This window comes from Musca vetustissima, unplaced genomic scaffold (genome assembly GCF_032173495.1).
Source record: "Musca vetustissima isolate MV318-11 ecotype Yass unplaced genomic scaffold, APGP_CSIRO_Mvet_v1 utg124213, whole genome shotgun sequence".
NCBI classification, from domain to species: Eukaryota; Metazoa; Arthropoda; class Insecta; order Diptera; family Muscidae; genus Musca; species Musca vetustissima.
Genome location: NW_026888318.1, coordinates 33 through 72,121, shown reverse-complemented (window position 1 = coordinate 72,121; position 72,089 = coordinate 33). Strand labels below are relative to the sequence as shown.

The 72,089-nt window shown below is 31.6% G+C and overlaps 1 protein-coding gene across 1 annotated transcript; it reads right to left on the bottom strand.

Moving 5' to 3' along the window:
• Positions 1-36,347: 36,347 nt before the first annotated feature.
• On the bottom strand, positions 36,348-61,347 carry LOC133336170 (uncharacterized; the record flags this gene model as incomplete). The annotated part of the gene is made up of 7 exons (XM_061544462.1): positions 36,348-36,873; positions 37,180-37,318; positions 40,385-40,617; positions 42,586-42,759; positions 51,026-51,233; positions 53,597-53,736; positions 61,155-61,347. Coding segments are annotated over 7 exons (1,545 nt in total), but the record flags the coding sequence as incomplete, so codon positions are not given.
• Positions 61,348-72,089: the final 10,742 nt, after the last annotated feature.

Genomic DNA, 72,089 nt, shown 5'->3' with positions numbered 1-72,089 from the left:
TCAATTCAGTACGCAATGCCAAATTTCGTGCAAATCGGACCATTGGACCATTACTTAAAATCGGACGAAAATATATATGGGAGGTAGCAACGTACACAGGATTTCATTTCGGGGGGCCCGGTAGTACAAAATGAAAAAATTCGCTGTTGCAAACATAAATTTACTGCGAACAAAATTCATTAGGGGTTGGGGGGCGGTCCCCCCGGGCCATCCCCCTGCGTACGTCCCATTGGTAGCTATAGCTAAATCCGAAGCGATTTTCCCCAATTTTTTCCAAAACGGATGGACGACATGCATAAATCGACATTTTTCGATTTATACCCTATTGCCTGATTAGAGGACAACAGCTGTTCTTAACACTGACATATTTTCAGAATATTACTATCTTGCAGTACAACCCTTCTAATTCCTTGTCCAGATTGCCTTCACCGTGGGTTATGTTGTGATGTTCGGCTTATTATTAAGGCCTATAAATCGACTAAAAAAACACAAAAAATAAGTTTTCGGACCACTTCATCCCAAAATTTTAATCTGATCATCACCGAAAATTAAAGGCGTTGACCTTGACCATAACTGTAACCTCAAGGGAAATTTCAAAGCGATCAGCGCTATATTTCCGCCCTCTTGTGTGGTAATGCTTTACCAAATAATACAAGCCTTATATGAGCCTCAGAAAAAATTATTTAAAAAATCCACGCCTTATATGAGCCTCAGAAAAAATTATTTAAAAAATCCACGCCTTATATGAGCCTCGAAAAAAAATTATTTAAAAAATCCACGCCTTATATGAGCCTCAGAAAAAATTATTTAAAAAATCCACGCCTTATATGAGCCTCAAAAAAAAATATTTAAAAAATCCACGCCTAATATGAGCCTCGAAAAAAAATTATTTAAAAAATACACGCCTTATATGAGCCTCGAAAAAAATTCTTTAAAAAATCCACGCCTTGTGTAGGCCTTGGAAAAAATTATTTAAAAAATTCACGCCTTATATGAGCTTCGAAAAAAACATTGTTTAAAAAATCCACGCCTTATATGAGCCTCGAAAAAAAATTATTTAAAAAATCCACGCCTTATATGAGCCTCGAAAAAAAATTATTTAAAAAATCCACGCCTTATATGAGCCTCGAAAAAAAATTATTTAAAAAATTCACGCCTTATATGAGCTTCGAAAAAAACATTGTTTAAAAAATCCACGCCTTATATGAGCCTCGAAAAAAAAATTGTTTAAAAAATCCACGCCTTATATGAGCCTCGAAAAAAAAATTATTTAAAAAATCCACGCCTTATATGAGCCTCAGATAAAATTATTTAAAAAATCCACGCCTTAAATGAGCCTCGAAAAAAATTATTTAAAAAATCCACGCCTTATATGAGCCTCGAAAAAAAATTATTTAAAACATCCACGCCTTATATGAGCCTCGAAAAAAAAAAATTATTTAAAAAATCCACGCCTTATATGAGCCTCAAAAAAAATTACTTAAAAAGTCCACGCCTTATATGAGCCTCGAGAAAAAATTATTTAAAAAATCCACGCCTTATATGAGCCTCGAAAAAAAAAATTATTTAAAAAATCCACGCCTTATATGAGCCTCAAAAAAAATTACTTAAAAAGTCCACGCCTTATATGAGCCTCGAGAAAAAATTATTTAAAAAATCCACGGCTTATATGAGCCTCAGAAAAAATTATTTAAAAAATCCACGGCTTATATGAGTTTCAGAAAAAAAATATTTAAAAAATCCACGGCTTATATGAGCCTCAGAAAAAAATTATTTAAAAAATCCACGGCTTATATGAGCCTCAGAAAAAATTATTTAAAAAATCCACGGCTTATATGAGTCTCAGAAAAAAAATATTTAAAAAATCCACGCCTTATATGAGCCTCGAAAAAAATTATTTAAAAAATCCACGCCTTATATGAGCCTCGAAAAAAATTATTTAAAAAATCCACGCCTTATATGAGCCTCGAAAAAAATTATTTAAAAAATCCGTGCCTTATATGAGCCTCGAAAAGAATTATTTAAAAAAATCCAAGCCTTATATGAGCCTCAGAAAAAATTATTTAAAAAATCCACGCCTTATATGAGCTACGAAAAAAATTATTTAAAAAAATCCACGCCTTATATGAGCCTCAGAAAAAATTATTTAAAAAATCCACGCCTTATATGAGCCTCAGAAAAAATTATTTAAAAAATCCACGCCTTATATGAGCCTCAGAAAAAATTATTTAAAAAATCCACGCCTTATATGAGCCTCAGAAAAAATTATTTAAAAAATCCACGCCTTATATGAGCCTCAGAAAAAATTATTTAAAAAATCCACGCCTTATATGAGCCTCAGAAAAAATTATTTAAAAAATCCACGCCTTATATGAGCCTCAGAAAAAAATATTTAAAAAATCCACGCCTTATATGAGCCTCAGAAAAATTATTTGAAAAATCCACGCCTTATATGAGCCTCAGAAAAAAATGTTTAAAAAATCCACGCCTTATATGAGCCTCAGAAAAAAATGTTTAAAAAATCCACGCCTTATATGAGCCTCAGAAAAATTATTTAAAAAATCCACGCCTTATATGAGCCTCAGAAAAAATTATTTAAAAAATCCACGCCTTATATGAGCCTCAGAAAAAATTATTTAAAAAATCCACGCCTTATATGAGCCTCAGAAAAAATTATTTAAAAAATCCACGCCTTATATGAGCCTCAGAAAAAATTATTTAAAAAATCCATGTTATATATTAGCCTCAGAAAATGTTTTTTAAAAAATCCTCGCCTTATATCAGCCTCAGAAAAAATTATTTAAAAAATCCACGCCTTATATGAGCCTCAGAAAAAATTATTTAAAAAATCCACGCCTTATATGAGCCTCAGAAAAAATTATTTAAAAAATCCACGCCTTATATGAGCCTCAGAAAAAATTATTTAAAAAATCCACGCCTTATATGAGCCTCAGAAAAAATTATTTAAAAAATCCACGCCATATATCGAAAAAAGATCCTTAGATCCTTGAAAAAAATATATAAAACCTGTTCTTTAAAAAATCCCTTAATTTTTTTTTATTTCCAACATGTCTAACATACATTCCATACCCCATGAATATTGAAAAAAAACTTCGATCGAACACAATTGACAGCAGCAGCAACAACAACAAAAAAATGTTTGCAACAATTCATTTAATGCACTCACCCAATATGAACAAATTATTTGTCTAAATGACAGTTGTAAAGTGTCAATTAAAACAATAGCAACAACGTCGGCGGAGGCAGCAACACCAGTATTGACAATATTGTTACCAGCAACAACAACATCGATATCCAACAACAATAAGTATTCAATATAAATGGGTTACGAGTCGGCATTGGGTCTGCCACGGCCAGCAGCCATCCTCCCACACCCAATCCCCACCCCGACACCAATGGGTATGTCAACTTGGAAATGTCCTGGCGAACAAGCGCGAACGTTACAAATGACAATTCATTGACAACTTTACAATTCAGCTGCGAATGGATCAATTTTCTTTTGTGTCATTTCACCTCCCGGGTTCCATTCGATGGTTGACTGGCTGGGTGATTGACTGGCTGAATGGACTATCTGCTACGCTTGGGAATTCAAGAATTTTCTTGGACTGATGGCGTGGAGGACATCTTCAAATTGGTTATCACTCTCTCTCTCTCTATGGCCGACCGGCAGTTATCTTCTTTGGCGTGTTTACTCACTTATGGTTGATTTTTTGGGGTGCGGATGACTTGGGAAGGGAGGAGAATCAGCATATGTGTCACCTCATCTCCTTCCCCTCCGAATTTCTTAATATACGCATTTAAAAAAATGCTATTTTCATTCAATTCATCTCAAAACATGTGCAACCATGCGAGCTCTGGATGCTGTTGCATGTAGACAGTTGTAAGTATCCCCTCCCTCTGCCACTCGCTCTTTGAAGTGTTACAATGATGGATTGATGGTAGGTAGCACATGAAATTGTAAGAGGAACTTCAATTTGAAACAATTGAAGGATATGGATGAATGCATAATGGAAATGATTGGAAAAGTGAAAACACAATTACTAAGAAAAAAATACTTTTTCCATAGGAAAGCAGGAAATTTTTTCAAGGCCTATAAAGGCGTGGATTTTTTAAAGAATATTTTTTCTAGCCTCTACATAAGGCATGGATTTATAACAGAATATTTTTCAAGGGCCAACTGAGGCGTGGATTTATTAAAGAATATTTTTCAAGGGCCAACTGAGGCGTGGATTTATAAAAGAATATTTTTTAGCCTCTACATAAGGCGTGGATTTTTTAAAGAATATTTTTTAGCCTCTACATAAGGCGTGGATTTTTTAAAGAATATTTTTTCTAGCCTCTACATAAGGCGTGGATTTTTTAAAGAATATTTTTTAGCCTCGACATAAGGCGTGGATTTTTTTAAAGAATATTTTTTAGCCTCTACATAAGGCGTAGATTTTTTAAAGAATATTTTTTAGCCTCTATATAAGGCGTGGATTTTTTAAAGAATATTTTTTCAAGGCTCCCACAGAGGCGTGGATTTTTAAAGAATATTTTTTCAAGGCTCCCACAGAGGCGTGGATTTTTAAAGAATATTTTTTCAAGGCTCCCACAGAGGCGTGGATTTTTAAAGAATATTTTTTCAAGGCTCCCACAGAGGCGTGGATTTTTAAAGAATATTTTTTCAAGGCTCCCATTTTTTCAGAGGCGTGGATTTTTAAAGAATATTTTTTCAAGGCACCCACAGAGGCGTGGATTTTTAAAGAATATTTTTTCAAGGCTCCCACAGAGGCGTGGATTTTTAAAGAATATTTTTTCAAGGCTCCCACAGAGGCGTGGATTTTTAAAGAATATTTTTTCAAGGCTCCCACAGAGGCGTGGATTTTTAAAGAATATTTTTTCAAGGCTCCCACAGAGGCGTGGATTTTTAAAGAATATTTTTTCAAGGCTCCCACAGAGGCGTGGATTTTTAAAGAATATTTTTTCAAGGCTCCCACAGAGGCGTGGATTTTTAAAGAATATTTTTTCAAGGCTCCCACAGAGGCGTGGATTTTTAAAGAATATTTTTTCAAGGCTCCCACAGAGGCGTGGATTTTTAAAGAATATTTTTTCAAGGCTCCCACAGAGGCGTGGATTTTTAAAGAATATTTTTTCAAGGCTCCCACAGAGGCGTGGATTTTTAAAGAATATTTTTTCAAGGCTCCCACAGAGGCGTGGATTTTTAAAGAATATTTTTTCAAGGCTCCCACAGAGGCGTGGATTTTTAAAGAATATTTTTTCAAGGCTCCCACAGAGGCGTGGATTTTTAAAGAATATTTTTTCAAGGCTCCCACAGAGGCGTGGATTTTTAAAGAATATTTTTTCAAGGCACCCACAGAGGCGTGGATTTTTAAAGAATATTTTTTCAAGGCTCCCACAGAGGCGTGGATTTTTAAAGAATATTTTTTCAAGGCTCCCACAGAGGCGTGGATTTTTAAAGAATTTTTTTTCAAGGCTCCCACAGAGGCGTGGATTTTTAAAGAATATTTTTTCAAGGCTCCCACAGAGGCGTGGATTTTTAAAGAATATTTTTTCAAGGCTCCCACAGAGGCGTGGATTTTTAAAGAATATTTTTTCAAGGCTCCCACAGAGGCGTGGATTTTTAAAGAATATTTTTTCTTCGGCATTTTTTCTCTGTTTAATGGACCACTTTCCTTAATTAAAACAATATGACCTCCACCTCTTCTCTGCTCATTACCTCCCCTGAGAATTGTCATCTGTTGTCGTTTGTTGCAAAGTCAATGGTTCATTTAACCTTGTAACAATTATATACATACGCACATTTAAATTGTCCTCCTCAGAAAACCGTTTACCCCATAAAATATCCATTTCGATGTCAAATCAATCTTTCCGAATCGACGAAATCTAAAACCAATCAACAATTAACTTTGTGTGTTTGAACGGCTTTTTCCGTGAACTTACCCATATGTTTCAATTTCAAATGCGGATGAAACATTTTGTGGATTTGCTTAGCAGTGGAAAAACTCATAGCTGGAAAAGTGGATTCATCATTGCCAAAAACAAAGAAACACCCACACACAGACACACACACACACAGATGGTCATTGTTTTGTATGCAGAAAATGCAAACACTTGAGTTACTCACTGTAGTACTGCTGTATTGTTTGTTGTTGTTGTTGTTACGGTTTGAATATCTGGAACACTTTATAAAAGTTCACCACGTCAATATCAATTTATTACACGCACGCACATACACACACACACACTCACACTAATGTACATACACTCATACCATAAGTGGCGATCTCTTGTGGCAGGAAAACATAGTGTTTACCACTTTTTCTTTTGCCTTATCCCCGTTTGAAACAAACGAACGAGAAAAAAATTACAACAACAACAACAACACGTTCAGCGAATGCGTGCGTGAATTAAACCAGATGTCATCTGCCATGGGTCAATGATCCTTTATGGAATGGTTGGGCAATGCGTACAAGAGGAGCAATTTTCATCATTCCTGCTATGAAAAATAAAAGACACGCAGTGTAAGGTGAGTGTATGGGTGTGTGTATGTGTGTGACTGTGTGTGTTCTTTGTAATATTGTCCATTCGACAAAGTAACAATAAATACTTTTACTTCATTTGACCACTTCAGATAAATGGACAAAGGGTTTCATGACAAAGGAGGAGCGGGAAGTGACCAGCAACAAATTTCGAACAGAAAACCAGTAAGGAAAGTAGTAAAGTCGGGCTGGGCCGACCATATGATACCCTTCACCACTTTGGGTATATTCTACATATGTATCCTAGCAGATATATCTATATCTGACCCGATTTCAGGGAAACTTGCCAGAGACTAATTTATATTACTTCAGTACATTGAATCAATCGGCCTAGCTATGGATATTTTCACAAAGCTTAGCAACATCATTCTAGACTTAATTCAGTATCCTATACAAAAATTCGTGCAAATCGAAAGATATTTAGGGACTTTGGTTCACCGATTACATAAAATCGGACGAAAATATATATAGGAGATATATCTAAATCTGAACCGATTTTCACGAAACTTTGCACTTATCATTCTAGATTTATCCCAGTAAGCTATGCCAAAATTCGTGCAAATCGAAAGATACTTAGGGACTTTGGTGCACCATTTACATAAAATCGGACGAAACTATATATGGGAGCTATATCTAAATCTGAACCGATTTTCACGAAACTTGGCACACAACATTCTAGACTTAATTTAGTACGCTGTGCCAAATTTCGTGCAAATCGAAAGACATATGGGGACTTTGGTACGCCATTTACATTAAATCGGACGAAAATATATATGGGAGCTATATCTAAATCTGAACCGATTTTCACGAAACTTGGCACACAACATTTCAGACTTACTTTAGTACGCCATGCCAAATTTCGTGCAAATCGAAAGATATATATAGACCTTAGTGGACTATTTACCTAAAATCGGCGAAACTATATATGGGAGCTATATCTAAATCTGAACCGATTTTCACGAAACTTTGCACACATCATTCTAGACTCAATCCAGTGCGCTATGCCAAATTTCGTGCAAATCGAAAGATATATAGGGACTTTGGTACGCCATTTACTTAAAATCGGACGAAACTATATATGGGAGCTATATCTAAATCTGAACCGATTTTCACGAAACTTTGCACACATCATTCTAGACCGCGTCTAATATAGAACCTTGCAAAAATTATTTGAAAGATCCGCGCCTAATATAGAACCTTGAAAAAATTATTTAAAAGATCCACGCTTTAAATATGGCCCTGAAATTATATAGGCCCTGAAAAAATATTCTTTTATAAATCCACGCCTTATATATGGCCCTGAAAAAATATTCTTTTATAAATCCACGCCTTATATATGGCCCTGAAAAAATATTCTTTTATAAATCCACGCCTTATATATGGCCCTGAAAAAATATTCTTTTATAAATCCACGCCTTATATATGGCCCTGAAAAAATATTCTTTTATAAATCCACGCCTTATATATGCCCTGAAAAAATATTCTTTTATAAATCCACGCCTTGGCTAGGCCCTGAAAAAATATTCTTTTATAAATCCACGCCTTGGCTAGGCCCTGAAAAAATATTCTTTTATAAATCCACGCCTTGGCTAGGCCCTGAAAAAAAATTCTTTTATAAATCCACGCCTTGGCTAGGCCCTGAAAAAATATTCTTTTATAAATCCACGCCTTGGCTAGGCCCTGAAAAAAAATTCTTTTATAAATCCACGCCTTGGCTAGGCCCTGAAAAAATATTCTTTTATAAATCCACGCCTTGGCTAGGCCCTGAAAAAAAATTCTTTTATAAATCCACGCCTTGGCTAGGCCCTGAAAAAATATTCTTTTATAAATCCACGCCTTGGCTAGGCCCTGAAAAAATATTCTTTTATAAATCCACGCCTTGGCTAGGCCCTGAAAAAATATTCTTTTATAAATCCACGCCTTGGCTAGGCCCTGAAAAAAATATTCTTTTATAAATCCACGCCTTATATATGGCCCTGAAAAAATATTCTTTTATAAATCCACGCCTTATATATGGCCCTGAAAAAATATTCTTTTATAAATCCACGCCTTATATATGGCCCTGAAAAAATATTCTTTTATAAATCCACGCCTTATACAGACACTGAAAAATATTCTTTCATAAATCCACACCTCATGTAGACCCCGAAAAAATATTCTTTTATAAATCCACGCCTTATATAGGCCTTGAAAAAATATTCTTTTATAAATCCACGCCTATTTAAAAAATCCTATATTTCTGCCAAATGGTTTGCTGGGTTATTTTTGCCAAATTTTCTTCCTCCTGTATGTGAAAGTTTACAAGTGTTATTTGAATACTCTTTCATTTGGACTTTGGTAGTGGCCATAAAGGTAAATGTCATCCAGTGGTGTCAGCCCGCCATCAGCTGTGTTACGAATGAAAGAAATATTTTTTTTCGCCATTGAAGTTCAATGTTGCTGTTCCGGACACATCAGTTACCAAAAGGCATTCTGTGAAGAGGTTGGGAAATCGTTAATTTGTCTTGACATTTAGTGACGAATTGAAGATGCTCTTAACAAATTTTTGTCGGCAACAGAAGATACCAGGGCTATTGGAACCCAATACAATGGGATGCTAAAGAAATATGGCTGTACTTCAGCTACGTGTTTTGTCCCCCTATTCTTCATTGGAGATGGCTTGTCGATAAAATGGCAAGGCTTGAATTTCTTTTAATGCTGCGAATGTATATTTTTCCTCCTTTCATTCATTCAATTGCAATTGTTTTTTCCAATTTTGCAAGCCCAAGCATCAACATTGGACAAAGTGGAAAGCCACTCGACCAACCTCCCAATCCACCCACACCAACTACCCCGCCAGCCACATCAAATGCACGCACATCTGTTAAAAGTGTAAAGCTGGCTGGCCATCCGTTCATCCAGGCCAGTCCATCTCCGGTCAGTTGGTTGGCTACCAATTTACTCACCCGCTTTACATGTGGGTTTGTTGGCAGTTGCCAACAGGCCTTGGTTGCGGGACGGTGGGTTTAAGTGTTTATCGAATGTTATTGTATGTGCGGAGCTCAGGTGCATTTATTTAATGCCACTTATATATATTTGTAATTGAGTGTTTTGCCATTCACCCATGCACCAAGCATCCCGCACACAGGCTCTCCTCCCTTTAGGTTGTTTATTTTGATAGGACCCCAATGTGTTGGTGGTGGTGATGTGTGGCTGTGTGTGTGTGTGCGAGTATTTTGTTACATTTGCCACTGTTGCGTTTTTTCAATACGCAAAAAACCCACACATACACCCATGCACACAGCTACACTGAAGGTGGAAAAACATTGGAAAATTATCATCATTTGATGCTGCTGTAGCAACATCAGCAAAAGTACCACCACTTCGGCCAACAACAACAACATCGACTGGAAAATATCACCAGCAGTGCCCCCATCACAAATGAAGTGTTTGTTGATGTTTTTGTTCTTTGCAGCTCAACAAAAATTTTATCACAATGTTTTCCCTCTACATAGAGTCTACATATGTGCATATGTATGGGTGAATGTTCGGCAGCCTTTATTTTAGGCCATTTTTTGTGTGATTCCCCCTCTTTTTGTTTTTGTTTCTCTCATTTTGTAAATTGCATTTAAGTGCCTTGTTTTTATTTTTCCAAAGCATTTCCATGTGGCCATCAATTCATTTAGTCAGTCACACAGGCACAGACTAGCTGTCAGGATGGGATTAATGGGCACAGTGGGTAAGATGGATTTTAAAAAAAAAAAAATTCAAAGGTTTTATAAGAGGGATTTTTTAAATAATTTTTTCAAGGTAATATATATGGCTTCACATGTGGCGTGGATTTCATGAAAATCGGTTCAGATTTCGATGTAGCTCCCATATATAATTTCGTCCGATTTAAGGTAAATGGTGCACTAAAGTCTCCAAATATCTTTCGATTTGCACGAAATTTGGCACAGAGTACAGAATTAGGTCCGGAATGATATGTGCTACGTGTCGAGAAAATCGTTTCAGACTTAGATATAGCTCCCATATATATTTTCGTCCGATTTGAGGTAAATGGGGCACCAAAGTCCCTATATGTCTTTCGATTTGCACGAAATTAGGCATAAGATACAGAATTGACTCTACAGTGACGTGTGTCATGTTTCGAGAAAATCGGGTCAGATTTAGATATAGCTCCCACATATAGTTTTGTTCGATTTAAGGTAAACGGGGAACCAAAGTCCCTATATATCTTTCGATTTTAAAGAAATTTGGCATAGGGTACTGAAATGACTCCACAGTGACGTGTGTCCATTATCGAGAAAATCGGTTCAGATTCAGATATAGCTCCCATATATATTTTCATCCGATGTCCCTAAATATATTTCGATTTGCACGAAATTTGGCACAGCATAATGAATTAGGTACAGAATGATGTGTTTTAAGTTTCCTGAAAATCGGTTCAGATTTAGATATAGCTCCCATATATATTTTCATCCGATTTAATGTAAATGGTGCACCCAGGACACTATATATCTTTCGATTTGCACGAAATTTGGCACAGCGTTCTGAATTGGGTCTGGAGTCATTTCAGCTAAGTTTAGAAAAAATCGGATTAGATTTAGATGTAGCTCCCATATATAGTTTTGTCCGATTTCAGGTAAATTTGGCACCAAAGTCCCTATATATATTTCGATTTAAACGAAATTTGGCATAGGGTACTGAATTAGGTCCAGAATCATATGTGCTAAGTTTCGTGAAAATCTGTTCAGATTTAGATATAGCTCCCACATATATTTTCATCCAATCTAAGATAAATGGGCCACCAAAGTTCCTATATATATCTTTCGATTTGCACGAAACTTCGCATAGGGTACTGAATTAGGTCCAGAATAATGTGTGCTAAGTTTCCTGAAAATCGGTTCAGATTTAGATATAGCTCCCATATATATTTTCGTCCGATTCAAGGCAAACGGGGCACCAAAGTCCCTATATATCTTTCGATTTAAACGAAAGTTGGCATAGGGTACTGAATTAGGTCCAGAGTCATGTATGCAAAGTCTTGTAAAAATCGGTTTAGATTTAGATATAGCTCCCATATTTATTTTCATCCGATTTAAGGTAAATGGTGCACCAAAGTCCTTATATATCTTTCGATTTAAACGAAATTTGGCACAGCGTACTGAATTGAGCCTAGAATGATGTGTGCTTACTTTCGTGAAAATCGGTCCCTATATATGTTTCGATTTCCACGAACTTAGGCATAGGATACTGAATTGAGTCTAGAATGACGTGTGCCAAGTTTCGAAAAAATCGGTTCAGATTTATATATAGCTCTCATATATATTTTCGTCCGATTTAAGGTAGATGGTGTTCCAAAGGCCCTAAACATCTTTCGATTTCTACGAAATTAGGCATAGGATACTGAGTTGAGTCTGGAATGACGTGTGCCAAGTTTCGAAAAAATCGGGTCAGATTTAGATATAGCTCCCATATATATTTTCATCCGATTTCAGGTAAATGGGGCACCGAAGTCCCTATATATGTATCGATTTGCACGAAATTTAGTATAGGGTACTGAATTAGGTCCAGAATCATGTGTGCCAAGTTTCCTGAAAATCGGTTCAGATTTAGATATAGCTCCCATATATATTTTCGTCCGATTTCAGGTAAATGGAGCTCAAAAGTCGCTATATATCTTTCGATTTGCACGAAATTTGGCACAACGTTCTGAATTGGGTCTGAAGTCATTTCAGCCAAGTTTCGTAGAAATCGGTTCAGATTTGGATATAGCTCTCATACATATTCTCGTCCGATTTTGTGTAAAATGTGTACCAAAGCCTCTACATTTCTTTCGATTTGCACGAAAAATAAAAATGAGAATACCCATATGTAGAATATACCCAAAGTCGAGAAGGGTATCATATAGTCGGCCCATCCCGACTTTACTACTTTCCTTACTGGTTTAAAGAATATTTTTCAACGCGATATATAAGGCGTGGATTTTTTAAAGAATATTTTTTCAAGGCCATATATAAGGCGTGGGTTTTTTAAAGAATATTTTTTCAAGGCCATATATAAGGCGTGGGTTTTTTAAAGAATATTTTTTCAAGGCCTTCGATAGGCGTGGAGTTTTTTAAAGAATATTTTTTCAAGGCCTTCGATAGGCGTGGAGTTTTTTAAAGAATATTTTTTTAAAGAATATTATTTCAAGTATATTATATAAGGCGTGGATTTTTTAAAGAATATTTTTTCAAGGCCATATATAAGGCGTGGATTTTTTAAAGAATATTTTTTCAAGGCCATATATAAGGCGTGGATTTTTTAAAGAATATTTTTTCAAGGCCATATATAAGGCGTGGGTTTTTTAAAGAATATTTTTTCAAGAATATTATATAAGGCGTGGATTTTTTAAAGAATATTTTTTCAAGGCCTATCCAAGGCGTGGATTTTTTAAAGAATATTTTTTCAAGGCCATATATAAGGCCTGGATTTTTTAAAGAATATTTTTTCAAGGCCTACCATAAGGCTTAATATAAGGCGTGAATTTTTTAAAGAATATTTTTTCAAGGCTTAATATAAGGCGTGGATTTTTTAAAGAATATTTTTTCAACGGGACTCTATTAAGGCCTGGATTTTTTAAAGAATATTTTTTCAAGGCCATATATAAGGCCTGGATTTTTTAAAGAATATTTTTTCAATGAATATTTTGTGTAAACCACTGTGCGTTATATAGAACTTCATTCATACATCATTTCGCCTGTCCAGCCAAAACATCCAAGCAAGCAACAATCCATTCAATCATTTATCCAATACTTGCTGACTGACGCCCACACAGACACACGACGAACACCCGTTCGGCTAGGCAAGCAGCTATCCAACCAGCCGGTTAGTCTGCCTATCAGCCCAGGTCTGGGGAACATTGTTCGCAACACAACACCAACAACAAAAATCTATGATTGCAACGTTTACACATATGTTTAACAAACTCATTTGTTTAAATTTATTTTATTGTTTTTATTTTAAGGCACATCTACACACGCACTCTCCACAAAAACAACAACAATCGGAAAAGTCTTATTGTTGTTGTTTTGGGGGGCTTTCATTTGACCACTATTTTTTTCTTCTGATTGTTTTATGGGGGTTCTTAAGATTATTGTTGTACACAAAAAAATAAATGCAGAACAGAACAGATCAGTGGAAGAGCTATGAAGTGCGAGTGAGGAGATAGTTTTTCGCCTGATTTTTGTTTTCGTTGTTGTTGTGGTTAAATCGTTTCCATCAAGTATTTGACGAAAGACAACAATTGGGTGCAAACTGATTCGGGGTGGATCTCAACGACGTAATTGGAGAAACTGTAGATGGTTGTGTTTTGGGGGGATGTCTATCAACAGGCCGGGTGATTTAGGATATTTTAAAGTGGGACATAGGTGTAATTAGTAAAAGTATTTGTTGTAGAGGCAAGGTGATGAGAAATGATTTCCGCAAATAATAATAAATTGAATTGAAATAATAGGAGTAGAATAATTTAATTGGTCAAGTGTTTGGGGATAGATACAAAATTTTGAATACAAAAATAGAAAAAAAAAAATATTTTTAAAAATCCACGTCAGTAAGGAAAGTAGTAAAGTGGGCCTGGGCCGACTATATGATACCCTTCACCACTTTGGGTATATTGTACATATGTATGTATCCATACAATTGCCCGTCAATGTTCCCTCGATGGAGCATACTCATGCCTTTCTGCAACCTATGCTAAATTTAATTTCATTGGGGACAGATGGGACAATCTCAATCAGACACCCCTTCGATATACTTATGGAAGCTATGACTACATCTGCACCAATTTCAACAAAACGCAATACTGTCATTCAAGTCTTAATCGAAATCTGAACTGATTTTCTCAAAACTTTCCACTCATCATTCTTGACTCAATTCAGTACACTATGTTAAATTTCGTACAAATCGAAAGATATACAAGGACCTTGGTGCACCATTTACCTTAAATCGAACGAAAATATATATGGGAGCTATATTTAAATCTGAACCGATTTTCATGAAACTTAGCACACCTCATTCTGGACCTAATTCCGTACCCCATGCCAAATTTCGTGCAAATTGAAAGACATATATCGACATTGGTGTCCCATTTACCCTAAATCGGACGAAAATATATATGGGAGCTATATCTAAATATGAACCGATCTTCACGAAACTTGGTAAACATTTTTCTTGCCTTAATTCGGTACGATGTGCCGAATTTCGTGCAAATCGAAAGATATATAGGGACTTTGGTGGAATATTTAACTTAAATCGGGCGAAACTATATATGACAGCTATATATAAATCTGAACCGATTTTCACGAATTTTGGCACACATCATTCTGGAGTTAATTCAGTACGTAGTGCCAAAATTCGAGAAAATTGAATGATTTTCAGGGACTTTGGTGCACCATTTAGGTTAAATCAGACGAAAATATATATGGGAGCTATATCTAAAACAGGACCGATTTTCACGAAACTTAACACACATCATTCTAGACATAATTCATTACGCTGTGCCAAATTTCGTGCAAATCGAAAGATATATAAGGCCTTTGGTGCACCGTTTACCTTAAATCGGACGAAAATATATATGGGAGCTATATATAAATTTGAACCGATTTTCACGAAACTTAACACACATCATTCTAGCCCTAATTCAGTACGCTGTGCCAAATTTCGTGCAAATCGAAAAATATATAGGGACTTTTGTGCACCATTTACATAAAATCGGACGAAAATATATATGGGAGCTATATCTATATCTGAACCGATTTTCAGGAAACTTAACACACATTATTCTAGACCTAATTCATTACGCTATGCCAAATTTCGTGCAAATCGATAGATAGTTAGGGACTTTGGGCCACCATTTACATTAAATCGGCGAAAATATATATAGGAGCTATATCTAAATCTGGACCAATTTTCACGAAACTTGGCAAACATCATTCTTGGCTTAAATCGGTAATTTCTTGCAATTCGAAAAAAATTTAGGGACTTTGGTGTACCATTTATAATAAATCGGGCGAAAATATATATGGGAGCTATATCTAAATCACGATACTTGGCACACATCATAATAGACTTAAGTAAGTACGCTGTGCCAAATTTCGTGCAAATCGAAAGATATATAGGGACTTTGGTGCACTATTTAACTTAAATCGGACGAAAATATATATGGGAGCTATATATAAATCTGGACCAATTTTCAGGAAACTTGACACACATCATTTCGTAAAGATTGTTCCATAACTGTTGCATGTATCGTGTTTACAAAGTATAATGGACAGACGGACGGACGGACACACATGTCTAGATCAACTCAGCTAGTGGAGATATGACGATCCGTATACTTAAAGGTGGGTCTAGGACCAATATTTCGCGGCGTTACAAACTTTTGGGGCTACACAAAGATATAATACCCTGGTCAAATAGTTGTGTAGAGTATAAATATAAGCCTTATATAGAACCTTCAAAAAATCATTTAAAAAATTCACGCCTTATAGAGGGCCTTGAAAAAATGATTTAAAAAATCCACGCCTTATATAGAGCCTTGAAAAAATGATTTAAAAAACCACGCCTTATATAGAGCCTTGAAAAAATGATTTAAAAAATCCACGCCTTATATAGAGCCTTGAAAAAATGATTTAAAAAATCCACGCCTTATATAGAGCCTTGAAAAAATGATTTAAAAAATCCACGCCTTATATAGAGCCTTGAAAAAATGATTTAAAAAATCCACGCCTTATATAGAGCCTTGAAAAAATGATTTGAAAAATCCACACCTTATATAGAGCCTTGAAAAAATATTTTTAAAAAATCCACGCCTTATATAGAGCCTTGAAAAAATATTTTTAAAAAATCCACGCCTTATATAGAGCCTTGAAAAAATATTTTTAAAAAATCCACGCCTTATATAGAGCCTTGAAAAAATATTTTTAAAAAATCCACGCCTTATATAGAGCCTTGAAAAAATGATTTAAAAAATCCACGCCTTATATAGAGCCTTGAAAAAATGATTTAAAAAATCCACGCCTTATATAGTCACCGAAAAAAATCATTTAAAAAATCCACTCCTTATATAGAGCCTTGAAAAAATCATTTAAAAAATCCACGCCTGGTATATAGCCTTGAAAAAATTATTTAGAAAATCCACGTCTGTTCATTAAATTTTTTTTATAAAGAATATTCTGTCTATGTTTATTCCAAAACTTCCCCCATTTATTCTTACAAAAATTATCAGCTGTTGTTGTTTTGCTTCGATCTCTTTTAAGAATTATTGTCTTTTTGCTCCTCTTTAAAATGCGTCATTCTTTCTCTTTGACATCTCTCCTCAATGTGCAAAATACCATTGCATTGTTGGTACTTTGTTCTAACAGTGTCTATGCAAAATTTGATGTTACTTTCCTTTATGTTGATTACAAATACAAACTCTACGGTGTATTCTCCGCATTACAAACTCCCCATTATATTCTCCCACTCTCTCTCTTCCTATGCAAATTCTCCCGCTCCCCTTCTTTTTAGTCAGAATAACAGCACCAGCACCTCATTGATCATGCAAAAACACATTTCAATGACAATACCCCCTAACTCCCCAATAAAGTAAATCACTCACTCTCTCTCTCCAATAATCTCATACTCAGAGTGCAAAATAACAGTACCTGTTGTTGTTATTTTTGTTCTAACCATGTCTTGGCATAATTTGAAGTTAGTTTTCGTGGAACATTAAAATCGTGCGTAAGTTTTTTAAAGGGCTCCATTAATTTTTACTAAATAAATTGCAAAAAAAATATTAAATATTTGTAATAATAAATATAATGTGTTTATTTGTATATAAATATTATGTATAATAAGTGATAAGAAAAAAATATTGTAATGGAAAAGAAATGATTGCCTCAGTGTTATTATGTGTGTGTGAATTGTTGTGGTTGCTGGAGAGAGGGGGATGTGAGAAGGCAAATCTTTGGTTAGAAGCAAAATAGAACATGCTCCTTTGATATTATGTGCAATGTGTTATGCCTTCATTGAGAAATGGAAGTAAGAAATTTGATTTCGCAAGCAAATAATGAAAGTGTGTGCTGTTGTTGTTGTTTTTTGTGTATGGAGCCTCGGTAAACGCGAGTGTTTGTTTTTATTTGGCAAATTGGTAATACAGGGAAGACATAAAAGGTAAGTTTGTTTTCATATTTATTATCTATACTAATAAAAGTATAAAGTGATTGATGGACTGGCTGGGCTTTTGGAAATTCGTACTAGAACGGTACGAAAAGTACTAAAAGGTACTAAATCTGATACCATTTGTATTTGGCGAACCAGTAAAGATAGAACTCTGAAATTTGGATTATGGGTCACTGATAGAGTGCAGAATAGATGTATCAAAGGGATTTTTTGAAATTTGAACTATTAGTATCCGAAAAGTACTGAAATGTACTAAATTTGGTACAAATTCGAAGCATGTGAATTTATAGCGCTAAAAACCTGAAATGTGGAATGCGAATTATGATTGAGTCTATTTAAGGAGACGGTTTTGAAAGTGTGTGTACGAAAAGTACTACATGGTACTATATTTGGTACATATTTAATTTATACTAATAAAAAAGTAAAGTGATTGACTGACTGCTGATTTAACGATTCATCAACGACCAGACGAAATGGCTGAAGCTAGAATCTTGAAATTTTGAGTGAGGGTCACACTTGGTCCAAATGTGTCATATAAGTCTGAGTTTTTGGAAATTCGTACTAGAACGGAACGAAAGGTACTAAAAAGTTTCAAATGTGATACCATTTGCATTTGGCGATCCGGTAGAGCTCGAACTCTGAAATTTGGATTGGTGGTCGCTGATGGAGTGTAGGATAGGTGTAGCAAAGGGTTTTTGGAAATTCGAACTATAACTATCCGAAAAGTACTAAAATGTACATAATTCGATACAAATTCGTAGCATGTGAATGGATTGAGCTAAAAACTTCAAATTATGAATGGAAATTAAGGTTGAGATGTAGGGTCGATATGAGGGGAGTTTCGAAAGCGTCTACTCGTTTGTACGAAAAGTACTATATGGTACTATATTTGGTACAAATTTGATTTGGAGGTACAAATCGAGCTAGAATCTTGGAATTTGAAATTAAAATTACCGTCGGAGTGTAGGATTGGGATATGTAGGGGAGAGGGGGGCTCCTTTGAACGTGGGGCACCTTTGAACAGCGCTCATAAAATCTTGGTTTAATATTTTTCCGACCCGTAACCACATTTTTGTATATGGCAATCTTGTTCTCTATATGCGTAAACCACTTTGGCTTGCTTTTTCAGTTGTCGAAAAATTGTGCATGGGTGACCATGTTTTCTCAGTGTCATTGTAAACTTTTATTCATTAGGTTGTTAGGGCGCAGGAAGAATTCTGTGATAGTTTCTGTGAAAGCTGCCCCCCTGGGTGGGGGCAGTTTTGAACACTTTGATTTCGTCCATTAAAACAGTTATAAAATATATTTATCAACCTTATAGTATGTCATATGTATATTCATTTTAAAGGTTACATATGTACCTATTAGTTAAAATTTATAAGAAACCAAAAGTTATAAAACAAAAAAATTTATTAGGCTTGAAAGCAAAAAGTGTTCAAAGGTACCCCCCTCTCCCCTACGTAGTTGTGGAAAATTTTTACTTATGTGTACAAAAGGTACTAAATCGTACTATAATTGATACAATTTGGATTTGGGTGAACCGATAGAGCTGGAACAATGAAATTTGGAGTTAGGATCATTGTAGAGATGCAGGATTAGGGTCAGAATTCAGTTTAACAAATTAATACTTATGGGTACTAAATAGTACTAAATTTGGTACAATTTGAATTTTAGGTTAACCAATAGGTCATTGAAAATTGGAGTCAGGATCACTGTGGAGGTGTAAGATTGAAATATGTAGGAAGTTTTAGAAATTCGTACTAATGTGTACTAAATTTGGTACAATTTTAATTGTGGATGAAGCGATAGAGTTGAAATCATGAAATCATTTGATTTAGGATCACTGTGGAGGTATAGGATTGGGGTATGTAGGAAGTTTTAGAAATTCGTACTAATGTGTACTAAATTTGGTACAATTTAAATTGTGGGTGAAGCGATAGAGTTGAAATCATGAAATTTTAATTTAGGATCACGGTGGAGGTGTAGGATTGGGGTATGTAGGAAGTTTTAGAAATGTGTGCTAGTGTGCACTAAATTTGGTACAATTTGAATTGCGAGTGCACCAATAGAGTTGGAATCCTGAAACTTGGATTTAAAATGACTGTGGGAGTGTAGGTTTGGGGTAGGAAGGAGGTTTTGCAAATTGGTACAACCATGTACTAAATTTGGTACGATTTAAGGTAAATGGTGAACCAAAGTCCCTAAAGAGCTTTCGATTTGCACGAAATTTGGCATGGCATACTGAATTGAACATGGAGTGACGTCTGCCAAGTTTTGCAGAAATCGGTCCAGATTTAGATAAAGCTCCCATATATATTTCCGTCCGATTTAATGTAAATGGTGCACCAAAGCCCATATATATATATTTCGATTTGCACGAAATTTGGCATAGAGTAATGAATTGAGTCTAGGATGATGAGTGGTAAGTTTCGGAGAACTCGGTTCAGATTTAGATAAAGCTCCCATATATATTTTCGTCCGATTTTAGGTAAATAGTGCACCAAAGTACCTTTATATCCTTCGATTTGCACGAAACTTGGCACCGCGTACTGAATTAAGCCTAGAATGATGTGTGCTAAGTTTCGTGAAAATCGGTTCAGATTTAGATATAGCTACCGTATATATTTTCGTCCGATTTAAGGTAAATGGTGCACCAAAGTCCCTAAATATATTTGGATTAGCACGAAATTTCGCACAGCGTACTGAATTGAGCCTAGAATGATGTGTGCTATGTTTCGTGAAAATCGGTTCAGATTAAGATGTAGCTTCCATATATATTTACGTCCGATTTAATAGTAATGGTGCACCAAAGTTCTTATATATCTTTCGATTTGTACGAAATTTGGCACAGCGTACTGAATTAAGCCTAGAATGATGTGTGATCTTTTTCTAAAAATTGGTTCAGATTTATATATCGCTCCTATATTATTTTCCTTGAAAATCATTAGATCTGCACAAATTTTGGCACAGCGTACTGAATTAAGTCTGGAATGATGTGTGTTGAATTTCGTGAAAATCGGTACAGATTTAAATATAGCTCCCACATATATTTTCGTCCGATTTAAGGTTAATGGTGCATCAAAGTCCCCAAATATCTTTCGATTTGCACGAAATTTTGCACAGCGTACTCAATTAAGCCTAGAATGATGTGTGCTTAGTTTCGTGAAAATCGGTTCAGATTTAGTTATAGCTCCCATATATAGTTTTGTTCGATTTTAGGTAAATGGTGCACCAAAGTCCCTAAATATCTTTCGATTTTCACGAAATTTTGCACAGCGCACTCAATTAAGCCTAGAATGATGTGCTAAGTTTCGGGAAAATCGGTTCAGATTTAGATATAGCTCCCACATATATTTTCGTCCGATTTAACGTTAATGGTGCATCGAAGTCCCTAAATATCTTTTGATGTGCACGAAATTTGGCACAGCGTACTCAATTAAGCCTAGAATGATGTTTGCCAAGTTTCGTGAAAATCGGTTCAGATTTTGATATAGCTCCCACATATATTTTCGTCCGATTTAACGTTAATGGTGCATCGAAGTCCCTAAATATCTTTCGATGTGCACGAAATTTGGCACCGCGTACTCAATTAAGCCTAGAATGATGTTTGCCAAGTTTCGTGAAAATCGGTTAAGATTTAGATATAGCTCCCATATACATTTTCGTCCGATTTAAACTAAATGGTGCACCAAAGTCCCTAAAGAGCTTTCGATTTGCACGAAATTTGGCACAGCGTACTGAATTAACCCTAGAATGATGTGTGTTATGTTTCGTGAAAATCGGTTCAGATTTAGATATAGCGCCCATATTTCCCCACCAAATTTCCCAAAATAATTAATCAAAATTTATTTTTGTTTTTAATAATTTTTTTATTGATTTTTTTTCACAATTTATTTAGTGTTGTTTGTTTGTTTTTTTCTTAATTTCGTTTTATTTCTTTTTGTATGTTGGGTTTTACATGCATTTAATTTATTTTTTTACATACAATGCCATATTGTAGTTCAATTTTTTATTTTCATTTTTTTTTTAAATAATTTATTATCAGTTTATGTTTTTGTGTCTTAACATTTATATATTATTTTTTTTTTGTTTTCTTCTTCTTAGATTTGTGTTAATTATAATTCATTTATTATAATTTATAAATATATTTTGTAATAAGTATTACAATACACAGTATATATGTATATAATAATATATTTTTTTAATTTTTATTATTATTTTTTTTTTTTTTTTTGGTTTTTGTATAATAATTATTATTAATTAATTAATAATATTATTATACGTGATTAAATTTTTTTGCGCTAAAACGATTGTTTGCAATTACAATTGTAAATGTTTTGGGTTTTGTTTTTAATTTTTTTTTTTTGTTTTTTTGTGTTTATGAAACATTTACGTTATTATTTTCAACAAAGATGGGATGTGAGATGTGATTTTTTTTTTTTTTTTTGAAAAAAAAAAAAAAAATATATATAATAATAGAAAATTAAAAAGGAAATTAATAAAATAACAAATATATTTAAAAAAAATTTAAAATAAAAAATTAAAAATAAAATAAAGAATACCGAATCAAATATTGATTTTTATTGAAGAACACATGGCCTGAAAAGTATCAGGCCTGTTCACTCCTTAAAATAACTTACAAATTCCGAATAAGCATGTTCAACTCCGGGTAGGTCAAGCAGACCCTACCAAAATACTCACCAATGTAGAATTTGTTTTAAACAAAATTAAAATCCTTTCACAAGGAAGTTTTTTTTTTTTTTTTTTTTTTGATTGAACATCCCTTCATTGGCCATCAGATAGCCTTGGAGATTTTTTATATTATTAAAAAAAAAAATCCAAATATTTTTCAAATTTTCTCATGGCCATAATACCTTTGATTTTTCAGCCCATGTGTTCCCCACCCCAAATCATAGTTTGTGATTTATATGTGAAATAAAGAAAAAATTGTGTGTTTATTTATTTTTTTAATTTTGAATTTATTTTTTCTTTCTCTTAAAATTATAAAAATTAAAACATATTCGTACTTATACATAAATTTTATATATATATAATTTTTCTGTGAGGTGAGTTGAAATAATTTATTTAAAAAATTAAATTTAGCCTAAAAAACATAAACAATGAAGGAGGAAATGGGATTTTGTTTCGATTTGGATGAAAATTTATATTATTTTTTTTAATACATACATATATGTGTAATTATTTTTTAATTAAAAAAATTGTTCGTAATACATTAGAAAAAAAATTAACATTTATACACAAAAAATATATTATTAAATTTTTTTTAATATATGATTATTTTTTTATATATAAATTATATTACAACTTATTGCTTATTGAAACAATGAAAAAAAATATTTATTTATTTATTTTTTTTTACTTAATCACTTATAATTTTTTTACAGTGTACATATGTGGGGTGGTTGTTTGTTTGTTTTGCCTTAATATTATTTTTTTTATTCTATTTCTAATTATTATTAATTTTTATTTTCGAACTTTTTACAAAAAATTATATATGTATAATATTTTTTTTTTATTTTTAATATTATAATTTTTAATAATCTAAATTATATTTTTTTTATATATAATTAATATTTACTAAATCGTATGTATGTATTAATTATTTATTTTTATTTATTATTATATATATAATATAGTTCAGTTAACATACTAATATAATACAAGTCTTGTGAGTAGTGTGGTTGTTTTTTAAATGAAAAAAAAAATTAAAAATAAAAGGGATTTAATTTTTTAGAATTTCTTTTAACAATTTTTAAACATTTATAACAATTTTTTTTAATAAGAAAAATATTTTTTTTTTGAAATATTTTATTATAAAAAAACATTTTTTTAATTAAAAAAATTTTTTAAATATAAAAAATTGAATATTCTTTAACAAAGCATTTAAAAAATATTATTTTAAATAAAAAATATTAAAAAAATATTTAAAAAAATATATTTAAAAAACCTTTTTTTAATACAAAACATTTTATTCTTAAATAAAATTATATTATTTTATTTTTTTAAATAAAAAATATTAAAAAAATATTTTTTAAATAAATATAATATTTCAAAAATATTTTTTTAAATAAAATATTTCAAAAATATTTTTTTAATAAAATATTTAAAAATATATATTTTTTAAATAATATATTTAAAAAAAATATTTTTTTAATAAAATATTTAAAAAAAGATATTTTTTAAATAAAATATTTAGAAAAACATATCTTTTAAAATATTTAAAAAAATATTTTTTAAACAAAATATTTAATAAAAACGTTTTTCTTTACTTTTTATATATTTTTATTTATAAAATATTTAAAGAAAAATATTCCTTATTTTTAAATACTTTACTGTAAAAAATATTTTTTTAATTAAAAAAAATTAAAAATATTTTTTTTAAATATAAAAAAATTATAATATATTTTAATAAAGCATTTAAAAAAATATTTTTTTAAATACAAAATATAAAAAAAAAATTTAAATAAAATATTTTTTAAATAAAATATTTAAAAAAAATATATATTTTTAAAATATTAAAAAAAGATATTTTGTAAATAAAATATTTAGAAAATATATTTTTTAAAATATTTAAAAAAAGATATTTTTTAAATAAAATATTTAATAAAAACGTTTTTCTTTATATGTTTATATATATATATATATTTATAATATATTTAAAGGAAAATATTCCTTATTATTTTAAATATTTTACTATAAAAAGAATATTTTTTAAAATATTAAAAAAAAATATTTTTTTAAAATAAAATATTTTTATTTAAAAAAATATTTAAAGAAGTATTTTTTTAATAAGAAAAATATTCTTTATTTTTTTTTAATATTTTATTATAAAAATATTTTTTTAAATAAAACAAAATTAAAAATATTTTTTAAATATAAAAAAATTTTAATATTTTTTAATAAGCAGTTAAAAAGATATTTTTTTAAATAAAAAATATTAAAAAAATATTTTTTAAATGAAAATATTTAAAAAAAAATATTTTTTAATATAAAATTAAAAAAAAATATTTTTTTTTAAATAAAATATTTAAAAACCGTTTTTTATATATTTTTATTTATAAAATATTTAAAGAAGTATTTTTTAATAAGAAAAATGTTCATTATTTTTTTAAATATTTCATTATAAAAAAAATTAAACATATTTTTTAAATATAAAAAATTCTAATATTTTTTAATAAGTATTTAAAAAAATATATTTTTTAAATAAAATATTAAAAAAAATATTTTTGAAATAAAATATTTAAAAAAATATATTTTTTAAATAAAATGTTTGAAAAAAAATTTTTTTTTTTTAAATATATTTTTAAAATAAAATATTTAAAATTTTTTTTTTGTTAATTAAAAAATAAAAAAATATTTTTAAATAAAATATAAAAAAAATAATTTTTTAAATTTTTTTTAAATTTTTTAAATAAAATATTTAAAAAAACTTTTTTTATATTTTTATTTATAAAATATTTTAAGAAGAATTTTTTAATAAGAATAATATTCTTTATTTTTTTTTAATATTTTATTATAAAAAAATTTATTTTTTAATTAAAAAAATTAAAAATATTTTTTTTAAATATAAAAAATACTTATATTTTTTAATAAAGCATTTAATAAAATATTTTTGTTTAAATAAAAAATATTAAAAAAAACTTTTTTAAATAAAATATTAAAAAAAATATTTTTTAAATAAAATATAAAGTATTTTTTTATATATTTTTATTTATAAAATATTTAAAGAAGTATTTTTATAATAAGAAAAATATTCTTTATTTTTTTTTTAAATATTTTTTAATTGAAAAAAAATAAAAATATTATTTTAAATATAAAAAAATTATAATATTTTTTAATAAGTATTTAAAAAATTTTTTTAACAAAAAATGTTAAAAAAATACCTTTTAAATAAAATATTGTAACAAAAATATTTTTTAAATAAAACATTTAAAAAAATGTTTTTTTTTAATTCCAATTATTTAAAAAAAAGTATTAAAAAATTTCAAATTATTTCAGTGCCTTTTTGTTTAATCCGACATATATTTGGAAATTTCAACATCCTAAAAATACTTTAATTCCCTTTTATTTTTAATTTCCATTTCCACTTTTTCCTTTTTTTTTTTTTGTTTCTTAAAAATCTAATTATTATTTTATACAGGATCACGCAGTTTCGTTACATTTTGTTTTTTTAAGGTTTTGAACTGATATATGTATGAGTGTGTAAATATTTATATTTATTTTTCAATTTTTTTCTAGATTGACCAAAAAATATATTCGAAATGAAATAAGCATTTTGGAAAATAAAATCTAGTAAGGAAAGGAGATTTTTGTTGTTGTTTTGTTTTAGAAGCAGAGGTAGCGAGTTTAGGTTTTTTGTCTACAGGTTTGTTAATTTTGTTTTTGTTTTTTTTTTTTTAGTTGTTAAGGGAAAGCTTTTTGTTGTTGTTGGTTGGAAATGAAATAAAACAATCGTAGAAATTTGCAAACAGTAGAAGGGTGGGGGACAGTGTGTGATTTTTTTAGAAATTTATTTTTTTTATTTTTAATTTTTTTATACTATTTTTATCTCTTCTTTTTAATTTTTTATTTCAGTTTTTTGTTTTTAATTTTCTGTAAAAGCTAATAAATGCAATTTTCAAATATGTATGTTGGTATTTGTTTGTTGTGTTATTTGGGATATTTATTTCTCTCAGTGTGTGTTGGTGTGTTTTGTCTACCAAAAAAAAGTGGCATAGAATGTGTTTGGAAATATATATATGCAGAAATTATATATATGAAAAATAATAGCTTACAAAAATTTAAAAAGAAATGGAGGAAAAATAGATTTTTTTAATTTAAAAAAAAAATAAAAAAAAATTATGATTATTAAAAAATATTTTTATATTAAAATTAAATATTTTTAATAATACAAATATTTAATTATTTTAATATTAAAAATATATTTATGTTTAATATACAAAATAAATTTTCCTCCATTTCCCTTCCTCTATTTTGAAAGCCTAGCCTTTGAACCTAATGGGAAAAAATGGTTGCCCCTTTCTTTTTATATATATTTTTTATTTGCTTTAATATTCAACTACCTGCTACTATTTTTTTTAATTGCTGAGTTTTTAATTTTTGCCTTTTTATATTTTTGTGTTATTTTTCTTCTCTGTTACTATTATTTTTTTTTCAAAACTAAATTTTATTTATTTATTTTTTTTATAATATTTTTTTTTAACTTAAAAGGAACATATTTTCTTTTTTATTTTTTTGTTTGTATTTTTTATAGATTTTTTTCTTGAATATGTATAGACGTTATTATATTATTGTGTGTGTGTTTTACGATATATATTTATATAAATAAGGAAAACAGAAAATTTATTTTACAAAAAAGTTATTAATCACAAAATATCATTGATTGAAACAACGTTGGTATGCCGTTATTTGTTAGATTTTTTCTTTAAATATTTTTTTCGGATTTTTTTTCTCTAATTTCTCAATAGATTTAGGCGACTCTGTTAAATGATTTTGTTTGTAGTTTGTGTGTATGAGTGGTATTTTTTTCGTAGTTTTGTTTTTGTATTAGTTTGGTCCATTAATGTTACATGGTAAATATATATATATATATATATAAGTTAGAGGGGGATTTTTATATTTAGCCAAGGGGAACAATTGGAATATAAAGAATAAAAGGGCAGTGTTTAGTTAGAAAGAATATAAAGTGAAAAATATAAATCAAATTTGAATTTTTTAAAAAAAATAATTTTTTAAAAAAAATTTTAATTTTAATTTTTTAAATTTTAATTTTTTAAAAAAATTTAATTTTTTAAAAAAAGTGATTTTTTAAAAAAATTGATTTTTTTAAAAAAATTGAATTTTAAAAATAATAAAATTAAAAAAAATTGAATTTATAAATTTAAATTTAATTTTTTTTAAAATTAAATTAAAAAAAATATTTCTTTTTTTTATTTTGATATAAAATATTCAAATATAAAAAAAAAATTTTAATTAATAAAATATTTTAATATATAATATAAAAAATATTTTTTGAAAAATTCAAATTTAAAAAAAAATCAATTTAAAAATTGAAAAAATATTTTTTAACTCGATATGTTTAAAAAAATATTTTTTTAAATTGATATTTTCAACAAAATATTTTTTTAACTTGATATTTAAAACAAAAATAAAAAATTCAAATTAAAAAAATATATATTTTTTTTCAAATTCAAATTAAAAAAAATATTTAGTAAGTAAGTGAAATCAAAAAAAAAATAATTTGAATTTGTAAAAAAAATATTTTTTGAACTTAAAATATAATAATGTAAAAGATTTAGTATTTCAAAAAAAAAAAAAAAAAAAAACAAATTAAAAAAAATATTTTTATTTAAATTAAAAAAAAAAATTTAAGTTTGATTTCTTAAAAAAATATTTTTTTAAATTTGAATTTTTCAAAAAATATTTTTTTAACTTGTTATTTTTAACAAAATATTTTTTTAACTTGATATTAAAAAAAATAAATAAAAAATTCAAATTTATTTAAAAAGTAAGTGAATTCAACAAAAAATGAATTTGAATTTGTACATAAATATTTTTTGAACTTAAAATTTAATATTGTAAAATATTATGTATTTCCAAAAAAAAAAAAAAAAAAAATTAAAAAATTAAAAAATATTTTAATAAAAAAAAAATATTTGAATTTTTCAAAAAATTTTTTTTTTAACTTTTTTTTAAGTTTCTTTTAAATTTAAGTTTTACATTTTTCCTCTCTATTTATATTTTTTTTTTAACTTTGATTTTTAAAAAAAAAATATTTTTTTTAAATTTGAATTTTTCAAAAAATTATTTTTTAACTTGATATTTTTGAAAAAAAATATATTTTTTTAACTTGATATTTTTAAAAAAATATTTTTTAATTTGATATTTTAAAAAAAATATTTTTTTAATTGAAATTTCGAAATTTTTAAAATTTTTCCTTTCTATCTATTGGCCCTTCTATTCCTCCAAATAGTTATTTTCCTCTTGCTTTCGTTTTTTTATTTAAGTTCTTTCACAGATTTCTTTTTAAGGATTTTTACAGAATATTTTTTTTTAATATGTTGTTATTTTTTTAATTTAGTTATAACTTTTTTTACAAAAACAAACCATTTTGTTGTTGTTTTTTTATATATATTACAGGACTTTATAGACAAAAATTTACAGGAGCACAGTTTTGAAGGTTGTGAAAATTGGTTTGGTGGACATATGACAAAGATGGTAGTTTTGAGAAAAATGGGTAGTAGAGACTTTCGTTGAGGATGGTTAAGAGAGATTTTGAAAAAAATAGGATTCAAGGATAGAAAAAGTTGAATTGGAGATATTTTGAAAAACAAAAACATAGGATTTAAAGGCAGTAATAATCGATTTAGAAAAAACATGATGAGGTAAAAAAAAATAATTTTCAAGGCAAGTAATTTAGTTTTGAAGCATTGAGGATTATATGAAGGATTAAAAAAATAATATGTTAAAGATTTAAAGCAGAAATAATTCGTTTGAAGAAATCCAAGAGCATTTGTTTTAATTTTCAGATGAGAATGAAATTAAGGAATATATAGTATTTTATATTTTTTCTAATTTTTTTAAATTCCTAGACGGATTTTTTTTTTAATTTCCGAAGAACGCGAAATTTAGGTCATTTGAATTCTCAGCAATTTTTTTTAAATTGTTTCTCAGGGTCTATGGGACAATTTAATTTTTCTTAAGTATTTTTTTTTTAATTTCCAGCTGATTTTTTTTAAATATCCGAATAACGCGAAATTCACTTCATTTGAATATTCAGCAATATTTTTTTAATTGCATCTCAGGGTCTATGTGGTATTATTATCAGCTCTAAAAAAATCCATATCTGGCAGTGAATGGCTGAGGACTTGCAGGACGGTAATTGCAGTAACTATCGTACAGAGTTGTAGCTGATAGTAATACCCCTAAATCACTTTAAAAAAATTTGCCATTATCCCCAAAACCCTAAGATTTTTTAAAGGATATTGGTCGTATAAAATATGGCGCCCAACGTGGAAAATTAAAAATTTGTACCTCTTATTTTTTTTCTTTCAAGTGATAAAAAAATTGCACCAAGATTGGTTATAACATCGCACAGAAAGAAAAACATTGGACAGCACAGAAAACGGAAAAATATGCAATGGCGCCCAACGGGGGGCATTTTTTTTTTGGAAAACGCTTTAATATTTTCAAGGTACTTTCAAACATTTTGGGCATTATAATTTGAATTTTTATAATTTTTTTAAAAACTACTCTAAAAGTAAAACGGCGCCCAACGTGGAAAATTGCATATTTTACTTCTAATTTTTTCCCAAGTCATAAAAATATTTGCACCAATGTTGGCCATAACAAGTTGACAAAAAACATCGCTGGGAATGAAAAATATTGGAAATTACAGAAAACTGAAAAATATACAGTGGCGCCCAACGTAGGGCATTTCTTTTTTCGAAAATTACTTATATATTTTTCCCAGACTACTTCCAAATGCTTTGGGCATTATAATTTGAATTTTATATAAATTTATTAAAAAATTCTCGAAAAATAAAATGGCGCCCAACGTGGAAAATTGCCAATTTTATTCTTATTTTTTTTTTCACCAAGGTTGGCCACAACAAGTTGACAAAAAACATCGCCCAGAAAGAAAAAAAATAGTAAAAATATCGTATTTCTTTTTTATAAGAACTTTGAAAAAAAACCTTTCATAGCGCAGAAAAAGTGGAAAGAACAGAAAATAATTAAAAACTATATAATGGCGCCCAACGTGGGACAATTTTTGTTTGCAAAATTATTTTTATATTTTGGAACTACTTCGGAATACGTAACATATCATTGTGACGGGAAAGAAAGAAATACAGAAAATAGTAAAAATATATTGTGGCGCCCAGCGTGGGATTTTTTTTTTTTTTTTTTGAAATTGGCGCCCATCTTAGGGAATTCGTTTTGTTGCTGTCGCCCAACGTGGGACAATTTTTTTTTTGCAAAATAATTTTTATATTTTGGAACGATTTCGAAATACGTAACCTATCATTGCTACAGGAAAGAAAAAATACAGAAAATAGTAAAAATATATTGTGGCGCCCAACGTGGGATTTTTTTTTGGAAATTACTTATGTTCCTTTTAAGGCTACATTGAACTAGGTGGAAACATTTATATTTCAACATCATACAAAGTGGCGCCCAACGTTTATCATCAAATAGGAAAGAGAGACTTCCTCGCTAAGAAAGAAAAAATAGTAAAAATATAGAGTGGCGCCCAACGTGGGGCCAACGTTTTTTTTTTTTTTTGAGTTCGAAGTTGTTGGGCATTCTAATTTAATTTTTTAAAAATTTGAATTTTTTTTTAACATATTGGCGCCCAACGAGGCCCAATTTCAAAAAATTGAAGTGGCGCCCAACGTGTGACTTTTTTTTTTTGTTGGAAATTACTTTAAGTATCTTTTTTAAGACTACATCGAACTGTGTGGAAATATTTATATTTAAAAATTATTTCAAGCAAAGTGGCGCCCAACGTTTATCATCACTTGTAAACCTTTTTGGGGGGTATTTTTGTTGTTATTTTCACATATATATTTTTTTTTTGTAAATTTTCTTGTAATAATTTTTTTCTGTTGGCGCCCAACGAGGGCCAATTGCAAAAAATTGAAGTGGCGCCCAACGTGGGATTTTTTTTTTTTTGGAAATTACTTTAAGAATCTTTTTTAAGACTACATCGAACTGTGTGAAAATATTTATATTTAAAAATTAGTTCAAGCAAAGTGGCGCCCAACGTTTATCATCATCTACGAAAGGGAGACTTCCGTGAAATATAAAGGACATAAATAGGGGCAATTCGACGAATGTTGGGTAGAACAAATATTGAGGAGACTTTTAGAAAAATTTTTGAAAAATATGCCTTGGATTTCCTCTCTACCAAAAACTAAATCTGCCTTGAATTATAAAAAAATATATATTTATAACAAAATTTAAGTTGTTATTGGAACCGAAGAGTATAAGAAGGATTGTTTTTATAAATTCGTCAATATTTTTTTGAATTATTTTTTTTTATAAAATGTATTTTTTTCTCAATATTTACTAAATGCCTTAATATTTCTTCATGATATATTTTATTTATTTTTTTTTTAAATTATTTATTTAATTTTTTTATTGTTTACCTTATTAAAAAATTCAGCTAATTGAGTGTTGGTGTGTCCTCTGTGTGTTTTTGTGGGTGTAGTTGTGTGAAGTCTATTTTTTCTTGTTGTAGTTGTATTTATTTTTTAACGCTAATCTAGTTAGTTAATTAATTGTTGTCACTGTTGTTGTTGTTGTATGATGGTATGTATGATTAATTTTATATGTGAATATGATGAACTATTTATTTATTTTCTTGCTCTGCTGCAACTATTGTGAGGGGGAGTGTAATGGGGGGCGCAATTTAGTCTTACTACCATTTTTCTTGGAAATATTTTTTATTTTTTATAATTTTTTGAATTATGGTTTTTTTCATTATTTTTTTGGAAATATTTACAAAAAAAGTTTTTATTGTTGTGCTTAGCTTTTTTTATTTAGTTTAAAACTTTAATAATTTTTTTGTTTTGTTTTTTTTTTCTTCATTAGTTCGTTGGCAAAATTTTCAGTATAAGTTTTTCTTTCCTTTGTGTTAGGTATGAGTTACGTTATTCATCTTCCTTTCGTTCCTATATATATGTATGTATATATCCTAAAAAAATTATAGGTGCTATTCTCCAAAAACAAATAAAAATAATACTTCTACTCTACTTTAGAAAATCTCAAAAAACAAAATATCCTTAAAGTCCTTTTTTTTGTTATGTTTTCAATAAATATTTTTTTCTGCCTCATCTACTATTGGTACAAAAAACTATATTATTTTTCTCAGTGTATTTTAATTTCTGAATGTTTGTGTGAGTGTGTGTAAGTTTCGGCTTATGTTGTGTTGTTGTGTTAAGGGGGAAACAGTTTCAGACCCAATGTCCATAACTTGTAAACCTTTTGGGGTATTTGTTGTTGTAATTTTCATTTTTTTTTTTTGTAAATTTTTTTGTAATAATTTTCTGTTTTTCTTTTTTCTGTTAAGGTAAAGCATACGGTGTTCTAGTTCTGTTGTTGTTATTATTTTTAGTTTTATAATTTAATGTGGGTATTCGTTTTTTCTATTTTTTCGGTTTTTGAGAATTTTTTTTCTCTTCCATCCATCTCCCTCATTACCATCATAAGTTTTCGTTTTGTTTGAAAATTCCTTTTGTGTAACTTTTTTTATTTTATTTTACCAGCCATTAGCAGTTGCTTTTGTAGTTTCGTTTCTGGGGTTCTTGTTTTCTTGTGAGGAGGAGGATTGGGGCTTTTGTGGCCTTACCTTCATTTTTGTGCTGTGTGCAAAATTCATTGCCAATTTTGGAGTTTTTGTTTTTCAAGGCAACGAATTTTTACTTCCTTTGTGTGGCTAGTAGTCCTGGTAAGATATGGGAGGTTTGTTTTTGTTGTTGTTGTTGGTTTTTTTATATTTTTCATTATATTATTTGCAGAGTTTTAAGCGCTGGAAGAAAATTTGAAAAACATACAGGAAAAATTAGTATTAAATCTAAAATAATATATAATGGCGCCCAACGAGGCGTCAGGGTGGGAAAAGCGTAAATTTTTTAAAAATATTTTTTTCAAGGCTCTAAAAGAGAAGTAGATTTTTTTAAAAATATTTTTTTTCAAGGCTCTACAAGAGAAGCAGATTTTTTTTTAAAATATTTTTTCAAGGCTCTACAAGAAGAGTAGATTTTTTAAAAATATTTTTCAAGGCTCTACAAGCGTTGTATAGGCCTTGAAAAAAATTATTTAAAAAATCACGCGAAGTTTTTATTAAATTTTTTTTAGGCCTTGAAAAAAATTTTTTAAAAAATTCTACGAAGTAGATTTTTTTACGTAGGCCTTGAAAAAAAATATTTAAAAAATCCACGCCTTACGTAGGCCTTGAAAAAAATTATTTAAAAAATCCACGCCTTACGTAGGCCTTGAAAAAAATTATTTAAAAAATCCACGCCTTACGTAGGCCTTGAAAAAAATTATTTAAAAAATCCACGCCTTACGTAGGCCTTGAAAAAAATTATTTAAAAAATCCACGCCTTACGTAGGCCTTGAAAAAAATTATTTAAAAAATCCACGCCTTACGGTAGCCTCTTAAAAAAATTATGTAAAAAATCCACGCCTTACGTAGGTCTTGAAAAAAAAATTATTTAAAAAATCCACGCCTTACGTAGGCCTTGAAAAAAATTATTTAAAAAATCCACGCCTTACGTAGGCCTTGAACAAAATTATTTAAAAAATCCACGCCTTACCTAGGCCTTGAAAAAAATTATTTAAAGAATCCACGGCCTTGAAAACAATTATATAAAAAATCCACGCCTACGTAGACCTTGAAAAAAATTATTTAAAAAATCCACGCCTTACGTAGGCCTTGAAAAAAATTATTTAAAAAATCCACGCCTTACGTAGGCCTTGAAAAAAAAATTATTTAAACAAACCACGCCTACGTAGGCCTTAAAAAAATATTTAAAAAAATTCACGCCTACGTGGGCCTTAAAAAAATATTTAAAAAAATTCACGCCTACGTAGGCCTTGAAAAATTTATTAAAAAAATTCACGCCTACATAGGCCTTTAAAAAAATTATTAAAAAAATCCACGCTTAACGTAGGCCTTGAAAAAAAATATTTAAAAAATCCACGCTTTATATAGGCCTTGAAAAAATTATAAAAAAAATACACGCCTTATATATTTTTTATTAAATATTGAACTTTTAAATAATGGCGCCCAACGTGTCGGTCTGTCGATATTAAATTGTGAACAAAGTACAGGTCGCATTTATTATCCGAATAAGATGAAATTTGGCACAGCTCGTCTATTTGGCCCAAAGACGAACCCTATTGAAATTGGGAAAAATCGGTTGAGATTTCGATATAGCTCCCATATATATTTTCGTCCGAATGAAGGTAAATGGTGCACCATTGTCCCTACATATACCTCGATTTGCACGAAATTTGGCATAGCTAACTGAATTATGTCTAGAAGGATGTGTGTTAAATTTCGTGAAAATCGGTTAAGATTTCGATATAGTTCCCATATACATTTTCGTCCGATTTAAGGTAAACGGTGTACCAAATTCCCTTAATGTCTTTCGTTTTGCACGAAATTTGGCACAGCATAATGAATTGGGTCGAGAATTATGTGTGTTAAGTTTCGTGAAAATCGGTTGCGATTTAGATATAACTCCCATATATATTTCCGTCCGATGTAAGGTAAATGTGTAGCAAAGTCCTTATATATCTTTCGATTTGCACGAAATTTGGCACAGCATAATGAATAGGGTCTAGAACGATGTGTGTTAAATTTTGTGAAAATCGGTTGAGATTTATATATAGCTCCCATATATATGTTCGTCCGATTTAAGGAAAATGGTGCACCAAAGACCCTTTGTATCCTTCGATTTCCACTAAATTTGGTATAGCGTACTGCATTAAGTGTAGAACGATGTGTGTTAAATTTCGTGAAAATCGGTTAAGATTTCGATATAGTTCCCATATATATTTTTATAAATTATGGCGCCCAACGTGGGGTATTTTTTTTTCAAATAAATTCTTGATCTCAACTTACCTCAAATCCATTGGTTTCATCAATGATACCACAGCCTATTTGTTGTAGTTGTTGTTGGTTTTTGTTCATCTAGTTGTTGTTGTTGTTCGGGTGCATAATCATGATTTAATAACATATTTGTTGTATTTTTCGTTACTTCAAAATCATTAGCTCCATTAACAACAACATCATTATCACTTCCAGCAGCAGTATTCGCATCATCGTCATCATCATTCTCCTGGTTATCATCCCGCTCATCATCGTGATTTCCAAGGTGTTTTCCTACAGTTTTTTCTAAATTTTCTAAAGCTTTTTGTATACCCAATATTTCCAACGATGAGGGCATATAATAATCACTATCCTCATCTCCACGATCATCCATGGACATTAGACGATCAGCTGGAATTCCATTAGCACCATTTTCCGCCTCGTCATCATCATCATGATCGGCGGAATTCGGGTCTCTGGCCAGGGATAATTTGAGTACCTTTAAATCCTTAGCCTTCAGTGAATTGTGATAGAAAGCCTGGGGAGATTTACTGGCCGCTTTATTATTCTGCAGGGTATAACTGAAATGAGGCGATGGACCTAATGCTGAGCGGGATACTGCAGCGGGAGGAAATGGCTGTAGTTGATAGAAATTTTCCGGCTCTGTTTGCAGGGATGATGGCAGGTGTTTGGGGGTATTTAAAATACTGAGTCTTTTCATCGAATGCTGCTGCTGCTGCAGATGATGAGGATTGTTTAAATTCTTTGGATGGCCACCAAGGCCATTTTGCATTGTTGTTGTTGTTGTCGATGCTGTTCCGGAGGCTAATAATTTATTACTGTTACTGCTAAAATGATTGTTCTTATTGTTGTTATTGCTACCGCTACCGCTGCTGCTGCCACTACCAACTACTTGACTTTTCCTATTATTATTTATTAGAGTAGATGATGAAGTTGTTGTTGTTTTTGTTGTATTATTTGTTGCTGTACTACTACTATTGGCCATGCTATTATACTGCATGGCCTTCTGTTGGGTCTCAAACTAAAGATTATCTGGATAGCTGCGGAAATTATAGGTTCTGGCCCTTTGGAATTGCATTGTCTCAGCATTGTTGATATTGTTACCTCCAGAAACGCCCACTCCATTACCACCACCGCCAACCGTCGCCGTATTATATGGATTGATCATGGGTGCCGTTGACTGGGAATTCATTGTGCCCATATTGTCATCGTAGTTATGCTCATTACTCAGATTACTGCTGGCCTTACTGCTCATCGTATTGCTACCGCTGTGACCTTTAATGGGCTTAAATATGGCCGTTGTGGCATAATATTTTTCCATTGGTGGCGGTGGCACCTGTGGCGGCCTAGGGAATATACTGCTCAGTGGGGGTGGTGGGGTACGGCGGACATTAACATAACCGCCCGGTGTGGAATTGGACATTTTCGAGGGCATATAATCCTGCATGTGCGGTACAGCATAACCTCCTTCAGGAACATCTAAGTGGAAAGAGGGCGCACACACAAAACAAAAACGGAAAATTTTTGGAAGCAAGAAAACATAAAGAAAGAAAGGGGGAGAGAAAGAGACACAAAACAGGCCATTAAAACTTTGTTACATTTTTGGAGGGGAAAATAATTTTTTTGTGAACTCATCACTTAAGGTTTTATGGTCCCAAACCCTCACCATTTAATATTAAATAGTTGAGGTGGATTCCAGGCCATAATTTATGGTTGGAGTTCAAAAAAAGTCAAACTAAAGGAAATATTATTTTGTTGTTGTTGTTGCAGGAGAAACTCTCTTACCTGTATAGTCTGGCGTCATATTACATTGTAAATCATTAACAGCCGCATAGCCATTTACTCCGCTCGTGTACATATTTACATTAAAGGGTTCGTGGTAGAGGCTATTCTTGCCAATTGAGTCATTGTCATCAACGCTGGCCTATAGGAATAGAAAGGGGGTAAAGCAGGGAATTTAGTACAGAAGAAAAAAATAATTAAATAAACCATACAAATAAATTCGGTAGAGAGCCTAAATGGAGGTGAAGTTCTAAAAATAGCTCCCATATATAGTTTTGTCCGATTTTATGTAAATGGTGCATCAAAGTCCTTATATATCTTTCGATTTACACGAAATTTTGCATAGTGTACTGAATTTAGTCTAGAATGACGTGTGTCAAGTTTCGAGAAAATCTATGCAGATTTATATACAGCTCCCATATATACTTGCGTCCGATTTAAGGTAAATGGGGCATCGAAGGTCCTATATATCTTCCGATTTACACGAAATTTGGCATAGGGTACTGAAATAGGTCCAGAATGACTTGTGCCAATTTTCGAAAAAAATCGGATCAGATTTAGATATAGCTCCCATATATATTTTCGTCCGATTTTATGTAAATTGTCCCTATTTATCTTTCGATTTGCACGAAATTTGGCATAGCGTACTGAATTGCGACTAGAAATATATGTGTAAAATTTCTTGAAAATCGGTTCAGATTTAGATATAGCTCCCATATATATTTTAGTCCGATTTTGTGTAAATGGTGCACCAAAGTCACTATATATCTTTCGATTTGCACGAAATTTGGCACATCGTACTGAATTGCGTCTAGAATGGTGTGTCTTAAGTTTCCTGAAAATCGGTTCAGTTTTAGATATAGCTCCCATATATAGTTTCGTCCGATTTAAGGTAAATGGGGCACCAAAACACCTATATTTCTTTCGATTTGCTCGAAATTTGGCATAGGGTACTGACTTAGGTTCAGAATAATGTGTGCTAAGTTTCGTGAAAATCGGTTGAAATTTAGATATAGCTCCCATATATATTTTCGTCCGATTTTATGTAAATGGTGCCCCAAAGTCCCTATATATCTTTCGATTTGCACGAAATTTGGAATATGGTACTGCATTAGGCCCAGATTGATGTGTGCTTAGTTTCGTGAAAATCGGTTCAGATTTAGATATGGCTCCCATATATATTTTCGTCCGATTTTATGTAAATGGAGCACAAAAGTCCCCATATATCTTTCGATTTGCACGAAATTTGGTATAGCATAATGAATTAGGCCTAGCATGATGTGTGTTAAGTTTCCGGAAAATCGGTTCAGATTTAGATATAGCTGCCATATATATTTTCGTCCGATTTTATGTAAATGGTCCCTATTTATCTTTCGATTCGCACGAAATTCGGCATAGCGTACTGAATTGCGACTAGAATTATATGTGTAAAATTTCTTGAAAATCGGTTCAGATTTAGATATAGCTCCCATATATATTTTCGTCCGATTTTATGTAAATGGTGCACCAAATATATATATCTTTCGATTTGCACGAAATTTGGCATAGCGTACTAAATTAAGTCTAGAATTATGTGTGCTAATATTCGTGAATATCGGTTTAGATTTAGATATATCTCCCATATATATTTTCGTTCGATTTTAGGTAATTATTGCACCAAAGTTCCTGTATATCCTTTGATTCGCACGAAATTTGGCATAGTGTACTGAATTCGGTTTAGAATGGTGTGTGTTAAATTTTATGAAAATCGGTTCAAGATTTAGATATAGCTCCCATATATATTTTCGTCCGATTTAATGTAAATGGTGCACCAAAGTCCTTATATATCTTTCGATTTGCACGAAATTTGGCATAACGTACTGATGTGAGTATAGAATGATGTGTGTTAAGTTTCGTGAAAATCGGTTCAGATTTAGATATAGCTCCTATATATATTTTCATCCGATTTTATGTAAATTTTGCACCATCGTCCATATATATCCTTCGATTTACACGAAATTCGGCATAGCGTACTGAATTGCGTCTAGAATGTTGTGTGTTATGTTTCCGGAAAATCGGTTCAGATTTCTATATAGCTCCCACGTATACATATATATATGTATTCATCCGATTTTACATAAATGGTGCACCAAACTCCCAATGTGAGTTCGATTAACACGAAATTTTACACAACCTATGAAATTGAGACTTAAACGACATTATTGCGCTTTGTTGAAATCGGTGCAGATGCAGCCATAGCCTCCACATGGCTGTCGAACGGGTGTCTGATTGAGATTAAATTTTTCACAGTGCGACGCTCCGTTTTCCTAAATTTGTCTCATGGTACGCAGACGACTCTAAAACTGCCCAAATGAAATTAAATTTAGCATGGGTTGCGGAAAGGCATGAGTGTGTTGCTTCGCATATTGATATGCTATTGTAAGGATACATATGTACACGCAAAGTGTTGAAGGAAGGGTATCATATAGTTGGCCCAGTCCGACTTTACTACGCTCCTTACTGATTTAAAATATTTTTCTAAATTTTTAAAACCATTTTTTCAAATAGCCCAACTATTTTTTCAACTAGCGAACCTTTTCGTACTTTTTTTAAAAAAAAATATTTTTTCAAATAGCCGAATTAGGGGGATTTTTTCAGAATATTTTTTCAAGGCAATCATTTTCCGAACATTTAATTTTTTATTAAAAAATTAGCATATCATGTTTTTTTTAATCTCTTTTAACCTGCATCCTTTGCTGATACCATATCACTAGCCACCATTTGTTATTTTAGTTATTCCAAAATAATCCCTTGAAATATCCTTTTCCATCCTGAAACACCAAACTGTGAACAATTAAATACTTAACTCTGTTACTTTTTAACCTTCAAACTAAAACTTGGCTTCAGACCAACAACTTTAGCAAATTCATGGACAAAACAAAAAACCCACCAGACAAAATTCGCAAAAAAGGGAAACGGAAAAAAATCTTCCCAGAAAAAGGAACTGCATATTAGTCACTAAGTCCACCTCCAAAACTAGCTGACAGACTTGCGGATTTTATTTTTTTGGAAAAATCTCTGTATAATCTGTATTTTATTACTCGTTATGTCCTATTATTATTTGTTTTCTTGTTTTGGTTCATAGTTCCCGACCTCTCTGTGACCCTCTGCCGAATTTATACAATTTATTTTATTTTTGGTGTGTGTGTGTGTGCTTTTTTCTACTTACTTTAATTCCTGTGCCATTTGGTCGATGCTTATCAACATTGCCACCCAATGTATTTGGATTAAAACTATATTGGAATGCATCCAAAACATTGCTACCACGTGCCCTCTTCGTTCGGGATACAATAAATAATATGATTGCGACCAGCAGGATAATGATGGTAGTTAAGACGACAATAACAACGCCAATAAAATTCTCATCGGAGGGTTCTTGATCGATGGGTTTGGGTGCAATTACTAGAAAAAAGAGAAAGGAAAAAAATATAGAAAAAGTTAATAATTTACAGAAATTAAAATAAATATTTAAAAAAAAAATTTTTGAGGGTATTTCGAAGTGTGGAATTTGTTTTAAATATTTTTTTTAAGATTTTTTCGAATTGTGGAATATTTATACTCTTCACCAAACTGTGGTACAGGGTATTATGTCTTTGTGCATATGTCTGTAACAGGCAAAAGGAATCGAGATAGACCCATGGCTCCTTCTGAGAATATGCGTAGAATCACTTTCTGAGTCAAATTATGTATGTCCGTCCGTCCGTATGCCTGCCATGTTAAATTGTAAACAAAGTACAGGTCGCATTTATAAACCGATTTAAATGCAATTTGGCATAGGTCACTTATTTGGCCCAAGGATGACGCCTATTGAAATTGGAGAAAATCGGTTTAGATTTAGATATAGCTCCCATATATATTTTCGTCCGATTTTAGGTAAATGGTGTACCAAAGTCCCTATATATCTTTCGATTTGATCGAAACTTGTCACAGCGTAATAAATTAGGTCTAGAATGATGTGTGTTAAGTTTCGTGAAAATCGGTGCAGATTTAGATATAGCTCCCATATATAGCTTCACCCGATTTTAGGTAAATGGTGCAACAAAGTCCCTGAAAACAATTCAATTTGCTCGAATTTTGGCATAGCGTACTGAATTAGGTCTAGAATGACGTATGCCAAGTTTGGAGAAAATCGGTTCAGATTTAGATATAGCTCCCATATATAGCTTCACCCGATTTTAGGTAAATGCTGCACCAAAATCTCTAAAAATCATTCGATTTGCATGAAATTTCGCACAGCGTACTGAATTGAGTCTAGAATGATGTGTGTTAAGTTTCGTGAAAATCGGTTCAGATTTAGATATAGCTCCCATATATATTTTCGTCCGATTTAATGTAAATGGTGCGCCAAAGTCCCTGAAAATTATTCGATTTGCTCAATTTTTAGCAAAGCGTACTGAACTAAGTCTAGAATGATGTGTGCTAAGTTTCGTGAAAATCGGTTCAGATTTAGATATAGCTCACATATATATTTTCGTCCGATTTTATGTCAATGCTGCACCAAAGCCCCTGAAAATCATTCGATTTACACGAAATTCGGCACAGCGTAATGAATGAGGTCTAGAATGATGTGTGTTAAGTTTCCTGGAAATCGGTTCAGATTTAGATATAGCCCCGTCGTCCGATTTAGGGTAAATGGTGTACCAAAGTCCCTATATATCTATCTATCGATTTTCACGAAATTTGGCACAGCGTAATGAATTAGGTTTAGAATGACGTGTGCTAAGTTTCGTGAAAATCTGTTCAGATTTAGATATAGCTCCCATATATAGTTTTGCCCGATTTTAGGTTAAAGGTGCACCAAAGTCCCTGAAAATCATTCGATGTGCACGAATTTTGGCACAGCGTACTGAATTAAGTCTAGAATGATGTGTGCTAAGTTTCGTGAAAATCGATTCAGAATTTAGTATCGGTTGCAGAATGACATGTTTATGGATCCAATTTCATTTTACTGGTCCTTTAAAAATCCGATGTCTGTTGGGATCATCTGTTGAATATACCCAAATTGGTGAAGGGTATCATATAGTCCGCCCCGTCCGACTTTACTACTGGTTTAAGAATATTTTGTGTATGGAAAAAATTTCAAAGTGTGGAAATTTTTAAAAATATTTTGTGGTTAAATTTTTTTTGAAAATATTTTTTGAGGGTATTTCGAAGTGTGGAATATTTTTTTTAAATATTTTTTAAAGATTTTTCGATCGGTGGAATATTTTTAAATCATTTTCTTGGGATTTTTTTTCAATTTCTTAAATTTGTTTGGGAATTTCCCCAGCTTCATCTTTATTTCCTGGCCCTTTTAAATTTCAATTTTCTTAATGCCAAATACCACTCAAATCAAAGTTTGGAATGGAAAAAAATGCGGAGAATACTTACATTGTGGTCCATTATTATAGTTGCGTTCGCCATTAAGATTTGTTGTTGGCATTTTACCACCATTTTTATTATTATGATGATATTCATTACTTTGTAAAGGATATTCACGGGTATCCTGTGGCAATAAGGCGCCACGTTGCTCCTGTTCGTCTGTGAAATTTCCCACGGCTGGTACTGTTGTGGAGGCGATAGGATGATAGATAGATTTACACAAAAACGGAGGCATGAAAAGAAATGAAGAAAACAGAAATGAAATACAGATATTAAATATTAAGGATTTAAAAATTGTTTGGGATTTTTTTTATAAAATATTTATGAAAAGGACTCAAAAATAGATAAAATTGTTAAAAGAAATATTTTTTATTGCTTCCAAATTTAAAAAAATGAACTCTATTTCTATGCTTTAAAGTGAGAAAAAATAATATGGCACATGTCCTTTTGGTCCTGCAATCCTTTTGGTTCTTTGTTTCAATTGCTGCCTTTTGAGGCCCATACAAAATCTTAACACATCAACAAATTTCAACACATTTTTATATAATGTGTAAAATTATATAGACTCAATTTGTTCCAACATATCCTTGTGTTGTTCGCCTCAGTAAATTAAGGCCATTTTATAGGTTACTAAGTTCCCAAGAACCCTTTTAAATACACCTAGATTTTAATTCCCATAACAATAACAACCAACCACATAAAATAGAATATCTGAATAGAAATACCATTTTTGTCAAATACAAATGATTTCGAAATCATGAAATCGTAAAAGCCAAAAATTGAAAAGCCAAACAAAAGCTGCTGTCACACATCAGAACAACAAAAGGTAATACCGAAACAACAAATCACCACCAGCTGTGTTTTGTACCACACAAAAACAACAGGATGCACAACAACAACAACAACAAAAAAACTATATCTTTTTGTACCTTTTGTTTTTGATCAAAGGTGTTAGATTACAAATGCGTATATGTATATGTAAATACATATGTGGTGGTGATATATATATATATATATATATATCAGGTCACATAGGCAGACATATATATCAAGCATATATGGGTCACACAAAGTGACAGGGAAAAGAGAAAGCTTTAATAATGTTACCGTCTTTAATATTAAAACGTTGGGCGCCATTTTAATAAAAAAAAAAATTTCAAGACCTATATAAGGTGTGGATTTTTTTAAATAATTTTTTCCAACAACTATATAAGGCGTGGATTTTTTAAATAATTTTTTCCAACAACTATATAAGGCGTGGATTTTTTAAATAATAAATTTAAAACGTTGGGCGCCATTTTAATAAAAAAAAATCAAGACCTATCCAAGGCGTGGATTTTTTTAAATAATAAATTTAAAACGTTGGGCGCCACTTTAATAAAAAAAAATTCAAGACCTATACAAGGCGTGGATTTTTTTAAATAATAAATTTAAAACGTTGGGCGCCATTATAATAAAAAAATTCAAGACCTATACAAGGCGTGGATTTTTTTAAATAATAAATTTAAAACGTTGGGCGCCATTTTAATAAAAAAAATTCAAGACCTATACAAGGCGTGGATTTTTTTAAATAAAATTCAAGACCTATAAAAGGCGTGGATTTAAAAAAAAAAAAATCCAACAACTATATAAGGCGTGGATTTTTTAAAATAATTTTTTCCAACAACTATATAAAGCGTGGATTTTTTAAATAATAAATTTAAAACGTTGGGCGCCATTTTAATAAAAAAATTTCAAGACCTATACAAGGCGTGGATTTTTTTAAATAAAATTCAAGACCTATAAAAGGCGTGGATTTTTTAAATAATAAATTTAAAACGTTGGCGTATATTTTTTTAAAAAAAATTCAAGGCCTATACAAGGCGTGGATTTTTTAAATAATAAATTTAAAACGTTGGCGTGGATTTTAATAAAAAAATTCAAGACCTATACAAGGCGTGGATTTTTTTAAATACAATTCAAGACCTATAAAAGGCGTGTATTTATACCCTACACAACTATGTTGTCAGTGTATATATATTGGTCGTGGATTTTTTAAGTATAATTTTTCTCCAACTATATAAGTCGTGGATTTTTTAGACATTTGTGTCCGTCCGTCCGTCCGTCTGTCCATTATAATTTGTAAACACGATACAGGCCACAGTTTTGGACCAATCTTCACGAAATATTGCATGTAGGATGGATTTTTTAAAATGAAGACCCATATTGTTTTGGGAAAAGATCGGTTAATATTTAGGGGATGAAATGGACCAAATACTAAATTTTTGTTGGGTTTCTGGTCGCTCCAGATGCCGCAATTATGGCCCGAGCATCGTGAAATTTTGCATGGAGAAGGGGATCGGGCCAAAGAATAAGCATGCCTGTTTTGATAAAGATTTTTTTCAATAAATATATAAGGACCCTGACTTTTGTGTGAAAAATTTTTTCAAAATTATATATTCGTGGATTTTTTATATATTTACCCCAAATATATAGACCCGTGAAGTTTTTATATTATATCCAAGAGGATATTGACCTTTTTTTAAGACCAATTATATTGTCGTATGTGCTCGGATGTGGGAGTTACACCTAAATATTTACAGGTATCTCCGTATTCGTATATTATTTAGTAACCCATTATCACTCTAGAGAGCAGAACTATAACGATATATCGCTTTGAAATGTTCCATAAGCTTCCAATATATAAGGACAACGCCTTTTTATAATTTTCGGTGATGATAGATAATAATTTTGGAATGATGTGGACCGAAAACTATAATTTTTTATGTTATTTTCGAGTCGATATATAGACCACAAATGAAAGCCGAACATCACAACACAACCCACGGTGAAGGGAATCTGGACGGAATAAACATCCGCAGAAAATTTGAGATCCGCAGTAGTTGTGTAGGGTATCGTATGGTCGGCCCCATCCGACTATACTGCTCCGCTCACTGGTTTTTAAATAATTTTTTCCAACAAATATATAAGGCGTGGATTTTTTAAATAATTTTTTCCAACAAATATATAAGGCGTGGATTTTTTAAATAATTTTTTCCAACAAATATATAAGGCGTGGATTTTTTAAATAATTTTTTCCAACAAATATATAAGGCGTGGATTTTTTAAATAATTTTTTCCAACAAATATATAAGGCGTGGATTTTTTAAATAATTTTTTCCAACAAATATATAAGGCGTGGATTTTTTAAATAATTTTTTTTCAAGACCTGGATTTTTTTTCAAGACCTGGATTTTTTTTCAAGACCAGGATTTTTTTTCAAGACCTGGATTTTTTTTGAACGTGGATGCAGGCGGTTGAACATGTATTATGAGGTCAGCCCATTTTCTTGTGTCTTGTATGCATCATCCTCCCCTACCCCTCCTCCTCAGCCTCAGCCTCCACCTCGCCCTCCTCTTCTCTTTCGACTTATGATCATTATGGCCATATTCCAATATCTATTGAAATCTCTTACGGGAAAACTGTCTTGGCATTTAGTTTAGATAGCCTCTTTATTGGTGAGGAGGATGGATGGATGGGGGTATTCGATTTCAATTTCATTGAAAAATGATGCAGTACCATATAATGATAATAATAAAAACGTTTATTTTACCATTGGACAGTTTTATTGACTTCTTATTCTGCTCAGATGACAATGGTCGCGTGCTACCAAATCCGACCACTCCACCCGCCGTCATCATCATCACTTTACTTGATTCTTGGAGGAAGCACTGAGAAGAGTAGTCGTATTATCATCATCTTTATTTGTTGTCCTTTATGGCTATCAGTACGGACTCAAATTCGTGATATCAGAATATCTGAATGTGTCTATGTGTGTGTGTGTGTGTGACAAAAGGGGCCGTTTGCTGCAACCCCAACCAACCAATCGATTCAATTGTCCATTCATCTGTTCACTCGTTTCGTTCGATTCGATTCGTTTCATTTCGTCTCATCTGATTTCATTCTTTTGATATCTTCTCTTCTCGGGCTGTTGCTGTGCCTGTCTGCCAGCCAGCCTGCCTGTGAATCGATTTCATTGTAAGTAGGGCTGTGTGTGTGTTTTTTCCTTGCATTTGAATTGTGTCCTTTTGTGTTGAAGTATTCCAAATGTCACTGGCCATTGTTGATAATCGAACGAACACAACAGTCGAACTCAAGCCGGGCAGCAACAACAACAATCAAATAAACGAATGAGTGGAAAAAAATCGCATCGAAATCGAAATGCATGAAATCTCAGGCGTATAGCAGCAGTAGATCTAAAGGGAGAACTGGTCTGGCCGGACCGAGAGGGTGGGTGGGGAATTAACCCAGCATTTCTGCTACCATATATCCCTTGATGATGACGACAATGACGGCGACAACAACGAACGTTTCAAATGCATTCGATTTCATGTTACAAAAGATGAATAACGACGGACTATGTCATTGTTGAGGAATCGGATTTTTTTCGTTTGCCTGATCTCTGAGGAGGAGTGTAGCATGGGGGGGGGTCTGTGGGTATTGTATGCAAAAATGCATTTTCAAGTGTTTGACACTTGAAAGTGAAATGAAGCTGAAAATGATTTTCCAAGCACAATGTATTCCGACTTCTCTTCCTCTACCATTCCCCCGAGTACTGATTTCTTTTGTACAAATCTAAATTTTCTTTTTAAGTTTCGATTTTTCTTCAGATTTTTTTCGTCTCCTTCTTCATCATCGCTTGCTGTCAATCATTTAGATCAATGGATTTTTTTTTATACAAAAAACATTTTCTCCATGGAAATCATGGAGATGGGGAAAAAAACTTTATGCAAATGTAGTCAAGAAAAAAATAAAAAAAAAAAAATGGAAAATCTGAAAAATAACCAAAATTTAGGTTACGGAGAAGAAAGTGGCGCCCAACATAAACCTCAATAACTTTAATAAAGTGTGAAAAAATATATTTTTGGATTCCTAATTCAAGTAGTATTTACAAGCCAACTTTTAGGGCATTTAGACCAAATATGGATATTTTTTGAACATTTCATACGTTTTATACATATTGTCATAAATGTCGTAAAATCCCCTTAAATCATTACATTATGAAAAAATAATAATCCTGCTTTAGTATATAGTTCATTAACAAAAATTTTAGTTTTTCGACAATTTTTACACACATCATACATTTTATACAATTTGTCGTAAACCTAGAAAAATTCAATTTAATGATGATTTTTAGACAACAAGTAATTTTAGAGTTTTTCGACAATTTTTACACATCATACTTTTTATACAATTTGTCGTAAACCTAGAAAAATTTAATTTAATGATGATTTTAAGACAACAAGTAATTTTAGAGCATAGATTAATGTTAAAGTACCATTTGAAAATATAAATTTTGAAGTGTTTACGACATTTTTGACAATGCGTATAAAACCTTAAAATCATAAAAATGGTTATTTAGTTAAATTTATTTTTGAATTTTTGGGTGTTTTAGTATTTAGCTAAATAAAAAATATTTTATATTTTGTGTTGCCATCATTTACATTTTATACGTTTTATACATTTTGTCGGAAACCTGGAAAAGGCAAATCTTATGCTGAATTGTGAACAGCAATCCATTTGAAAGTATATATTATTAGTAATGTACCATTTAAAATCCTACAAATTTAAATTTATAATGGTTTACGACATTTTTGACAATGTGTAAAAAATATATAGAGTAATAAATGAAATATTTAATATATAGAATATTTTATAAATGCGTCATTTAACACTATTGCATTATAAAAATTGGGAAAATATACATTTTTACTTGTATACGACATTTTTGACAATGTGTAAAAAACCTGAAAATCATGAAAAGTTTTGTGTACTTAAATGTATTTGTTAATTTCTCGATTAAAGTTAAATAAAAATTACTTTTATTGTTTAATTTGTACTCAAATATGGTTTACGACGTTTTCGACAAAATTGTAAAAAAACTTAAAATCATTGAAAGTCAATCTTATGAATGAAATTTAATTGTGTATCAATTAAAAAAGTAAAATACGACGATTTCTGAAATGTGAAATGGTCGTATTTTACTATTTATAGTGGTTTACGACATTTTTGACAATGTGTATAAAACCTTAAGAACAGAAAATTGTTATATACATAAATTGATTATTGATATTTTAGTATACAACTTAATTGAAAAGTGCACTATTTTTGTAAAAATTCTTCCTAGCCATGGTTTACGACATTTTTGACAAATTGTCGGAATCCTCAAAATCATAAAAATTCAATTTTTTGAATGAAATTTTATGCTATAACACAAAAACTAGTAAAATTTGAGCATTTTTTTAATGTGAAAATATAATTTTTTGGTGGTCAACGACATTTTGTGACAATGTGTAGAAAACCTCAAAACTATGAAATAGTTTATATACTTTAATTAAATTTTGCATTTTTGAATAAAGCTGAATACAAAAATTCAATTTTTTTTATTAAATGTCTTCCTTAAAATAGTTTACGACATTTTTGACAAAATTGTCGAAAACCTCAAAATCATAAAAATTAAAAATTTTCAATGAAATTTAATGCCATATTACTGAAAATTGTAAAATTGGTACATTATTAGGGTTTTTACACTTTGTCAAAAGTGTCGTAAACCTATTTTTATGTAAAATTTGAATAAAATTATTAACTGAAATAATTTTTTCTAATTTTTTCTGTTATAAATTTATTCCAAAAAAGTAAAATTTGAGTATTTTTAAATTTTTTACAAATTGTCGAAAATGTCGTAAACCTATTTTTTGTAAAATTTTAATAATATTATGTACTAAAATAATTGTTTAGGATTTTATCTGTTATAATTTTATTTGAAAGAAGTAAAATTTCAGCATTTTTAAATTTTTTACAAATTGTCGAAAATGTCGTAAACCTATTTTTATGTATAATTTTAATAAAATTATTTACTAAAATAATTTTTTTATGGTTTTATCTGTTATGAAATTATTACAAGCTGTCGTAAATTGTTAGAAAATGACTTAAATTGTGAAAATCGACATTTTTTACAAATTGTCAAAAATGTCGTAAACGAATCTTTGTGTAAAATTTGAATAATATTATTGAGAAAAATAAGTTGTTATGATTTTAACAGTTAGAAACTTTTTAGGAAATCATAAACTGTCTGAAAAAAATATTTTTCCTGGGAGAAAGGAAGCATTTCAGGCATTCCATCCCTGGCAGCCTTGAGATTCCACTGCGTTCAATAATACATTTGCCTCTTGGCTGCATTCTATTAGTCTGCCATTGATTTCTATCACCCCGTTCCCAAATGATAATAATTTCACAGCTACATTTGTAAAGGATACTCTTCGAGAAGGAGAAGAAGAATGCCAATGAAGGAATGTTTTTCGAAAAATTTTAACGGCCATATCTTCGAAGGTTATTTACAAAGTAAATAGCTTTAATTGCTTACTTGCTTGTGGAGGAATGAAAAAAACCGAGACTAGGAATTTCTTTGAAGATAGACGTCTCTCTCCCCATTAACACAACAAAACCACAAAATATTTCTTCCTAGAGGCGGGCAGGAAGAAAGGCTTTAAAAATCGCTCATACCATTACCTCTCGACCCCTCCTCCTTCCTCTCCCCTGAACTTAAAACTTTAATTGTTTATCTATGAATGCTTTTGAAAGCACTTTTCACATTCACATTGACACACACACACACACACTCGCAATCTGGCATAACAAAACTTTCTGACACTTTGCAACCCCTTGAAAATTCTGAAGTGGTCCCCCCTCCACTTCGGGACTATTCAATACAATTCCCTTTTCCTGTTGTTTAAATGGCTTTATTGAAAATTGTCCTCGGGTTTTTTAAAGCAGCGGTTATTTAATGTGCGTAATTATGGCATTTCCTTATTAATAATAAATCATAGCCGGGATAACAAGGGAGGAGAAGTAGAAGAAGCGAAAAAAATAGCAGGCGTTAAAAATTCCTTTTTTTCTTCTTCTTCTTTGTTTGCCATTGATGTTAAGTGGTTAATGGCAGGACCCTTTAAAATACGATTCTCAATTGTTTTTACTTGAACTTTTGTTCTGTTAGGACATTGTTTTGGAATTTAAAACAAAGGAGTGGAGTTTAAAACGCAATTGCGTGATTTTGAGATTTAATAAAAAAATCTGGAGGACAATGGAAAGGATTTCCGAAAAAAAAGATTTTTTTGGGTCTGCTATTAATTCTGGGAATAATGGCTGATAAATAAAAAAATGAATGGATTTATTTTTTCTTTCATATAATAGAAAGGATATAGAAAAAATTAAGGATATCGAGAAAAATTAAAAAAGGACATTTTCTCCAAGAAAATAAAACTCAACCCAAATATCCCCATTATCCAATTAAATAAAATTTTGACTTCCCTAAAATTCAAATTCCAATTTTTTATCCTTTCCCTTTGAATCCTTTTTTATTAAAAAATATTTTCTTTTTTATTTTTAATTATTGTTGTTATTGACTTCTTACCTGACACAAAGGATATTTCCGATAGCATTATCCATTTAACAGCAAAATATAAATTGATTTTCAAATATTTGCCAACACGATGATGAAGCTTTATGGTGACATCACGGGCATGATCCATTATCGTATCGGGCATATAGGAGAAATGGACAGGTTCACCGGAAAAGTGTCTACCACCAATGCTAAAGAAGACTTTAGCATGGACAAAGACCTGAAAGGAAATTAACAAACAAAAAAAATGTTAGGATTTGAAAAAAATATATAAAAATATTAATTTTAAAATAGGCGTGGATTTTTTTAAAAAATATTTTTTGAAGGCCTATTTTTAACAGTCAGAATTCTTATACCCTACACAACTATGTTGTCAGGGTATCATAGCTTTGTGCAGCCCCAAGAGTTTGTAACGCCGCGAAATATTGGTCCTAGACCCACCTTTAAGTATCTCGACTAGCTGAGTCGATCTAGACATGTGTGTCCGTCCGTCCGTCTGTCCATTATAATTTGTAAAGACGCTACAGGCCACAGTTATGGACCACTCTTCGCGAAATTTTGCATGTAGGATGGGTTCTGGTCAATGAAGACCCCTATTGTTTTTAAAGGTAAAGGTCGGTTTATATTTAGGGAATGATTTTCTGGTCTCTCCAGAGGCCGCATTTATGGCCCAAACTTCGCGAATTTTTACATGGAGAAGGGGCCAAGAATAAGCATGCCTGTTATCATAAAGATCGCCCATAATTTAGCGGGTCAAATGGACCCTGACTTTTGTGTAAAAAATGACAAAATTTGTATTATATGCCGTATATATTTACTCCTCAAGGACATCGAGCCGAGAAGTTGAATAGTCTATCCAAGAGGAGTGGTTGGCCTTCAAATGGATACCAATTACAATGTCGTATGTACTCGGAGGTGGAAGTTACACGTAAATATTTACGGGTGCTTACGTATTTTGATATTATTTAGTAAACCATTATTCCACTAGAGGGGGAAAATATAGCGCTGATCGCTTTGAAATGTTCCATGAGAATCCAGGTATGGTCAAGGACAACACCTTTAATTTTCGATGATGATCAGATAAGAATTTTTGGGATGAAGTGGACTGAAAACATAATTTTTGTGTGTGTTTGATTTCGAGTCGATCTACAATTATAAGCCGAACATCACAACACAATCTACGGTGAAGGGAAGATGGACAAATTATTAGAAGGCCTGTACTGAATAATGGGAATATTCGGATAATACTACAGTGTAAGGAAGAGGTGCTGTTGACCTCTAATCGGGCAAGGGGATACAACTATCACGAAATATTACCCAGGCTTTGAATAAAAATCCGCAGAGTTGGCCCCGTCCGACTATACTGCTCCGCTCACTGGTTTTTATACCCTTCATCACACTGTGGTACAGGATATTATGTATTTGTGCATATGTTTGTAACAGGCAAAAGGAAACGAGATAGGCCCATGGTTAATTTTGAGAATATGCATAGAATCACGTTCTGAGTCTATTTATGCTTGCCCGCCCGTCCGTCCGTCTGTATGTTCATGTTAAATTGTAAACAAAGTACAGGTCGCATTTATAATCCGAATTGGATGAAATCTGGCATAGGTCACTTACTGGGCCCAAGGACAAACCCTATTCAAATTGGGAAAAATCGGTTCATATTTAGATATAGCTCCCATATATATTTTCGTCCGATTTAATGAAAACGGTACCTATATATCTTTCGATTTGCACGAAATTTGGCAAAGCGTAATGAATTAAGTCTAGAAAGATGTGTGCTAAGTTTCGTGGAAATCGGTTCAGATGTAGACATAGCTACCATATATATTTTCGTCCGATTTAAGGTAAATGGTGCTGCAAAGTCCCTATATACCTTTCGATTTGAACGAAATTTAGCACAGCGGAATGAATTAGGCCTAAAATGACGTACGTGAAGTTTCGTGAAAATCGGTTCAGATCTAGATATATCTCCCATTTATATTTTCGTCCGATTTAAGGTAAATGGTACACCAAAATCCCTATATACCTTTCGATTTGCACGAAATTTGGCACATCGTAAAGAATTAGGTCTAGTATGATGTGTGTCAAGTTTCCTGAAAATCGGTTGAGATTTAGATATAGCTCCCATATATATTTTCGACCGATTTAAGGTAAATGGTGTACCAAAGTCCCTATATATCTTTCGATTTGCACGAAATTTGGCATAGCGTACAGAATTGAGTCTATAATGATGTGTGCTAAGTTACGTAAAAATCGGTTCAGATTTATATATAGCTCCCATATATATTTTCGTCCGATTTAAGGTAAATGGTACACAAAAGTCCCTATATATCATTCGATTTGCACGAAAATTGACATATCGTACTGAATTAGGCCTAGAATGACGTACGTGATTTTTTTTTTAATATTTTTAGAATTTAGAAAATTTTGTATTTTGTTTTTGCAATTTTTAAATTTTTTTTTAAAAATAATATTTATTTGCAGGTTCAAAATTTTTTTTAATATTCTGAGAATTTCTAATTTTTTTTTTTTAATATCCAAAAAAAAATATTTTTTTTTTAATTTCCTGCAACTCACCTGAACATCCTTGGTAAACATATTGTTTGTATGTAAAATAATGGCGCTGAAGTTACGCACGGTATCGAATTCGAAAACAATTTCAACAGGTTTGCCCATTAGACCAGGGGTATCATTGCGCCAGCCGATCCATTCATAGCCTAAAAATAAAAAATAAGAGAGAAAAAAATTATTAGATAAATACCAAACTATAAAAAAAATTATTCAAATTTTTTTTTAATTAAATATATAATTCAAAATATTTTTTCTTAAATAAAATATGAAAGTGTATTAAAAAAAACTTTCAGTAAAACATTTCAACAAACAATTACAGCTGTTAACCCGGCCAAAAAGGAACCAACTAAAATTCACCATAATTGCTGTATAATGGCAATACACTGGCCAAGGCAAATAATTCGTGGCAAAGTATATATGTATACGAGTGTGTGTTTGTGTGTATGTGTGAGTGTGGAGCTAAAGTAAATGGTTAAATTTGTCAACCTTATAACTTTTGGTTCTCTCACCCTTCGCATCAACTAAAGTCTTAAATAACCAACAAAGGGACCATAGTTTAACTGGTCCTAGAATAGGCTGACAGCCAACCAACAGGGGAGAGAGGAGAAGGCTAGCAGCACAAAAAAGGTTAAAATGTCGCGTTCTTAAGGTAATAATTTTTGTTGGCGCTTTTGTTTTACAAGCCAACACACACAGAGAGAAGGTAGCTCCACTTGCTCCCCCAACCCCTCGCTCGGAGAGCAACAATAATAACGTCAACAGCATGAAAACATAAACTGAAGGTTGTACGAAATTTTTTCACGAATAACAAAACCAAAAACAAAAAAAGAAAAACTAGTGCACACTGCACAAACCAACAACAACAACAATAACTATGTTAAAGACATAAATTTCCCCAACTAGGTAGCTATGTAGACCTGGGCCGAGGGTTTAAGCGTAACTTTTGGCTTGGCCTGCCTATATACGTGTGTGTGTGTATAGACTGCCTTTCAATGCGAGCGACATTGTCGTAATAATTTGTATGCGTGTTTTGGTATGTGTGACTGTGTGTGTCGGCATGTCAACATTTTACAAGGATAAAGGAATTCTTTTAACAATCATCCTTATTGCGCACACATACAAACACACCCACACAAATTATTATTCGATGTAAGAGAGTGTGTGTGTTTGTGTTTTGTATTTTTACTGCTGGTGCGTGTTTGAAATTACTTTAGCCTTTCACAAAATTCGCCCGTTCTTTTTCCCCCTTTTGGTAAGGAAATTACATGCTCATGCTGCACACACATACACACAAAGAGTGTGGAATTATTTTTGTGTGTATATTAAAATAAATAAATAAAAAAATTTAGTCGCTACCGAAAAAAAATTGAAGGAATTTTCCATAGTTTCATTGTTGAGGAATTTTTTTGAAATATTTTCAGAAGGCCTGCTTGTCTTCTAATTTTGAGATTTTTTTAAAATATTTTTCATGTTTTTTAAAATATTTTTTCAAGGCATAGATTTTTTAAAAAATATTTTATATATTTTTATACCCTATACAACTATGTTGTCAGGGTATTATAGCTTAGTGCGGCCCCATGAGTTTGTAACGCCTAGACCCACCTTCAAGTATACCGATCGTCATATCTCGACTAGCTGAGTCGATCTAGACATGTGTGTCCGTTCGTCCGTCCGTCCGTCTGTCCATTATAATTTGTAAATACGATATGGACCAATCTTCACGAAATTTTGCATGTAGGATGGGTTCTGGCCAATGAAGACCCCTATTGTTTTAGATAAAGATCGGTTAATATTTAGGGAATGAAATGGACCAAATACTAAATTTTGTCGGATTTTTGTTTTTTTTTTGTCGGTCGCAAATATGGCCCGAACATCGTGAAACTTTGCGCGGAGTAGGGGATTGGGCCAATGAATGAGCATGTCTGTTTTGATAAATATCGGTCAATATTTAGCGGATCAAATGGACCCTTGACTTTTGTGTGACAAATTACAAAATTTGTATTCTATGGCGAATGTATTTACTCCCGAAGGACATAGACCCGAGAAGTTAATAGTATATCCAAGAGAAGTGGTTGACCTTTAAATTGATTTCAATTACATTGTCGTATGTACTCGGATGTGGGAGTTACACTTAAATATTTACAGGCGCTTGCGTATTCAGATATTATTTAGTAACCCATTACCACACTAGAGGGCGGAAATTTAGCTCTGATCGCTTTGATATTTTCCATGAGGATCCATGTATGGCCTAGGACAACGCCTATAAATTTTGGTGATGATCACATAATAAATTTGGGATGAACTGGATCGAGAACTTAATGGAAAGCCGAACATCGCAACACAACCCCCTGTGAAAGGAATATGACCAAGAAATTAGAAGGGTTGTACTGAATATTAGTTATATTGGTAGACCTCTAATCGGTCAAGAGTGTGCAAATATCGCGAAACATTGCCCAAGCTCAGAATATAGAATCACAGAAAGTTAGATTTTCGTGGAAGTTGTGTAGAGTATCATATGGTCGGCCCCGTCCGACTATACTTCTCCGCTCACTGGTTTTAATTACTTAAATCTTTTTCCTGTATTTTTTTATCTCCTTTAAATTTTCCCTGAACTTCCTTATTTTCTACCGAAGTAGGCCTTTGAAATATTTTCCCCTCGCCCATCATTTTAAACACTTAACGCGTTGTCATTACCCGTCCTTACCCCTTTTGCCATCATTATTATTGGACAAAAAATCTGCCATTAGACCATCTTCATTTTCTTATTAACAACGAATTTTATTTGACAAATGTCTAAGCAGCCAAGACCAACAGCAAGTCCACAACCCTCCTCACCCCTTAACCAGATTATACATTCAATACTTTTTGTCCTTGGAATCCTTGTTGGCAAATGTTGTTGTTGTCATTTTGTTTGCTTGCTTACGCCCTGTCATCTGTCTACTTTTCGAATAATATTTCAGTTGTTTATTTGGCAAAAATTCACAATCACAAGACAGAAAATATTTACCAGGGAGATTTTCGTTTCTTTTTTTTTCGGGGGGGAAATTAAAAAAGTTTCATCGATAAGGAAAGAAAAGGATGAGGAAAAAACACTGAATGGACGAGGCAAAAAGAAAATAAATAATTTCCTCATCAATAAACACGGACGGCACAGACACATTTTATAAATAATTTTTTTCGGGGAGATGGTGGGGTTCCCTCTGATAAAAATTTTTGTTGGCGAACTTCAAAAATATGAACAATAACCAAAAATGAAGTTGGTTTTTTTGTGTTTAGGTTTTCAATATTCTCCTACCATTTTGGGGGGAATTTCTTTGTTTTGCTGGAATTGTATAGCCACAAAATTTAAGCAGACAATCCATAAAGCAAATGCTAAATGGCCAGGCTGGCAGACAGACAGACCGGGAGACAGACAGACAGACAGACATACTGCAAAATATTTAGCATTAATGGCCATGTATGCATGTCTGTCTCTTTGTCTAACTGACTGCATAGTCCAACCATAAATAGTATGCATAGTTTTTCCCCCTTCCCCATTTTGGTTGCAAAAAAAAATTTAATAATTTATGGCAACACTGGCATTCAATTCACCAAGCAAGCCAGCCATCTACAAAACAGAAGGTCGCTTACAAGTTGCTGCTCAGCCCAGTCTAGAATTACCCATACATATTGACTAACTTCCGCCCAGCAAAAATAAATTTCCCTATAGAGCCGAAATATGGGGGCAAGGGACGAAGAAAGGGAACCCCTTGGGTAACTAAGGTGGGGTGGGAGAAAGTAAAATAAATGTATGCGTGTGTAAGTTATTTTGGTTATATGATTTTCATTTCCATTTCGTTTTGTAGTTTTGTGACGTATTCTGTTACTCTGGAGAGTTTATTTCTCTACCCTCCACTACCAATCCGCCAGGAAGATGAGGTCAGGCGTCCCCCAAACATTTCAAACAGGAAGAAAACTGAAATGAATGTTTATGTGCAAGCAAACACCAATACTGAGGGGGCTCAAAAGAGTGAGGAGAGAAGGAAAGAGAGGGAGAAGGGAGAGAGCGGAAATGAAAGAGAGGGTGAACCGGGGAGCAAAACTTCATCGATTTCATTTGGCATTGTGCCAATAATCAAAAATTATTGTAAACTTTACATTTTAAGTAGAAAAGTTTCCCAGTTTCGTTGTTGTTGTTGCTTTTGCTTCCTGCTTCCAACAACAACATTTCAATGTTGTTGTTGCTATCCTCGAATTGCTGCTACTTACTTCATTCATTCGCTCGTTTTCATTGAATATTCCATGAGTACATGAGAAGAATCAAAGTTGGAATAGTTAAGTTTTATTTCAGGACTTTTTCTATTTTTTGGTTGTTTATTTGCAACAACAACAACGAACTGAAAGGATAAATTGTATCCTTGTTTGTCTGCAAACTGTTAAATTAGTCTGAATGTCTGGATATTTTATTTTCTGTATTTTATTTTTTTTTAGTTTCCCTGTGAAGCATTGATTTGCTGCGGGGTTTTTTATTTCGAAGTGAAATGGAAGAGTTAGGGGTGAGGAAAGGATAGAAAAACATTTAAGGATTTAATTTATAAAAACCCGGTAAGGAAAGTTGTAAAGTCGGACGGGGCCGACTATATGATACCCTTCACCACATTGGGTATATTCAACAGATGAATAATAACAGACGTCGCATTTTTAAAAGGACCAGTAAAATGAAACTGGAACCATAAAAATTTCATTCTGCAACCGATACTAAATTTTGCATTTGACCAGATATAGAAGCTATATCTAAATCTGAACCGATTTTCAAGAAATTTAAGGCACACTGTATACCTAATTTACCTAAAATCGGACGAAAATATATATGGGAGCTATATCCAAATCTGAACCGATTTTCAGGAAACTTAGGACACATCATTGTAGACCTAATTCATTACGCTGTGCCAAATTTCTTGAAAATCGAATGATATATAGGGACTTTGGTGCACAATTTACCTAAAATCGGACGAAAATATATATGGGAGCTATATCTAAATCTGGACCGATTTTCAGGAAACTTAACAGACATCATTCTAGGCCTAATTCATTACGCTGTGCCAAATTTCGTGCAAATCGAAGGATATATAGGGACTTTGGTACAATATTTACCTTAAATCGAACGAAAATAAATATATGGAGCTATATCTAAATCTGAACCGATTTTCAGGAAATTTAACACACATTGTTTTAGATTTAATTCAGGACGTTATGCCAAATTTCGTGCAAATCGAAAGATAAATAGGGACTTTGGTACAACATTTACCTTAAATCGGACGAAAATATATATGGGAGCTATATCCAAATCTGAACCGATTTTCAGGAAACTTAGGACACATCATTGTAGACCTAATTTATTACGCTGTGCCAAATTTCTTGAAAATCGAATGATATATAGGGACTTTGGTGCACAATTTACCTAAAATCGGACGAAAATATATATGGGAGCTATATCTAAATCTGGACCGATTTTCAGGAAACTTAACAGACATCATTCTAGGCCTAATTCATTACGCTGTGCCAAATTTCGTGCAAATCGAAGGATATATAGGGACTTTGGTACAATATTTACCTTAAATCGAACGAAAATAAATATATGGAGCTATATCTAAATCTGAACCGATTTTCAGGAAATTTAACACACATTGTTTTAGATTTAATTCAGGACGTTATGCCAAATTTCGTGCAAATCGAAAGATAAATAGGGACTTTGGTACAACATTTACCTTAAATCGGACGAAAATATATATGGGAGCTATATCTAAATCTGATCCGATTTTCATGAAACTTAACACACATCATGCTAGGCCAAATTCAGTACGCTGCGCCAAATTTCGTGTAAATCGAATGATATATAGGGACTTTGGTACAACATTTTCGTCGATTTTAGGTGAAAATCGACGAAAATATATATGGGAGCTATATCTAAATCTAAACCGATTTTTCCCAATTTCGTTTCCTTTTGCCTGTTACAATCATATGCACAAAGACATAATACCCTGCATCACAGTGTGGTAAAGGGTACAAATATTTTTTTAAAAAATCTACACCTTGTTAAAAAAGAAATCGACAGAACATATCACCTAATTCCGATCCTTATATAAACCTCCTCTAATTGTTATATAACACATGCCGTTATTTATATATATAAGTTGTTGTTTTTTTTATTATATAGGCAACCAAAAATTTTGAAATTTTTGTTGTTGTTGTTGTTGATATTAAATAAAAAACTTTTTCTATTTATTTACTTAGTTTTGTTGGGTATGGCAATCATATGCCATTAATCATATCAATTAGGCAGGGAGTTCGGTCAAAGTTTGCCATTTTTCTGTGACAAGGACAAAATGTATTAAACATGCAAAATCATGATTTGTATCCAAATGGAAGCAAACAAACAAATTTAGATATTATCTACTGGCTAAAGGGCAAAGAAAATAAAAATTGTCACAAATTTAAGGGAAAATGGAGGGGGAAACCTTGAAGCAATTTTTTTGGTTACATGACATGAGGTACAAAATTAAAAAAAAAATAGGAAGAAAACATTTTTTTCCAAACCCAAACGAGGCGTGAATTTATTAATTTTTTTTTTTCATAGACCTACACAAGTCGTAGATTTTTTAAATAATTTTTTCCAACACCTGCACAAGGCTTATATTAATTAAATAATTTTTTCCAAGGCCTATATAAGGCGTAGATTTTTTAAATAATTTTTTCCAAGGCCTACACAGGGCGTATATTTTTTAAATAATTTTTTCCAAGGCCTATATAAGGCGTAGATTTTTTAAATAATTTTTTCCAAGGCCTACACAGGGCGTATATTTTTTAAATAATTTTTTCCAAGGCCTATATAAGGCGTAGATTTTTTAAATAATTTTTTCCAAGGCCTACACAGGGCGTAGATTTTTTAAATAATTTTTTCCAAGGCCTATATAAGGCGTAGATTTTTTAAATAATTTTTTCCAAGGCCTATATAAGGCTTAGATTTTTGAAATAATTTTTTCCAAGGCCTATATAAGGCGTAGATTTTTTAAATAATTTTTTCCAAGGCCTATATAAGGCGTGATTTTTTAAATAATTTTTTCCAAGATTTTTTAAAAAATTTTTTCCAAGGCCTATATAAAGCGTAGATTTTTTAAATAATTTTTTCCAAGGCCTATATAAGGCGTAGATTTTTTAAATAATTTTTTCCAAGGCGTAGATTTTTTAAATAATTTTTTCCAAGGCCCAACAAGGCGTAGATTTTTTAAATAATTTTTCCCAAGGCCCAACAAGGCGTAGAGTTTTTAAATAATTTTTTCCAAGGCGTAGATTTTTTAAATAATTTTTCCCAAGGCCTATATAAGGCGTAGATTTTTTAAAGAATTTTTTGGGAGGCCTATATAAGGCGTAGATTTTTTAAAGAATTTTTTTGGGAGGCCTATATAAGGCGCAGATTTTTTAAATAATTTTTTCCAAGGCCCACCTATATACGGCGTGGAATTTTTAAATAATTTTTTTATTTTATTTATTTTTATTTATATTCCCGTGTTATATTTGTACTCACCTTTACCGAAACCATGAATATCGGTGCGGAAATTATCCTTGCCCTTTTGGCCATCGACCAATTGACCCAGTCCATCAACATAACGATCACCCTGTTCAGTGCCATCATAGGTTTTGTCCGATAAATCGACTTCCATGCCACGTTGTACGCCCTTGGGTATGCTATACGAAACAATGCCCTCTGAAAAAGACAAAAAACAACAACAACATTAATACAAATTAATTACAATGGAAATTACGCACTTCGAGATATATATAAATATTCATTTCAGAACAAATTTAAAATAATTTAATACAGGAAATCTATTAAATAAATACAGCGACACAAAACTCCTTGACAATTCAGTTCCCCGGGGTATTCGAAAAGGAAGGAAGTTTTTTTCTCTCTCTTTTTGGTTTGAATATTTTTTTATTCTTTTCTGATGTTGTTTTTTTTTTTTTTGTATTCAGTGTTCGGTAATTTGAGTCGTGTCGTTTCTAATTTGAACATATGTTCTATGACATTCAAATTTTCGTCCATTACGTAGACAAAGACAAATGACAAATAGCCGGAGGAGGATGAGTTTTGAGTATTTCGTATTCAAAGTTTTAGAAGTTTTGTATAATTTTTGTTATTTCCTTTTTTGTGGGATTCTATACTCCAATCCCTTTTTTTTGGAATATTTTACTTTAATTTAGTTAAACATTTGTTGTTTAGTTGTTGTGGTATCATATTACCAAAAAAGCCACTACTACTGCTGTTAGTTCTGCTGTTGCTGCTCCTCTTAGTCATTTCCCCCCGTTTGAAGCCTCCAGGGAGTTTTTTTTTTGTTTAAAGTGGGTTTTTTTTGTTTCCCTCTGTTAAACGAAATATGATCTGCTGCCGAACCTTTTGAAATAAATATATTTCAATGTCATTTTTGAAATTTAATTTCAATTAAATTTTTTATTTGAAATAAAATATCCCGACATAGAAAAGAGGATAATATCAAGGAATGATTCACGAGTTGTTTTGTGGAGAGAGGCATTTTTTGAAATAAGTAGCCTTTACAAAAATTTCTATATAAGAACGTTGAAAAAATATTTTTTAAGGCTCTATATAAGGCGTGGATTTTTGAAAAACGTTTTTCCGGGATCTACACAAGGCATAGATTTTGTAAAAAAAAATATAAAAGGCGTGGCATTTTTTTTTTTTTTTTTTTTTTTTTTTGAAATAGGGAGCCTTTATCTATATAAGAGCCTTAAAAAAAATATTTTTAAGGCTCTATATAAGGCGTGGATTTTTTAAAAAATTTTTTTCCGGGATCTACACAAGGCATAGGTTTTAAAAAAATATATATAAAAGGCGTGGCATTTTTTTTTTTTTTTTTTTTTTTTTTTGAAATAGGGAGCCTTAATAAAAGGCTCTATATAAGAACCTTGAAAAAATATTTTTGAAGGCTCTATATAAGTCGTGAATTTTTTAAAAACTTTTTTCCGGGATCTACACAAGGCATAGATTTTGTAAAAAAATATATAAAAGGCGTGGATTTTTTAAAAGTTTTTTTTTTCCGGGATCTACATATTTTTTTCTCCTAAATCAACCATAATTTGTCAGCTATTTAGGCTGCACATGTATGGATGTGTGAGTGTGCCTGTGTGTTTGTGTGTGTCTGTTTATCCCATGTAGAAACCAATGAATTTTCAAAATTTTATTTCACCACAACAACAACACATATATCCTTTTAAATGCGATTTTATTATTCAGTGTGTCACCTGAATATATATCCTGATATGCAAAATGTGATCGTATGTGTGTGTGTGTTAGCGGTACCACCTACATTTGTGTGTATGTGTGTGTGCGTGTATTACGCTTGTTATTGTGGGCGTATAATGTAATTGTGTCGTTGTTGTTGCTGTGTGGTGGCATTTTTAAAGGATTTATTATTAGTTTTTCATTTACATGTAAATGGAGGAGGCAAGGCACACCAACACACAACATAAACACAAACACACACACACAAAGAAATAATTGTCTTTACACATATTAATGCATTGTTTAATGAGTAAATGTATACCGTGGTTATGTTTAGCAAGGCCTGTGTGTAACATAATTATCGTAATTACATGCGTGTTTTCGTGTTGTTGTTGCTGCTGCTGTTGTTGCTATTATTTTCAAAAATTATCCTTGTTGTATTGTTTTGAAAACAATACCCAATTGTTTTTTGTGTGTGGAGAACAAAAGGGACGTCTCGTGGTAAATATATATACATATATATATATAAGAGAATAGATAAAAACCCATCAATATATAGACATATGAATTTAATTGCATTTGTAATGGTTTTCTAAATGATAATTCATGTCGGTATATATATATATGTATGTATATATATATATATGTATATATGTATATATATACTTGTGGGTGTATGTGTAAACACCACGTGTCCGTATAATTAAATTGAAATGGGAATCATTGTTAAATGTTTATCGAATTACAATAATATTTACTACCATCGTTTTGTAATATTTATTATTCGAATATAATGGAATCCTGGCACACACACACACAAACATATTTAGGTTTGTGTATATATGAGTGTGTACACATACATCTAACAATAGTAATAATAATAATAATTGCATATGTTTGTAATATTCTCTCGGAGTAGGAAATAATTTATGAGGAAAAACAATGTTTAATGTAATTAAGGGATATTAACTAATTATAGGTTGGACAGGACAGAACTTAACAAAACATAATTACTTCTGGAGAAAATATTGTATTACTTGGCCTTAAAAAACATATAGAAAAAGTTCAAGTCTTGCATAGAGCTTTGAATAAATATTTATGTAGATCCCAAAAAAAAAAAAAAAAAAAAATTAAAAAAAAATTAAAAAAAATAAAGAAAAATAAAAAAATTAAAAAAAATTAAAAAAAAACCTTCGCCTGCATCTTGAATATATCATTCCTAGGAAAACCTTCCATACTGGCATTTTCCATTATCCTTTTGTTCAACACCTGACAATTACTAGCAATTAAATAATTCCCAAACCAGTAAGGAAAGTAGTAAAGTCGGACTGGGCCGACTATATATGATACCCTTCACCACTTTGGGTATATTCTACATATGTATCCTAACAGACGTAGCGTGTTTGTTGTATATATATATATATATGTATATTTATATAGCCGAACCGATTTCCGGGAAACTTGCCAGAGCCAAATTTACATTACTTCAGTACGTTGTGTCAATCGGCCTAGCAACATCATTCTAGACTTAATTCAGTACCATATACCTAAATTCGTGCAAATCGAAAGATATATAGGGACTTTGGTGCCCCTAATTACATAAAATTGTACGAAAATATATTTGGGAGCTACATCTAAATCTAAACCGATTTTCACCAAACTTGACAGACATCATTCTAGCCTCAATTCAGTACGTTATACCAAATTTCGTACAAATCGCCTTATATATAGGGTCTTTGGTGCACCAATTACCTAAAATCGGATGAATATATATATGGGAGCTATATCTAAATCTGAACCGATTATCACGAAACTTTGCACACACCATTCTAGACTTAAGTCAATATGCTATGCCAAAATTTGAACAAATCAAAACATTTCCTGCGATTTTAGTGAACTATTTACCTAAAATCGGGCGAAGCTACAAATGGGAGCTATATCAAAATCTGAACCGATTTTCACACAATTTGGCAGACATCATTCTAGACCTTATTCACTACGCTGTGCCAAATTTCGAGCAAATCGATAGATATATAGAGACTTTGGTACGCCATTTTTATTAAATCGGACGACAATATATATGGGAGCTATATCTAAATCTTAACCGATTTTCACGAAACTTTGCACACATCATTCTAGATCTTATTCTTTACGCTGTGCCAAATTTCGTCCAAATCGAAAGATATATAGGTACTTTGGTGCCTATATCGGACAAAAATATATATGGGAGCTATATCTAAATCTGAACCTATTTTTCCCAATTTCAATAGGGTTCGTCCTTGGGCCAAATAAGTGAGCTGTGCCAAATTTCATACAACTCGGGTCATAACTAACTGAACTTTGTTTACAATTTAACATCTACAGACGGACGGACGGACAGACGGACGGACGGACGGACGGACGGACGAACATGTATAAATCGATTTAGAAAGTGATTCCATGCATATTCTCAAAAGGAACCATTGGTCTATCACGATTATTTTTGCATGTTACAAACATATGCACACAGACATAATACCCTGTGTGTTGAAGGGTAGAAAAAATGTTTAAAAACATTTTCATTCTCTCTCTGTGCACTGCTATTTTAAACTTATATTCAATAATAATTCTTGCACAATTTTAAAAATATTTGTTGTAATAAAAATTTGTTCCTCACCACATAATTTTCCTAATTGCTGTTATTTGTATTTTTTTGAGGTTTTTCCAATATCCGTTTTTTTCCGCCCCCTTTACCACTCTTCTATCACTAATTATTCTGTAATTTACTAATGTCGAACTACCAACTGTCACTAACACACACATGCACTCACATAGCCATGCATTATTAATGTTGGATGTCCTTTTCGTTGGACACTCTACCTCCTAAAGACCATGTCTCATTCTGTCACTTCTTCTCTCTCTCTCTCTCTCTCACCCTGTGATAGAAGTTTTGATAGTAGAAATTATTTGTTTGTAATTATTTTGACATCATTAACCAAATCATATGACATTTCCATATGACTGGTGTGTTTGTATGACTATCTGTCAGTTGTGTGTCCCCAATCATCATCATCATCACCATACAAAATGACAACCAAGCTCTCATGTGGTTTTATCATCAGGATAACTATTACTACAACACCAACAACAAACACCACTGCTACTATCATTATTGTTATTATCATTAATTTGATATCTCTCCTGTCTGTCTGTCTCTTCGATGTAATTGTAGTAGATAATTTTATACAAAAGTTTGTTAGTCCCTTTGTGAGTGTATATGTATGTATGTGTGTGTGTGTGTGTGTGTTTGTATATGTGGTAAACAATTATGGTTTATAATTTAATGAATAATTAAAATGGATAGAAAATTGAAAATCAATGGAAACTATTCTACGAAAGTTTCATTTTTCAAAGTGATATTAGATGACTGGCAACGATGAGGGGTGGGGGAGGGGGGGAGGGGCATGTTGAGGAGATGCTTTTGAATTTATTTAATTGCTAGTAATTGTCAGGTGTTGGATAAATGGATACCCGAAGTTGACAGAATACAAAGCTACCCAAAGGATCTAAGGGCCACAACAAGGCGTGGATTTGTATACCCTACACAACTATGTTGTCAGGGTATTATAGCTTTGTGCAGCCCCAAGAGTTTGTAACACCGCGAAATATTGGTCCTAGACCCACCTCTAAGCATACCGATATAGCTAAGTCGATCTAGACATGTATGTCCGTCCGTCTATCCATTATAATTTGTAAACACGATACAGGCCACAGTTATGTACCAATCTTCACAACATTTTGCATGTAGGTTGGGTTCTGGTCAATGAAGACCCCTATTGTTTTTGGTGAAGATCGGTTAATATTTAGGGGATGAAATGGACCAAAAACTTTATTTTTGTCTAATTATACCCTTCACCACACTGTGGTACAGGGTATTATGTCTTTGTGCATATGTTTGTAACAGGCAAAAATAATCGAGATAGACCCATGGTTCCTTTTGAGAATATGCATAGAATCACTTTCTGAATCGATTTATGCATGTCCGTCCGTCCGTCTGTCTGTCCATGTTAAATTGTAAACAAAGTACAGGTCGCATTTATGATCCGATTTGGATGAAATTTGGCACAGCTCATTTGTTTGGCCCAAGGACGAACCCTATTGAAATTGGGAAAAATCGGTTAAGATTTAGATATAGCTCCCATATATATTTTTGCCCGATTTACGGACTTTAGACCCTGAAAATCTTTCGATTTGCACGAAATTTGGCATAGCGTACTGAATTGAGCCACGAAAAATGTGTGCCAAGTTTCGTGAAAATCGGTTCAGATTTAGATATAGCTCCCATATATAGTTTCTGCCGATTTTTGGTAAATGGCGTACCAAAGTCCCTATATATCTTTCGATTTGCACGAAATTTGGCATAGCGCACTGAATTAAGTCTAGAATGATGTGTGCAAAGTTTCGTGAAAATCGGTTCAGGTTTAGATATAGCTCCCGTATATATCTTCCTCCGATTTAATGTAAATGGTGTACCAAAGTCCTTATATATCTTTCGATTTGCATGAAATTTGGCATAACGTACTGAATTGAGGCTAGAATGATGTCTGCCCAGTTTCGCGAAAATCGGTCCAGATTTAGATATAGCTCCCATATATAGTTTCGTCCGATTTCATGTTAATGGTGCCCCAAAGTCCCTATATATCTTTCGATTTGCAGGAAATTTGGCATAACGTACTGAATTGAGCCTAGAATGATGTCTGCCCAGTTTCGAGAAAATCTGCCAGATTCAGATATAGTTTCGTCCGATTTCATGTAAATGGTGCACCAAAGTCCCTATATATCCTTCGATATATTTGGATAGAGCTTCCATATATATTTTCGCCCGATTTTAAGTAAATTAGACATCAAACTCTTCATGCTAGTCAGGTTGACATCAAATTTTGCACAACGTACAAAATTGAGCATAGAATTACGTAGTTGCGTTTTCTAGAAGTACAGACATAGCCCAACAGATAACCTATTTATATTTGATTGAAGTCGATTTATATAACTTATGGATATATAGGTAGATTCACATTTAGATAAATATCACATATTTTATTTCATCCAATTTCATGTTAATAGTCCTGTTTAATATATCCATAGTGGTGAAGGGTATCGGCCCCGTCCGACTTTACTACTTTCCTTACTGGTTTTCTGGTTGCTCCAGAGGCCACAATTATGACCCAAACATCGTGAAATTTTACATAGAGAATGTGATCGAGCCAAAGAATGAGTATGCCTGTTTTGATAAAGATCGGTCAACATTTAGCGGATCAAATGAACCCTGACTTTTGTGTGAATAATGCTAAATCTCGGGTCTATGATAAAGGACATAGACCCGAGAGGTTGAAAGTATATCCAAGCGGGGTACCTGACCTTTAAATTGATACCAATTACATTTTCGTATATTTTCACCAAAGGGTGAAAATATAATGCTGATCGATTTGAAATTTTCCATGGGGTTCCAGTTATGGTCAAGGACATCGCCTATAATTATCGGCGATAATCAGATAATAATTTTGGGATGAAGTGGACTTAAAACTTTGTTTTTGTATTTTTTCAAATCGATTTGAAAATTTCCATGGGGTTTCATTTGTAATTTTTGTTGTCTATCGAAAACACCCCCCCCCCCCCCCTCCCCCCCTACGTTTTTTCGACTTTAACAAATAGTAACCCGGACAATTGCATGCAAAGTGTTATAATATGGCGCCATTTAGTTTTATAGCCGCAACAAAATGTTTTTAAAAAAAAGTAGCTTAGCAATGAATGATAAATGGGTGGGATGGTGGTGCGCGATGGTGCAGTGTGGTATGACATGGTGGGAGTTTGATGATGGATCTTTCAAAACGACATTGGTGGCAGTTGTGTTGTCTGATTTAATGTCTGCACGCAACATATTAGCAGAACAGAAAAAAATTTAAAAAAAAAATAGAAAATAAAAAACAGAAACGAAAGCAGGAGTCACGATATGTAAAAAAGGTGTATCGAAAAAAAATCTTGTTGTTGTTGTTATTGTTTTAAATATAATAAATAAAAATATTAAATTATGGAGGAATGAAGTGGAGAAAAAAATGTCTCCTACAAACAATTAACAATTAACCACAAATGGTCTCCTTGAAAAATAGGAGGCGAGTCCCTTCCTCCCTCCCTCTATCTCATGTCCTAGGTAATTGTTTAGGAGTCATATTGTAATATTGCCGATTTAATTACAGTTATTATATGGTTGATGTTGTTTCCAACTCAAACATGTAGAACCAAATCAAACATATGGCCATTAGGTTCGGGGGTTTTTTCTTTTTTTTTTTTTTTTTGTTACAGATAATCTGGTAGTCTCGTAGTCTGTTGTCCTTTATTGAATATCCTGTGGTCAATTTAAGTTTTGTTTGTCCCTTTTTGTGAATAGTTTGTTTAACACAATCATAGATTGTCGTTGTACCTTAATTATTTATAATTATGGGTAGTAGTTTTTCTCTATTATTTTTTGAAAAAAAAAATGTTTTTAGTTGCTAGGAAAAATAATTTCGGTTTTAGCCATGACCAGTGGTAATTAAAAGAAAAATTGGTTTTTCGGTTGTTGACGCGTGCCATAGTTTGGATTTCTATTTTTTTGTTTTTTTATTTCCTCTCTATCGCTATTTGTTATAAACAACATGTCGCAGGACAAATTATAGTTAATTGCGCTACAAATTATTTCATTGTGAATTATTACTAGAGGAGGTGGGAGATAAAAGTTGAGTGACCTTGGTAGAAGTCCTGACAGGGAAACAACAACATGAAATTAAATCAGATTAAATTTTATGGAAATTTTGAAAAAATATTTTTATAAATATTTCTTATAAAAATTACAAAAACAATGTGTCTCAAAATAAAATTTTTTATTTCCTTTTTAATTCATCCCTTTTGTGGATTATACTCAAAAATCTTCCTTAATACTTCACTTTAGCAGGATGCAGGATAAAGGAATGAAATAATCTGCACAAATTTCGACTACGAGTCTCCAAAGAAACGAAATCTCTAGTTGTAATATTTAACTGAAAAAATAATCCGAACTTTTGTCAGAATTTTCAAAAAGTCCGTTTTATTTGGGTTTTTTGGTTACTAGGCTTCATTTTAGAAGTGCGATGTGGGAGGACAATTTGTTCTGCATCGAATTTCAGTGGAGGTCGCTTTTGCAAAAATATCTGTAGGAATAATAAATTTCATAAAATTACAACAACAGGGTGACTCAGAAAGAACAATTTTCATTTTCTGGAAATTCTTCACTTCTTTGCAAATTCGTTGAAAATTTCGTTTAATTTTTGATTTCAGGAGTATAATCTTAAAGAACGAAATAATCTGCACAAAATTCCACTTTGAGTCTCTAAAGAAACGAAATCTCTAAGTGCAATAGTTATCCATAAAAAAATAACCCAAACTTTGGTCCGAATTGTCAAAAAATTATTAAAGATTTGATTTTTCACTCAAGCTTAAAATTTCGTACTAGACTTCATTTTATGAACATGTTGTGCGAGAATATTTTGTTCTGCATCGAATTTCAGTGGAGGTCACCTTTGCAAAAAATTCTGTAGAGGTGATATTTTCCATAAAAATTACACCTACAAGGTGACACAAAAAAATAAATTTTTATTTCCTGGAAATTCTTCACTTTTTTGTAATTTCTTTAAAAAATTCGCTTAATTTGTGATTTTAGGAGCATAATCTTAAAGAAGTAAATAATCTGCACAAGATTCCACTATGAGTCACCGAAACAAGGAAATCCCTATATGCAATAGGTAACTGTAAAAATTCGCCTACAAAAATGGCATATTTTCAAGTCCAATTAATTTTTCCATTTAGTTAAAAAATATTGTTACAATTTCATGGATATTTTAGATAAAATTTATTGCTGTAATTTATAATTTTCAAATTTTCCTGAAACTAGACCCCCAATGCCTTTGTTGGAAAACCCAAAATTGCCTTCCTTTAAAAAAATAACCGCAAAATTAAGTGCCTCATAAACTAAACTCCAATTTTTTTGGTTTGTCTTTTTTTCCCTAGTCTCTGACACACCACCTCTAATTTACTCCTTTCAAATAAATTCTAAAATTTAAATAGTATTGAATTTCAATTATAGAGTTTCTGGGTGTTGGCTTATTATCCTCTACTTGGTTTTGGGAATACTGACTGCACCCATTTCGACTTTAGACACTTTTTGTTTTGCAACAGTGAATTCAATTCGGCCTTTGCCAAAATGTTAATCACAGTATTTATGTGGGTATGTGTGTATGTATGGGTTTATGTGTTGTTATAATTTTTTTGTCTGTTGTTGTTTTTTTTTTGTATTTTTTTAGTTCTTGTTGTTGTCTTGTTTTACAATTATAAACCTCTCCCATTTTAAATATCATTAATCATTTGCCATGGCAGGCAGCATACTAGTTAATTTAACCGAGAACCATAGACAACATAATCAACTCCAAAACAACAACAACAAAATCCAATAATAATAACAACAACAACAACTGCCAACATTAACCACTATCAAACATTTAAAATGCATTTTAAATGCAACCCGAGTTTTTTTGTTAAGGCCAAAACAACACAAAAAAATCTGTACCAACAACAACAACAGCAACACCACAAATGGGTACTAGAAAAAGCTCTCAGTTTAAATCCCAGGGATTATCCTCAACTTAGCCAGACAGATATAACGACAACAAAAAATAATAACAACACACATACATATATACACACATACACACCCTCAAACACTTATACGGTGGTAGAGCTGTTGATGATTTCAGGCATATAATCACCTAGGAGATTGCTATGACCAATGGGCGGCTGGGATCTAGTAAGCCAGGGTATGGAGGAGAAAGGGACAAGAGAGGGAGTGAGAGAGGGAGAGAAGAGAAGCTCCTTTGTTCTTTTGCATTTTTTGTTAAATCGTTTGCTAATGTAATGGCGTTATCATTTTCACAAGTATGCCGAAGAGGAAGAAATACAAAAAATTACCTCCAACAACAACAAAAACAACTATGGAAAATCCAAAAATAAAATTTTTTGTTCATTATAATATGAGACCATTAAAAAACTGTAGACAAACCACAGAGATAGACAAATAGACTATGTATTTGAATGGCTGACAGAGAGGAGTAGCCCGAAAAATTGCGATTTTACAAAAAAAAAAAAAGAAAAAAAACTCGACTGACCCCTGTCCCATAC